The following is a 70,717-nucleotide window of genomic DNA, read 5'->3' as shown; positions in this document are numbered from 1 at the left end:
GGCCGGAGTCCCTCCGCTCCACCCATTTCCGCAGCCCACCGAGGGCCGCTTGCCCGGTACCCAACACTCCTCCCATTCTCCACCCTTGGAGGGACGGGGACCCGGTGCCCACCACTCCCTTTCTCGCGCGGCTTGGGGGACGGGGTCCGGATCCGCTCCCTCCTGCCCTGCCCGTCTACAGTTCCGTGCTGAAGACAGCCCGTGGGAGCCCAAGAATCCAAGCGAACCCTTCTCCCAGTGCCCACCGTGCCCGCGCCGTCAGACGCCCGGGACTCACTGCCTGAGCGCGGCACGCTAGACGAGCTCTCCCGCTGGCTCTTCCTGCTGACTGTCGGGAAGATCCTGACCGCCTCGGTTTCACCCTGACCTCAGGCCACTAAGCCAGAACCTGTTTTTTCTTCCCTGTGGCGCCAGGGAGGGGCGCTCTGGGTCCTGCTGTTGGTGCAACCTCAGCCAGAAGCCACGAGGTGCAGGTGGGGGTGGGAGCTCTTGTGAATGTACTGTGACCCGGGTCAAGATTCTGTGCCCTTTGTGGGGGGAGAATTTCACCGGAGAGCTTGTTAAACACACAGGTTTGCGCCACACCCTGAAACGCTGAGGCGCTGACACTCACATGGGCTCCCATAAGGGCATTTTCATAAGTGTGCCTGGGTATTTGATGGCCCATTGTTGCTCTGAAATTCGCATTTTGACACTTGTGGAGACCTCAAACTTGCTGGAAGTAATGGAAAGATAGAATTTTAAAATTAGTAAAATGTCTCAAAAATGTAAACAGTTACCCTATGACCCAGCAATTTCTCTCCCTAGTATACATCCAACACAGTTCAAAACATATGTCCACACAAGCAACTGTGCACAGATGATCATGGAGCCTTTATTCATAATTCCCAAATAGAGGAAACAGACATATGTCCATCTACCGATTATTAGATTTAAAAAGTGGTATATCCATGCGACGGGCAAGTGTCCAGCCACATAAAAGAATGAAGCAGTGATGCCTTCTACAACATGGATGAGTCTTGAAAACATTGTGCTATGTGAGAAAAACCAGTCAGAAAGTACTACACATTTTAGGGTCCATGCACAGGAAAAGTACAAAACAGGCAAATTCATAGAGCCAGAACTGAGCTTAGTGGTTGCCAGGGCTGGTGGTGCTGGAGATGATGGTGATGAATGCTGATGGGTATCTTTCTTCTTTTGGGGGTGAGGAAAAGGTTCTGGAGTATGTAGTGATGTTGGCTGCAGGGTTCCAGGAATATATTACAAATCACAAAGTTTCACATTGCAAAGGGTGATATCTGTGCTATATTAATTTCCTCTCTAAATGAATAAATAAAGTCCTTTGGATCTTAATTGGTCCTATTTCAAAAAGTATCTTGGCTATTTCGACATATCCTAGGTTGCCTGGAAAGTTCCACTTTCTTCCTGATCATCCGAGATTATCTCATAGGTGCTTTACACTCTGCTAAGAAGTTTTGCCTGGCCTATTAGTACAAAGTCAGCAGCTCCAGGAGCCCACAGTTCCCTGTGTGGTCCCATCATTGTTCCATGTATTAGTTCCTTGCAGACACCAGAGGCTGGCTGCGAGCCAGGGTCCTTATGCTGTTTGCTGGTCCTGGTGAGAATCCAGTTAATATCTTTCTGGTTCAACCTGGCAATTTCACATATCTGCTGTTGTGCTATAAATACTCATCGGAGTTCATCCATTTTCAGGAAGTATAATGGTCTTGGGTGTTGCTGTATTAACATAATCCAGTGAAATCAGTATTGAACCTAGTGGGAAAAAATCTGAAAAGTTCAAGTCTTCTGTGAAATGTAAAACGCATGTGACAACTGAAGAGCAGATAAATTCAACCCAATGGAACTCATGGAAACCTTGATTGCTGGCCAGTCGCACACAGGGATTTTTGCCCATCCAGGTATCTGAAATGTGTACCTGACCTGCAAGAGTGGTCAGCATGGCCCATTTTGAGCTTCATAGGTCAGCAGAAAAAGTGACATCCGTGGTTCATGCCTAACAAAATAATGTTATTCACTCCTAGGGAGACACTATGGTCTAACATTGAATAGGAAAAGGGCTCAGGAGCTTGATTGACCTAGGTTTGAACTCTGGCTTGGACAAGGAACTCAACTTTTCTAAAGTGAGGTTTCTGACTGCAATATGGGGATTCTCACACCTTCCTTGCAGGGGAACTGCAGAGGTGTTAGGAAGATAATATATACTGTGCAAGCAGTGCCTGGCATAAGCACTCATAGAAGCGTAGTTGAAATAACCAAGTACTTTTGTAAGATTTTCCATTGCCACGCTGGTTGGGTGGGTTGGGGGATGGGGACGTCCTTGGGGGCAGTTAGGTGAGGCTTGCCAGGAGACCTGGGGCTGTTCAGCTGCGGGCCATGAGGGAGCTCTGGGTGAAAGGTCTGACCTGTGCTCGGACTGCAGCTGGGGCAGCCTGTTAGCATGCCATCTGGAACTCACCTGGCTACTGGAATCCCAGGTAGTTAAAGTGAAATGCTCAAGGCTCCTCAGCACAGACCATGGTTACACAGACCTTCAGTTTGAGGAAAGCCCTCCTGAGATCCCACTGAAGACCACTTAGCTAGCTACAGTGCTGTTTTCCTTTGGAGCCTAAGTCATCATCATAGGCTCCGTCCTGCAGGCAGCCAAGGTTCGGGGGTGGGGCAAATGGGCACGTTCCTGCCCCCACCCCTGGACTTACCAGCTGGGCAACCCCTACTATGCATTCAAAGGCCACGGGGGTTACTCCTGACATTGCAGACTTTGATGACTTGCACCCACCTTAGCCATTGGAGAAGAATCAGAAATGGGACCATTCAGCTTTAAGACGGTGGCCAGAAACAGTGTCTGCTGGTCAAGGAATTCTGCATATTGCAGATGTTTAACAAGCAACACACAGACTGTATGAGTCCCTTCTTAACTAATTGTAAGCTCATTAACATCTTCAGGAGGGACTGAGCTTAAAGTTAGCTAAGTAAGACATGCTCTATTTTTCACATTCTAGCAAGAGGTACTTCCTGGCCCTGGCAAATCCTCCGCCCAGCTTTTTCCACTTGAATATCTATCATGGAAGAATAGCAGTGTTACTCTGTGGGAAAGCCAGAGGGTATACTGTCGTGGGAAATGGTGCTGGCACCACCCTTTTTAGAGTTGAGCGTTTCTTTTCAGTAGGCCACATTGCTGATTTGTCCTTGGAGCAAATGGAAGAATGCAGTATGTCAAATTTCTTCTTTACTAAGTAATTTATATGGAAAATGTCCTAGTGTGTTATTCTTGATACTCATCTCTAACTTTGTGTTCTAATGTAAGAATGCGAAAATCAAATATCAGTGTTGGTGCATCTGTAATATTCTTTGACTTGCTTTCTTCTTGACCGTAACCAGCAATCTTTAAATCCTCAGAGCAGGTTTTCAAATTGTAAACACTTTCTACATTCACCAATCTGTCCAGCTCTGATCTGGTTCACCAGCAGGTTGGTCAGCATATAACTGGGTTCATTGTGTCGTTCGTACACCAGATGTTCTGTGCATCATGCCTTGAATGACTAGACTTTCGGGTGTACACTAAGGAAAAATGTAGAAACGTGTTTATTACTTAGAGGTTATAAGCCTGTTGTTAGCAGCTTCTATTATGATGTCATTCTGCTGAAGATGGTAAAACTCATCCTGGGTCCCTAGAGGACTAGGCTGCCACAGTTTGGTTCTGTGTCCTAGCTTGCAAACAGTGACTTCTATTCAAAAGTAATGAAATGGTTGAAATCTAAACAAATGAAAAAACCCACAACACCTCTAAGCTGAAGGGTTCATGAGCCATGCAGAAAGTTTAAACCGTGATGAGCAAATAATGCCAACTAAACAATGGAAAAGAAAAATAACATCCTTAAAAACATCACCATGTTTCACCAGCCTTATAATAATTTATTTAGGAAAAAAGTATCGATGGATGCTAAAACCATTGAGTGAAAGATTGTAGGAAAATATGGCATTTGCACACTTTCAGATTACTTATTATAAAGAGGAAATTCTCCTTTAATTACAACGGACAAATCTTGAGACACCTTAATGTTTAACTTCAGTCTAATAAGAAGAAAAATCAGGCAAATTATGTTAGAGGCATTCTGCTTGGAATGAAGTTTTCAAAAACATCACTATCTTGTAAGGGAAAAGCCTAGACAAGTGTGGATGTGTTCTAGATGAAATTAGACTACAAAGACATGACAAGTAAATGTGTTGTATAATATTTGATTAGGAACAAGGTACAAAACATGATATTGGGAAAATTGGGGGATTTTGTGGACTGATAGAACACTTATAACTATAAAAGTGTACATCTGTGAGAGACAGAGAGAGAGAGAGAGAGAGAGAGAGAGAGAGAGAGAGAATCAAATATGTAAAGTTGAAGCAATTCTAGTCTAGGTAAATGGTACGTGGGTGTTCTTTGCACTATTATCTCAACTTTTCAGTAGGTTTGAAAGCTTGAAAACCTAAAAGTTGGAGGAAAAATCAGGGTGCGCAGAAAAGAGATGCAGGTAACTGACAAGTGAGTTCACCCTGCGTATAACATCCTGTTAGCTTCCAGGCCACCTTGGGGCTCCACACTGACCTGTGAGCTCTGGAGGATGACCTCTGCCGTCTTCAAAATTGTGTCTCCAGCATCCTGGCCAGTTTCCAAAATATATGTCAGCTAAATGTGCGTGGAAGAGGGCCTTCGTTCCAGGATATGCACCCAAGGAATGACGATAGAGTCAGCTCGGCACAAACAAGCAACTGGAGTTCCCAAGCACTGTCTCAGGGCCTTGGGGTTTCTGGAAGAAACAGATGCCTGGAACTGCATCAACATAGATGCCCCTATGGAGCTTGAGTGTGTTTGGCTGGTGATTGTCCCCTGGCAATGCCCTTTGAGCCTCAGCTGCCTTGTTCAGCAGGGAAGAGCAGAGCTTGCAGAGCTGTCTTCGCTGCCCTTCTTTCTCCTGTCATTGGCCCTAGAGGGCCCACAAAGCCCCAAGTTGGCTCATGGATGCTCCTCATGGACTGCTGTAGCATGGGAACAGGTTTTTTCTTTCCACCCCTTATCCTTGATATGACGGATTTCATTAATCAATCTTCAAATGTTGAACCAGCCTTGCATAGCTGTTTTTGATATCCATGAGGCAAGAAATTCCCAGAATTCTCTACACCATTGTCAGCAACCTTCGATAAGGACTTTTTGTTGCTGCCATTGGCTGTATCAGATGGCCAGGTCATTGGCAATGGGCAAAGAGTCTGTAATAATTTTCAGATTCAAGAAATTATTGGCGTGGACAACTGCATGAAATGCTATCAGTTGGAAACTTCTTTTTTTTTTCTTTTTACTTTTTATTAAATTTATTGGGGTGGCATTTGTTAGTAAAATGATACAGGTTTCAGGTGTACAATTCTGTAATACATTATCTATATATCCCATTGTGGGCTCACCACCCAGAGTCAGTTCTCCTTCCATCACCATATACTTGATCCCCTTTACCCTCATCTACCACCCCTCAACCCCCTTACCCTCTGGTAACCACTAAACTGTTGTCTGTGTCTATGAGTTTTTGTTTCTTCATTTGTTTGTCTTGTTCCTTTGTTGCTTTCAGTTTTATATACCACATATAAGTAAAGACATATGGCTTGAAGGTGGTATGAGAATGATTGACTTTGGTAAACACTTCCTTAAAAGAATTCACACTCAAAAATAGCTCCATGTTCAGAAACCCACGGTGGGGGATGCTGTTCATTGTGGTTCTCTGGGGGGAGAGGGAATAATACACTTTTTTCACTATTTGCCAGCAAAACCTCTGCCACTGAAGTCATTGCTGAGGCTAAGTGATGTTTCCTGGTGCCACCTTTTTCTAAAAGGAGGTCCTTTGGTCTGTAGCCCCATTCTTACATACACCTTTTGTAGTTTTTCAGATGAAAATACCAAGTTTAGGTATTTTAAAGGCTCCCTTAAAATAATAGGAGTAAAATGTTCAATGATATTGGAAAAAATCAGGGAGCAGCTTAACAAAACACTTTATTTCCTATAATCATGGAAGCATGATAGCTCTAAAACTTGCAAGCCACAATTAAAGTAGCTTATCCTAGTTTCATTGACCTGCACTGAGTATAAAATATGAACATATCAGAACTAAAGGATCATCATCCTATTTTCTTTGTTTTACAGATAAGTTTCATTTCACCTTCCCAACTACCAAGCCTACACCTCCTACATTTTTTTTTTGCTTTTATTATTTTTTTTAAATTTATTGGGGTGACAATTGTTAGTAAAATTACATAGATTTCAGGTGCACAATTCTGTATTACATCATGTATAAATCCCATTGTGTGTTCACCACCCGGAGTCAGTTCTCCTTCCATCACCATATATTTGAGTTGGAAACTTCTTGATCAGGCTCCATCACATATGATGGTGGTGATGAGCTGTACAAACACCCTTTGCTTTTCAGTCATTTAATGCCAAGGGCCTCCCCATTAAGTCAGGGGTTTCAGGAAAAGGATTACTTACTTCTACACTAGGGCATCCGGCAAAAAAAAAAAAAAAAAAAAAATTTGAGAGCAGAGAAAGCCATTCTCTCCTCCAGCTGGGATGTGCCAGAGGGGCCTGGTTTGGCTCTATCAGGTGGTAAGGAGATCTTGGTGTCTGTGCCAAGATTGTGGGGTGCTGCTTCCATGACGCAAGGCATAATGCGTAACTGGGTATGAAAAAATCACTGTCTTAGAGCCTATTTCCAGAGGAGCCCAGTTTGTGGCCACCAATTGCCATTCTTATAGCAAGTAGCCTTGGGTCCAAGTGTTTGCATCAGAAGATCATGGGTGATTCATGGCTATTACAGGTGGTCCAGAGACTCCTGGATGTATGAAGGAAGGTTTCTAAAATTCTATAGTGAAAGGGTCTCTGGGGGGCACTAATAAGAGCGTCTGTTGTATTGGAATTTAGACAGGTAATAGGGCCTCGTGTTGGAAAGGCTCCCGTTTCAGGTGGGCTTATTTGAAAGCACCAGCATAAACTGGTTGAAGTACAATTTTTAAATGAGGAACATGTTGTCTCCGGAACCCCAAAATTAGTAAAAGATGTCAAAGTTTTGTTTTTGTTTTGTTTTTATGTTGTGCTTACTGACAGGGTCAATCAATAGCTCTGTAAGAGGCAGAGGAGGATATGTGAATATTACAGCAGAGGTTGGCATGATGGGATCTATGAACTAGTGCATGTGGGCCACGTGTAGAAGCTGGGAAAGGCAAGAGAATGGATCCTTCCCTAGAATGCCCAAAGGAACACAGTCCTGCCAGCCCATTACTCAAGATAATTGCCTAACTGTGGGCCAATAGAAGTGTTCTGAGCCTGTCTGAGGTAGGCTGAGCTAAGCTAGGATGTTCGGTAGGTTACGTGTACTAAGTGCAAGTTCGACTTACCATATTTTCAACTTACGATTAACCAGTCATAACCAAATCGGGACAAAAGTGACCCCATCATAAGTCGAGGAGCATCTGCATAAATTGTTCTAGTAAATGTTGGATTTCCAAGTGGGTCAACTTGTGGACCTCTCATTCAGTTTTTCTTTCTTCCCTCTGTATCCAGGCTTGTTTGTTGTTTGTTTTAGGTAGGTACCAGCTATACAGGGTAGGAGGTCCTCTTACCCTGACCACATTTATAAATTTCTTCTTCCACAGAGTCTGAAATCATTATCACCAGAGTTAAGGGCCTCCCCAGTGGCAATGATTGTTTACTAGGTTCAAAGACCCTGGGCTGAAGTCAGATTAACACCGTGGTTGTGCCACAGGGGTACAATGAGTGTTTTCCCCTAGTGACGCTGAGGATCGCGAGCTCTGTCGCAACAGAGGCATAGGCAGCAGCAATAACAAAGGCACTGTAGACAGAGGCTGAAGTTTGGTGTGTCTGTGGGCTGCGGAATGTCATGGTCATGTACCTGAGTTGGGGTAATGGCTCCCTGAGGACCTACCATAAGCACCACCAGCAGCAGTGCTTCAAGCCTAGATGCCCGACTAGCACCCGTCTGTGTCCCAGGCAGACTACGGGATCCCCTGTATCAGTGAGAACTGGAATTGAGTTCGTGCATGGCTGCAAGGGTAGTTATCCTAGCTCTCTGGAAATATGGTGCATGCTGACTGATTGCAGCTGAGATTCTCAACAGCAGATTCTGACAGATCTTTCAGGGATGCACATGGAATGTTCTCGTTTGTGTGAACACGAGTTGTTGCATAGCCGAGGACCTCACAAAAGCCTAAGGGGGGAAGTGTTGTCATCGCACTTTACACGGCAAAAACTGTGGATCAGAAAGGGTAAAAGACTTGCCCAAGGACACAGAACTGGGATTAGAAAACAGCAGCCTGTCTCCTGCGCTTGTGCTCCCAACCACTTCTGTTTGCAGCATCATTTTACAAATAGGGGCAAATGTGAGTCCTCCACATAGCTATCACCCAGCAAGCTGGGGGTTCATCGAGTCACTTCATTTTGTAAATAGCAGATGAAGATGCTGCATGAGCTAAACGTATCCGAGTGTTTTACACAGACCACGGGGGTTATTTTGAGCAGCCGACAGGAGTAAAATTGGTCTGGAAGAGAGAGCAAAGGAGGAGAAAAAAATTCCTTTCCCCTTATCCCACTACCCTTCTCTCAGCCCCAGGGCCTGATGGGTTAAGCACTAAAAGGAGACATGGGACTCAAAATGGCTCTCAGAACTTTGTGAGCACACTCGATGGCAAGATCTGAACACTGGCCACAAGCACCTGGGTTACTTCTGGTTCAGGACTGGATACAGTGAGAGATGGAGACTTGCTGGAAGAGGGAGCAGATATCACATATAGGAATTGTTCATTTCTGAAATTTTCCTTGTAATATTTCCGGACGGCCCTTGACTGAGGGTAACTGAAAATGCTGAGAATGAAAGTGCCGATATGGGGGGACTACAGTACCATCTCACTTAATCCTCACAAACCCTTAAGGCTGGAGATGCTATTGGTACCTGTACTTTAATAAGGGGGAACCTGAAGATCCCAGTTTAAGGGATTTGCCCAAGGTCACACAGAACTGGGACTCATTTAGTTATTTTGATGGTAAGTGAAGATGCCACATTATCTTGGTGTATCAGGATGTTCTATCTCCCAGACCACCCGAGTTCCTGCAGGAGCAGCAATTGATCTGGAAGGCAAGGTAAGGAGGGAGACAAGTTCCCTCTCTCCTCTTTCCACTGTCTCTCTGAGCCCGAGGGCCTGATTGCTTAGGTGAGGAGAGGTGTCATGACGACTCACAATGACCTTTAGAACCTTGTAACCTCCCCTGTTTACAAGAGCCAAGCCCTGGTCACCACCACCTGGTTACCTCGTAATCCGGGCTGGATAAGGTGAGTGAGAGGTGCTGGAAGAGAGAGCACATATGACCTATGTTTGGGTACCTTCTGCTTTCTGTGCCCTTGACGCTCAGCTGTCTTGGCCTCAGAGCATCTCATTGGCTTGAGCAAAATCTCTCCACTTGAAACTTCTCCTGTGGGTGGAGTTACCAAGATGTCCTAACACTGTTCATTGTGTTTCAGCAGCTCCACCTGGCAGTGGTCAGCGATTCTGACTTCAAGATCCGATCACTCAAAGGGAGGTGCGCGAGAACTCAGTCTCAGGTAGGATTTTCTACTCTTTCTGGATCTCTGGATGCAGCCTTGGCCATGACTCTTAAATCATTGCCTTTTTAAAATGTCACTTCACATAAATGGGGCATTTAGGTGTAGAAGATATGGCCGTGAGTAGTCACACTTCTCATGCCATATTACCATGCAGGTCTCTGAAACAGAACTAAATAGTTAACATTTAAATGTGACCCATGTGGGTATTGCCAGAGATAAGACATGGAGTTTCACAGGATGGGAGAGGACTGACGGTGAAGACAGGGCTTCGTGTCTGGTACAGTGCTGCTCTCTGAGGAGCTAAAATGACTATTGGAAGAACATGTGATTGCTCCCACACTGGCTGCTCCACTCAGCCTCACGTAACAACTCAGGAAACTGAGGCCCAGATGCCTGTAAGAGGGACCCAAGCCACACTTTATCTTTTCTTGAGTGGCAGGGAGGGCTCAGTCATGTAGGTTTGGTGTAAACACCAAAACACTCAGAAGGCCGTCCATCGTTTTCTTGCCTTCCACAAGGATCGATAGGAGGCATCCCGAAGGGTGGGAGGCTGAGGCTCTGAAACCAGACAAATGGGTTCACATCCTGGTTCTGTCACATACTAGGTATGTGACCTTGGGCCAGTGCATACCTTTCCTGTGCCTGCCTCAGTTCCCCGCCCTTGGTGAAAGGGCATGACAGTGGCACCCACCAAAGCTGTTAGACGTTCCATGAGCTACTCTAGTAAAGTCCGTGGACAAGTGCTTGGCAGGCACACAGCCCGAGCAGAGGTCTGGTGTTGCTGGTGCTGTGATTCTCATTACCGCATTGCTGGTCAAACGGGGAGGCCCTAGGGAGCCTAAGACACTGGAGAATGGGTGCCGTCACCCCCTCTTTCCCTCCTGAACGAGAAGCTCTTAAAGACACAGACAGGGTAGAGCATCTTCCCTGGCTGAATCTGCTCTCTTGCCTTGAACTCCAGTTCCAGATTGGCTCACTGTTTGGTTTTGGGTGCCTATCTCCTGAGCTCCAGTGTCCCTCCCTTGGAGGAAACAAGCTGAGCTAATGAGTGAGGGGCAACCTGCCTTGACATTTGCATCTCCGTGTGTCTCAAATCTGTGCTTTTGAGAACTCCTATTTGATTTAAAGAATTTTATAGAATCGTCTTTTTTATACCCTTTTTACATCATTTTTACATCCATGTTATAGAAAATACACTTCTGAGTTACATTTATAAAGATCTACTGATAATCCCTCGCAAATCCCTTTGTCACAGTCCACCATCTTACACCCCCTACACCAGAAGAACTACCATTACCAGTTTGCTGTAAATTTTTCAGATCTTATTCTTTGCATTTACTTTGATCCATTTGGCTGACTCTGTGAAGAAAGACAAATGGGAGGATGAGATACCTATTATTTCTCATCTATTGTTTCTTGCACCTAAGCTTCCTTCTTCAAAGAACATTTCTTGGAGATCCTTTCTATGTCAGTACATAGAAAAGACCCCTTTATCCTTTTCTCTAGCTGCATTTTATTTCATATTATTGATATACTATAGTTTATTTATATAAGGAATTGGAAAATTGCCTACATCTTCTTACACGAATATCTTTTTAGAATAACCAGGTCAATCACGCGATATTTTACCAAAATTAATATTGGATACAAGTTAAACCCACCAAAGAAGATATTATATACTCCTCTAAGAATAAAATATGAAATAACAGAAATAGTATAACCACTTCACTCTGGCAACTAAACACAGGTGAATATCACTTTTAAAGTAGGGGGAAATATGCACAAAACTTTTGTGTTGTATTTCCTGTTTTGACACTAAAAATACCATCTCTTGCTGGATAGGAAAACTAATTATTGTACCCCTCTCAGTTCCTCCCACGATGAATCTATGTATCAGTGCAAGCACAGTCATGAACCTCAAGAGGTTTTTGCCACGAATAAGCTGATTATTCAGTAAACAGAATTGAAAATGTGGGAGGACCCATGATAGTGAGCTTTCCCTACAATATATGAAAATCTATGCTATAGATTTAGCAATTAAAACAGGACTTGAAAAACCGTCAATGGAAAAGAACTGATTCTAGGCGCAGACCCATGTACATGACAAAATGAAAGAAACGATAAGGTTGGCATGTAAAGTCAGAAGATGTCCCAAAGCAATCTCTTAGGACTACTGCTGCAAACAAGTGTGTATGGGGGGGGGGTGAAGAGGGGCAGGAGGAAGAGGCCCCTGGGTCTGCTGGATTAACTGGGTTTCATCATCTTTTTCAGGCTTTCCAGGTCGTGCTCCTTTCCTGAACCCATCTGTGGTGTCGACCAATCATGAATAGAGGCCAGTCTGAAGTCACTCCCAGCAAGCTCTCACCCATCCTCAGGTGGAGGGGAGACAAACACGTAAGACCCAGCGTGACCTCCAGAAACGTGCTGAGCTATTTACTGAGTAGGCAACTGGGGATGCAGAGATGTGATGTGGATCTGTCAAAGTGGGTGTGGAGGCTGGCACAAGATGCAATAGAGTGGAGGTGGCCTTTGTCAAAAAATCATGTCACTTATCTATTTATGCCTGCCCGTAATTTTGAAAAACGCAAAGAGACAAATCATTTAGAATAACCAACTCTTGTCTTGTTTCGGCTATTAAAATAAACCTTGATTTTCACTCCTTTTTGTTTGATGTGTTTTTGTGCCAATACACCTTTCTTGGGTTATGCTGGAGAGGAGTCTATTCAGTCTCACATTTTATGGAGGAGCTGGCACACACTGGCAGATGGGGAGATCACACTGCATGTCAGAGATCCCCCACCTTTAATGTGAAAAAATACAAAGGAGTAGCGATGTAATACTAGGTGACTCTGGCACCCAAGACTCCTCTCCATCGGCATTTTGGGGAGACATCCACTGTGTTCCCCCTCTACAGCCTAGTTGCTTGCCCTGGTCAGAAGACATTGTTTGAGAACAGGCCACGAGCCAGGTGTGAAATTTAGGATGCCCTTTGTTTATTACTCTGATGCTCATGACAACATCATTTAGAAAGTACAGCTTTGTGCCTCTTTGGTTCTACTTAATATTTTAAAAATGAGAGCGTGGGACACTGTAATATGGGAATGTCATATCTTCAAGGCCTTCAAAAGGTAATTGTTCTTTTCTTTGTCCCCAGGTCCCTTTATTTGTGCCACGTGAAGTAAAGGTGCTCAGGCCACAGATGATGGAAGAGAACTCATTTGACTGAAGTGAAGCTAGCCCGTAAGTCCCCAAGTCTAGTGCGAGGGCTTCCAGGAAACAAAGCTCCCCAAAGGGAGTGCTGGAAAAGTCAGATACTCACTCAGGGAAATTGGAAATGGGAATTAAGTGGGCAATTGGGCATTCAGAAGTGAGAGCTAAGCTGCAGGGAGGACAGGGAGAGCTAAGAGAGAGGAGCAGTGGGGGGTAAGGGCAAGCTGAAATGACCAGTAAGATTCCATTCAAATAAAGAGGAAAAATTCAAACCGTCACACATTCTAAGCACAACTCTTCTCCTGTAAAGTGCGGTGCAAAACTAAACTCCACGCAGCCTTCTCTTACCCTCTCTCTGCTCTCCCCTCCACTGTCTGTGTGTCCTCCCAACGTGTTAATCATTTCTACAACACCTTTCCTGTTCACTCCCCCACCTACAGCCCAGGGACTGCCATTTTCTCTCCTCAGCCCAGTCCGTCGCCCCCAGCTCTCTATTATGCCGACGATCTAACCCCTCCATGTCCTTTGCACCCTCTTCCTTGTTTCTGTCCCTTTCACTGCGCATGCTCTGATTTGGCATTGTCAGGATACGGCCACAGTCCCTCCTCAAAGGGTCAGGTGTGGCTGGGGGATGGAGCAGAGGGCGTCTGAGCATCCCTGAGCTGTGACTGCTGACCCACCACTCGTGAGCACACAGACGCTGGGAGGTGGAGAATCCTGAAGGGTTGAGGTGAAGACCAGCGAGTAGGATGAGAAGGAGACAAACCAGGGAGCAGGGACCCATAATGGCCAACCTCCTACAGTCCTCTGGCGTCCAAGAGAAGACATGAAACTTAGGAGGTAGAGTTCTACAAACCCACACGGATAATTCTCACAGTCATCCTATGGAGTGACCAAACCAGCAGCACAGAGGAAAGTAGCAATGGTGACCAACACGTGCCCGGCAGTCTTGGATATACACATACATAGTAAAGGTGTCCAAACCAGAGTGGCAGGAGGTCCAGCTGGAACTCTATCTTGTCTCATACTTGGTGGACGCCCCCGAACAATTGGTACAGATGACTCCACACCTCACTGGGGTTGCCTACCATCCCTGGAGGACTGATAATGAAGGTAATCACACACAGATTGTGTGAACTCTGACCATTCACCCACCGGAGGGTGTGAACTACCAGGGGAGATTCTGGGTACGTTGAATACCAGAGAGGCCCTTTTCTGAGATGCTTGGTGGGCACTCAATTTATAGGAAGAAAATACCCTTCACTTACATTTGGAGAGCTTGATCTGTCTCTCCAGAAGAATAACGTATCAGACATTCAAAATGGGAGTTGCTGACAGAGAGAGAGAGAGAGAGAGAGAGAGAGAGAGAGAGAGAGAGAGAGAGAGAGAGATTGGAGATTTGGCTGGGATTCTACTAAAGGAATTTTTCTCAAGAGAAGCTTGTGGAAGCTATGTGGAGGCGTAACAGGTAGGCTTGTGGAGGCTTTTGCATGCTATGTGGATGCAGGTGAGCGATAGGGACTAGCGGCTGATTGGAGAGTTCCTCACACTGTCACAGGACAGAGGATTCTGTCCTTCCACTCTTTGATTGCTGCTTGCTGCCTCTCATTGGCCAAACACATACGGTATGCTAGCCAGAGAGCAAGGAAGCCACAGTAATGCAGTCTATGGGTTTCAGCTTCCTGGCACACAGAGCAGTGGAGAGAAGGGAATAGGATCTGATTGGACAAACTGAAAATAACTAAAACAATCCACCACTTTTTCTACAGCCAACATCCACTGCTGGTTTGCCCAGATGGAGAAACCCTCTGCTCAACACAGGGTAACATAATGCTGTCAGCCACCTCATCACCAAAGGTTCAGACTGATTTGATCATATTCCCACCTGGAAACTAAATTATAAGCTTAGTGGTCACAAGAGATTTTTCTACATATTATCATGGAATGGATGAGGGAAAAGCTATCCCACCTCTCTTCCTATCAAATCAATCCCTTATACTCTGCCAGCAGCTTGCAGTGTTGGTGGCACTTTACCTCTGGGGTGATCCAGGCATTCATTGCCAGAGGATCTGAATCCTTGAGGTAATGCCATTATTGAGTTGGATCAATTTTCTTTTTCTTTTTTTTAAATTAAAGTTTATTGGGGTGACAACGGTAAGTAGAGTTACATATGCTGCCGGTGTACAATTCTTAATACATCATCTATATATCACATTGTGTGTTCACCACCCAGTCAGTTCTCAGTTTTCCATTGAACATTAGAACTGTCCATGGGAGTGCTAGGAGACACCCCAATGAATCTCCTCTGTTCCAGATATAATCCTCTTTTCCCCCACTGTAAAGCAGCAACCCAAATTTCTCTTGGTAATCTGGGTCACTCACTTAATTATGCAGTACAGTGACCCCCTTATCAGCTATCAGTTTTGTTGCCCAAAGGCTTGAAAATGGGCAGGGGACAATCAGTCAATGTCAGTTTCCAATTTAATAGAACCATAGCTATATTCCATGGGAGAGACATTCTTGCTTTGAGTACTTTAACCTCCAAACCTTCCAAGCCCAACTTTGAGGGGAAGAAAATGGGGGGAAAATCTCTAAATTATTTTTTGGGTATAATCGTGGGAGGAGTCTCTCTCTACCCTATCCTGGTCTGGGGGGTGGCACCATAGGTTGCTTGGGGGTCCAGAGCTTGATCTGCATCCTCTAGGACAGCCCTGCTGTCTTGAAGACTTCTGTCTTTCATATAGTGCTGTAACTGAGTATTTAGCATGCCATTCCCTCATGGTATGAGACCAGATGCTTCTGGGTGATGGTAAGACTGGTGGATTACAAGGGCCTTTGCTCATATACAAATGCAATTGCCATAAAAAGAGTTATTGCACAAAAGTAATGTTTCAAGGAAACGATGGTATTGAAAAAGTTGTTCATGAGTTTAACAATTGTGGCATTCATGTGACTAAGAACAAGGAAAGCAACTCTATATCCTGAATATATGTCTACCCTTTGTGGAAAGCTCAAACAGCTCTCCATGAGGAATTAATGCTAGACACACAGTGGGTGTTTGATAAGAACTTAAGGAGTTACTAATAACGCCTCTCATTTTCAGAACTTCAGAAATGTGGTTCTCTAGGAAAATGAGTGGAAGTGTGCCAGTGCCCAACCTTTACAGTCTTCTGAACCAGAACTGACTTCTACTAATCTTTCATGAAGTCAGTGGCTCTCTGGACAGGTGAATGATACATTGATCTCAGCACCCTTGCACAAGCGACAAAGTGATAGCGCATGTTCTTGTCACATCCTATTCACCCCCTTGGTCAAAAAGGGATTTCCTGCCTTAAATATTATGATATGCCTGAACATATGATACCCAATACTGGATAGATGAGATAGGCAGCAGTTTATATTCTCACAGCTCAGGGGAGGAGGACATGGCACATCATGCAAGACCACACTGGGGTTGCAGTCAGCAGCAGAGTGAACTAGTAGGAGCTGGTGGTGGTAGGTTTTGTTAATAACAAGAATATGGATTACATCTTCACTCACATAGGAAGATGTGATTTGTTGACTTGAACAATTCTGGTAGAGGACCAGGTGGAATGTAGCTGGTCCAGCTGAGATGTGGATTATCTGCTTGTGGAAACTTTCCCACTGGATAGGGAGCATATACGGCAAAAGTAGGGGAAATCATGGCTGGCCTTTGGAACCCTGAAAGTCTCAAAGATGTCAAAGCAGTACGTGGAATTTCAGGCCTTGCAATGCACAGCCCTGAATGAAATTACTGAGGAAAGAATGAACTGAGAAGAAGAGTGAGTCAATGAACTCTGAAGAAGGCTGATATTTTAAGGGTGCATTCAGCAATTGACAGCAATAAAGCAGTCAGGAAAGATGAGAGATGGGTGTAGAAGCTTAGATTCACTGGAGCACGGCTTGATTTTTTGGTGTACCTAACAATGCAAAGATTTCAGAGCTCTTGGTGCTAGTTCTATCATCTCTCTAGCTCTCACAACTTATCCTCCAAAATGTATAAATCATTTGCCTTTTTGCTCTCACATGCATGCCATGCCATATTTGTTGGCGATGAATTAATGCCTCTAGGATCCCACACAGGTAAACGTATTACAGAACAGGTTCTCCAGAACTCACCTGGGCATACAAAATCCAGCACTAATGATGTTCACCAACTTCTCTCTTCCAGCTCCAGATATGTCTTCCTTTCTCTTACAAAATTGGGTTAAGGAGTATTTCTACATAATGTCTAAAAATGCTGATTCTGCAAAAGAGTAGGACAACATGTTGTAGTAAAAATAGAATTCTAAAACTGTAGATTTCCGTTCTGAGCTTGCAATTAGATGATCAAAATCCATGAACATTAATTAAAACCATTTGCAACTTTGTGTCCATTTATTACTTGATGTCATAAAGCTAATAGTTGTCACCATTCACAGATGAGGGAGTTCTTAGGGCTGTTTCACCCTGCCACCCTAACTCCCCCAGAAGACTTTAAGTGATAATGAGAGACTCCTGGCCTGGATGCAGAAGGGCAGGGCCTGGGGAAAGACATAGTACAGATGGTTAAGGTGTGTTAAACTTCCTCAAGACAGAAGTAGAGTCAAATGGGCAAGAACAGAAAGAAAACTGTATGAGATTTGGGGAGTACTTCTTACTTCTATTTTCTTTTCTTTTTTTTTTTTTGCTTTTATATTTATTTAGTTATTTAAATTAAAGTTTATTGGGGTGACGATGCTTAGTAAAGTTACATAGGTTTCAAGTGTATGATTCTGTAATACATCATCTATATGTCACATTGTGTGTTCACCACCGAGTCAGTTCTCCTTCCATCACCATATATTTGATCCTGTTTACCCTCATCCACCACCACCCTCCCCCCTTACCCTCTGGTAACCACTAAACTATTGTTTATGTCTATGAGTTTTTGTTTCGTTTGTTTGTCTTGTTCCTTTGTTGCTTTCAGTTTTATATCCCACATGTCAGTGAACTCATATGGTTCTCGACTTTTTCTGTCTGACTTATTTCACTCATCATAATAATCTCAAGATCCATCCATGTTGTCGCAAACGGCATTATTTTATCTTTTCTTGTGGCAGAATAGTATTCCATTGTGTATATATACCACATCTTCTTTATCCAATCATCTATTGAAGGACACTTTGATTGTTTCCATGTCTTGGCCACCGCATAAAAACCTGCAACGAACATCAGAGCATATATTTCTTTATGGATCGATGTTTTCAGATTTTTTGGGTAGACACCCAGGAGCGGGATTGCTGGATCATACGGTAATTCTATTCATAATTTTTTGAGGAACCTCCACACTGCCTTCCATAACGGCTGCACCAGTCTGCATTCCCACCAACAGTGTATGAGGGTTCCTTTTTCTCCACAGCCTCTCCAACACTTGTTACTATTTGTCTTGTTGATGATAGCCATTCTAACTGGTGTGAGGTGATATCTCATTGTGGTTTTTATTTGCATTTCTCTGATGATTAGTGATGTTCAGCCTCTTTTCATGTCTATTGGCCATCTGTATGCCCTCTTTGGAGAAAGGTCTATTCAGGTCCTCTGCCCGTTTTTTAATTGGATTGTTTGATTTTTTTGTTGTTGAGTTTCATGAGTTCCTTGTATATTTTGGATATTAGCCCCTTATCGGATGCATTATTTTCAAAAACCTTCTCCCATTCAGTTGGTTGCCTCTTTATTTTGTCGATGGTTTCTTTTGCTGTGCAGAAGCTTTTTAATTTGATATAGTCCCATTCATTTATTTTAGCTTTACTTTCCTTGCTTTTGAGGCCAAATTCATAAAATCCTCTTTGAACTCAAGATCCATAAGTTTACCTCTATTTTCAACACAGGGTTAGCAAGTACAAATAAATACATGGACATGTTGCATGCTTGTTTTTAGAGATGACAGGAACAAGAGGCAAGAGTTTGTGCAAAGGCCAGAATAACAGAGCTGAGCCCTGAGGGATAAGCATAATATTCATGGCAGTGTAGAAGTTAGGCCAGACCAATTCTTCTGATGGTTCACATGAGGCATACCTGTCCTCTGTTTTATAGTCAGTAACTCCCCTAACATCGTAGGGGATACCTTGTTTGAATTTCGTGGGATCCCCAGGTATAACTGCAATTTGAGCTCCAGTATTGATTAAGATCATGAAGGTTTGCCAATTTGTGTGTTACACCAATGTGAAAGTTAATTTAGTGCCATCTTGTAGACACACAAACACCAACCAGCACCCTTTTATCTCTTTCTTTCCTTCCCTCTGCACCTCCCCCACCACACACACACACACACACACACACACACACACACACACACACACACAGGATATACTTTAAAAGGTTCTCTTTACCCTGCTCATACTTATATTTTTTTTTCCTTCAGAGAGTCTCAAATTGTTACCATTAGGTTCAGGGACCTCCCCCATGACAATGATTGAATTGGCCCCTGTTTTGTGCCACAGGTGTTTTTTTCCTGATAACCTTGAGGAGTATGATGTTTGTAATGACAGAGGCACTGCATGGGCAGTGGCAGCAGCAATGGCAGAGGTATTTAAGAGTCTTGGTAAGCTCTTAGGAGTGTGGATGCCTGCACACCACCGAATGATGGAAAGAAAATATATTCACTATTCCTTTTCTCTTTTCTCTCTTACTGTTTTTTTTTTCTCTTTCTCTTTTTCTTTTTTATCCTCTCAATTACTCCTTTCTCCCTCCCTTCCGCCTCCCCCTTTCACCCCATGTCTCCCTCCCCTAAAGACTGCTCTTTCACGAGTAACCAACAGATGAACCTATATCTCAGTCAGGGTATAGTGTTTCCCTTGGGTACTCTGTAGTGGGGGGCCAAGGCCTGGCTGAAATACAACTAATCAGTCACAGGGTATGGCTTTTTCCCTTGAGTTTGGGATAAGTCATACCTTCTTTCTAAAACACACAGATAAGTTCAGGCTAAGGCACGTGACCCAGGGCCATTTCAGGGAGGGCTCCAATCCCATATTCTGTCTCTAAACGCAAAGTGATTATGGGTAACAGAGGCTCAGTAAGACTCAACACAAAGCAGCACAAGCTTGTCAGCCGACTGCAGCTCCATGTGCATGGTGGTCTTCAGGCAGCCGAGCAGGTTAGCAATTCAAAACATGGGAAGACAGACCCAGGGTGGAAGTGGTGCACATCTAGACATCCTGTTCACAGTGCCACTCTTTATAGTCACCAGATTTTAACGCTGCTGTGGCAAAATAAGTACCATGGCATTACATTTTTAAAAACAAAGATCCTTATATTAAATTGGAGGAAATAAATTTTGTTACTTGAGGTTTCAAGGTCGTTTGATGTAACCAATTCATGATGACAGACTTATAGCTTCTTCTTATCAAATGCATCAATATCACCTTAATAAAATGTAGAGGTGGTATTGCAGAACAAGACACCTATTTCTGTAATACGCTGATTATTAGCTACATAAAACTGTGGTACATGAATGAATTATCCACAGTATATGTGAAAATATATAAATCTCAATATTCTATTCTATAGCATTCGAAAATTGACTGATTTTTTAAAAGTGATATTAAGATACGAAAGAGCATAGAATGTAATTCTGCTTTTAGGTTACTGGTTGTTATTTGAATACTAGAAAAATTCTTTAAGATATATTCTATGGGGGCGGTCAGATGGCTCAGTTGGTTAAAGCGCTAGCTCTTAACAACAAGGTTGCGGGTTCAAATCCCACATAGGCCAGTGAACTGTGCCCTCCACAACTAGATTGAAGACGATGGCGTGAGCTTGGAGCTGAGCTGCCAGTGGGCGACCAGTTTGCTCAGTGGTCAGAGCGTGTTGCTCATAAATAACATCAAGGTCACCGGTTCAAGTCCCACATGGACCAGAGAGCTGCGCACTCTACAATTAGATTGAAAACGACTTGACTTGGAGCTGAGCTGTGCCCTCCACAACTAGATTGAAAACAACAAATTGACTTGGAGCTGAGCTGTGCCCCCCACAATTAGATTGAAAAACGACTTGACATCCTGGAAAAACACACTGTTCCCAAATTTTTAAAAAAATGATATATTTTATAATTAAAAGAAAATCTTAATAAAATATCCCTTAAAGATTTTAAGGCAACATACTTAAACCACAAATATATGTGGAAAGAAAGAGCAATAGAGATATTTTAATAATATCTTACCTTTACAGAATCATTTAAAATACTGTACATGAAAATACTGTACATTATTTATCCATAGCAAATGTATATAATGGATATTATCATCATTTTACAGAGAGAAAACCCAAAATTAAATAAAGAAGTAGAATGTCCAAGGTCTCATATGTAGGAAATGAAAAGACATTTCTGGATTCAAGTAGTCATTTTCTTTTTATTGTTTCGTTTTTGTTTTTTGTTTTTTTGATTGATGTGACAGTTGCTATACCTTATATGTTACCGATAGTGCTACTGCTCAAGAATAGAAGTTGAAAAAAAATAAAATATCTATATGGACAATAGACACCATCAGTAGGAACTTTGTTGTAAATGCTCTCATTCCACGTCACCTTGGCAGCTGTTGACAGCAACTCTTATTTTGTTGTCTCTCCCTGTCTCCTTCATCCAAGAGCAATTCCACCTATAATTAGTGAATGTAGAATGGGCTTATGTTCTTCCCTGTGACCCCAAAGTATTGCTCCATTACCTCAGTCTGTTGTTACAGTTTCTCTTGTCTCACACCAGCTCGTTCCTCATTTGAAAAATGGAGATACTTCAATCTGAAAAACACAGATTTTTTTTTAATTGGGGAATATTGGGGAACAGTGTGTTTTTCCAGGACCCATGAACTCCAAGTAAAGTCGTTGTTTTATTTCAATCTAGTTGTGGAGGGCGCAGCTCACTGGCCCATGTGGGAATCAAACTGGCAACCTGGGTGTTATAAGCACTGCGCTCTAACCAACTGAGCCAACCGGTAGCCCTGAAAAGCACAGATGAAAATATCACATGTAAGGATTTTGAAAATTGGGACCAGCCCAGTGGCTCAGGCAGTTGGAGCTCTGATCGCCTAATGCCGAAGGCTGCTGGTTGGATTCCCACATGGGCCAGTGGGCTATCAACCACAAGGTTGCCGGTTTGATTCCTCGATTCCCCCAAGGGATGGTGGGCTCCACCCCCTGCACCTAAGATTGAACATGGCTGCCACTGAGCTCCCAGATGGCTCAGTTGGTTGGAGCGCATCCTTTCAACCACAAGGTTGCCAGTTCGACTCCCTCAAGGGATGGTGGGCTGCGCCCCCTGCAAATGGCAACGGCAACTGGATCTGGAGCTGAGCTAGCCTCCACAACTAGGATTGAGGGGACGACAACTTGACTTGGAAAAAGTCCTGGAAGTACAAACTGTTCCCCAATAAAGTCCTATAAAAAATTTTTTTGAAAATTATAAACTGAAGGATTTTAGGAAAGTAGTCTTGCCTCTCTGAACCTTGTGGCTGAAATTGTTTAAAATTCATGAATGTCTGTGAAAGATAAACAGTTATTTTCCACCACTATTTGGAAAACCTTATATAGTATACTCAATCACTATGGCATTGACACTTTTTGTTCATCTTGTAAAAGCCCATTGCTCATTTTTCATTCATTCTTTCTTTATTAAACTACTACTGCATGCTGAACACTGCACAAAGCACTAAAGATACTGAGACAGATAATGGAAAATTTCCCTCCAAATTCAGTAGGGGAATTGAGGGGAGGGGCTGTTATAATAAGTGCCATGATAATGGGATCGGGTACCCTATCAGAACAGAAAGAAGGGCTCCTGACCCAGCTTGAAAGAATTCGGTAAAATTTCCCAGGAAAAAAATAATTACTAATAATAGCCACTAGCAATTGTATACTTTCCTATCTCAGAGTAAAAACTGAAGTCCTTAAATTGGCCCCCAAATCTACTACATGATCTGTTCTACTACCACCTTCCTCTCTGATACTCACCCGTACTGGCTTTGCTTCAGACACACTGGTCTCCCTGCCGTTCGCCAAACTCACCAGGTGCATTCCCACCTTAGGGTTTTGCCCTTGCTGTTTACTCTGTCTGGAATGTTCTTTCCCCAGATGTTCATATTGTTCACCTCACCTCCTTCAAGTTTTTGGTCAAATTGCACTTTCCCAATAAGGTATTCCCTGATCATCTTACTTAAAATGATACCTCTGGCATGCCCTGTTTTAGTTTTTTTCATAGGGGTTTTTACATTTCAAATGCACTATATAATATATTTGATTTTATTTATTGTCTGTCTGCACTAAAATACGCACTACATGAGGACTGGAACTTCACCACCTTGCTTTGTTGAGTATGTATTCTTAGCTCTCAGAATAGGACCCCATAAATAGTACTTATGCATGAGACAAGCGCTTGTGAAAATCTTTTTATGAATTGCCTCATTTGATCTTTATAGCTAAAGATATGAGGTAGATCCAGTTACCTACTCCACATTATAGCAGGAAAAAACAGTTCAAATAGGCCTAGTACTTTGCCCAAAGCCACAGCTTGTTAGTAACAGAAGCTGGTTTGAATCTTGGTAGACTGCTATTAAGAGTCCACACGTTTAAATCAATCATTATCCTAGAATCTAAATGATGGTTAGTACTGAAAGACAAAGGGCAGTCCATGCAAAGGGATTCAGGTCAAAGACAGAAAAGAGATCATAATGTGTTTGGGGAACTGGGAATGGCTCGAAATGATTGGTGTGATGGCTGATGGGCAAGAGGCCAATGAAAAACGCCCTTTGTTTGCTTGGCAACTATCTTAGATCCTTCAGGCTGCTATATTACAAAATATCACAGACTGGATAGCTTAAAAATAACTGAAATTTATTTCTCCCAATTCCAGAGACTGGAAGTCCGAGATCATGGTGCCAGAATGGTTGGGTGAGGGCCCTTTTCTGGGTTCATAGCCAGCACCTTCTCTCTGTATTCTTATCTGGTAGAAGGGGTGAGGGATCTTGGTCTGGACTGTTTTATAAAATCACTAATCCCACTCATGAGGGATTATGACCTGATGACCTCCCAATGGCCCCACCTTCTAATACCATCACACAGGTGTTAGGATTTCAATATATGAATTTGGGGGGACACAAACATTCAGACCATAGCAGTGATAAAGTTTGGTTTTTATCATGAGTGTACATGACAGATATTGAATGATGTTAAGCAAGAGAGTGACATTGTCACGCGGGGCAGCCTGCGGGGTCTCTGCTCCCGCTCCCCACACAAGAATTCAGGACATGGTGAGGCCAAAAAAGAACACCCACGGAGCCATAGGTAGGGGAGTCATACCACTATAGTCTCACTGGAGGCTGGATTCACACGATGTGCGACCTGCTGTCTGCTTTTCTGCCAACCAACCGACTCTCCTCAACTCCACTCCCCAGCGCAGCCGTGGCAGTTATATCAGTGGCCAATGGCTCAAGGATTACAGCCAACGGTCAACCAGCCACAGCCGATGGCCATCCACCACCTGAGTCAGCACCCTTCCACGTGAGGCCGAGAGCCTGGAAACTGCTCTCTGGGGCTCGGTCCCCACAGACATGCTCAGACTTATATTTTAGAATGAATTCTAGTCGACTCAGTGTTGTGTTTTGGAAATCGGTTAGGGTATTATTGGAGTAGCCCTGGCAAAACAAGATAAATAAGTTAGCCAAGTGAATGACAGTCAAATCAGGAGAAGGGAAAGGTTAAAAAGACATTTTGAAGGCAAAATTGACTTGTAGTAAAAGTAGATATGAAGAGCATTTGAGAAGGAGAGTCCAGGATGACATATTTTGGGGAAGGATGAAATGTTCCATTTTCTTACCTTCTTGACAAGTTTTTCTACTTCTCTCTATTTCCGATAATAAACCATGCTGTTAAATAGTTTAATATATTAACATTTAGGAATATGTTGCATTTCTTACCATCACGATATTTATTACAGTCATGTCTTGGGGAGGTGGGTTCTGTGTCTGCTGTCTCACAACAAAGATATTGGCTGTGAGAACTCTGTCTAGTGCTCATAAATGTTCCTTGGAAAATCCTTTGAAAATGGCAAAAATGAAAAATAAATATATACTTTTATTGGTAACGGTTACTCATTATTATCATTACCAGCAACTTACTCCTCCAAAAGATTGCTTTTCTAACCCTGCCTGGAAAAAAAATAAGATTATCAAAAATTAAAGTGGGCTACTGCTGCTGCTGCTACCAAATGAAGTTATGTGGTGTTGGCAGGGTCTCTCAAAATCTAAGCAAAGTTAGGAATTGTCTCTCATTATATATTTTATCTCTAGAACAATGGAATAATTTTCCACAAAATTCTTTATACACATTTTAAAAATGTTTTTGTTTATTTACATAAGGGGTTTGCATGCTTATGGTTTCTGTTTTTTTTGTTGTTGTTTGTTTGCTTGTTTTTATGGAATGTGAAGATTTAAAGATAGGCTCTGATATTCATTTCCCTCTCTATAAATTGGGGAAATAATTATCACATAGGTTTAATGTGTGGGAATTACATGAGATTATATTTGCAGAGTTTCTTAGAGCAAAGATCAATAATTTTGTATGTGTTCATCAGATGGTAATTAGAAATAATATTATTAGTCTCATCATTAGAACAAGTATTACATATTTATTGATGTTATTTTAATCTAGAACACCTTTCAGTGTATACATTACAAAGCTTGCTATCAGTAAAGTTTCTATATTAAGACATGAACATTTAAGAACAAATCTTTATATTTGGAAAAGTATCCATAGTTAGAAGAAACTGCTTTATTTAACTTAATTCTTGCATCTGAAACCCTAAGTCTTTGTTGCAGCAACTTAGTAGGCCGTTATGATCTTAGTTTCCATACAGATATTACCTGATACTCAAACAAAACACTAAAGTAATTATGTATTTGTTGCGAGAAAGTCATAGCAGGTGACACTGTTAATTGTCTTTTGTTTATTATGATGGCTGCCATTTTGCTTTACATTTTTAAGGATTTGAATCAATTTTGGATAAACATGGATTCTTCAGTTCACCTTTGTCTCCCTTAGTTCTTATGTCCAGCTACCTCACACATTTACTTCATGTGCTGTACTCATCTGAATTTGTGACTCTAGGTATAAATGACAAAAATGTCTTATGGATCAGCATAGTATTGATACTCCTGTGTACTATCATCTGGTTTTTATAATAATTTACTTTTTAATATAATAATATACTTACACTGAAAAGTACGGATTGCTGATATTAGACAGATTTAGTCCTACACAAAATAGTAGTTTATTAGGTCCTGCTAATAAGATGAAGGTAATAAGCTATAAGTCTAACGATGATTTCGGTAAGGTAATGAGTAGTTCATCATACTAACAGGGGAGAGGCAAGAGCGGGTGGATTTTTCTCTTTGTTCTTGCTTATTTGATTATAGGGAGAAGTATTCTAAAGAAGGAAATTCTAGGAGTTTCAGAAATGGAGAAAAATCTTCCTGTCCTTAAAACCTTGAAAGAAGTAGCTGAATTGTATGAAAACCTTGAGAAGTGCAGGTGAGATAACTTACCAGAGTTCGACTAAGCACAGAGATATTATAGAAACAAATGTTGGATCACACAGTAAAATTAATTTTATTGTACTCCACAACATCTAGCCTTTTAAAGCAACACTTTGATAGTGTTTTAGCTTGATATTCATAATAAGTCTGAAACATTTTCTTTCTTTTTTGTCTTTATGCAGTTTGTGGTTCTTTATCAGTGTTCTTCAGTCTATATTCTACCTTCTTCACATGTTCCATTTAGCAAAATCAAAACTGTATACATAGAAAATTTTGTTGGTCACCCATTCTGATTTTCTTGATCAGTATAGCAAATACAATCTTAGCTTTGAAATCCATCTCAACATTTATAATTAGAAGGAAATGTTCTGAAGAAAATAGACTTCTATTTGTTTAAGAACTAAAGTTCTTTTGGCATCAAGTACAAACTCCAAGACTGCAACTTCTCTCTGAAAGCAAAATTGCCATAATAAAAAACAACTTTGTTCGTTTGGACATACTCTTCTCTAGTGAATTGAATACAGGTCAATTTTAGACAATCAATTAATAAAACAAACAAACAAACAAACAAACAAAGGCAATATACCTTTGCCTCTTCTTTTTCCTAGACAAAGCATAGCCACAGAAACCCTTTAAAAATGTGTCTCTTTTTCCTGAAATAACTCAATCATGATTCACAAAATCATGTTTGCTGTAACAATATTTTAGAGCTGTTGAAATTTAGAATGCATTTAGTCCAAACCCTTCAAGGTATAAATGAGAACACTGAGACATAGGCAGGACATAGTGACTTGGAGCTTTACCTGGTCTGTTGCTGAATCATCATGATGGAAACACTCAGTAATGCTGCCTAGAACTGTATATTTTGCTTCTCCATGGGGTTTCAACAGATGGTTTTAATTTACCCAACTTGATGCCAAGTGACTTCTTGTAGAATAGAGATTGGAAAACCATTGTTACAGCTATGAACCAAAAATTAATATATTGGGAATGAAATTCCATTTACAATAACAGGAGGAACAGAATTAGCCACAAACCATATATAAAGGAAGCATGCAGAGCTCCAACTTCTCTTTTCAGATATTATACAGTGTGCAGATTTCAGTAAACAGAAGAAGAAAGGAAGACGGGAAGGCAGAAAGACATTGTGTAACCCAGAGTTCTTTACTTAAACACTGAGTTCTGAAGGAATGAGAGGACACAAGAAAGTCAAAGAGCCCTGTAGATTGTAGCTCCAACAAAAGGGAGTAAAGTCCGAGGTCGGATTCACGTAACAGCCACCTTTTAAATTACCGGTGACCTTCTTTTGGTTCACACTCGCCCCCCTCCCCAGCCTAACATTATTGAGCAATGTTAGGCTGAGATAAGGTTGTAATTCAAATCAAGTAGTAAGCAGAAAAGTTTAAATATGAGATGGTGCATTGACACTGTTAACATAAAATTAAAAAGCTAAAAGGAGAAGCAATAAGTGTTTATTTGGGATTAGAGAATTGCAATTTTGGGAGCACAGATTCAGGCAGAAACCCAAATAGTGTCCTGATTATAGGGCAAATGCAAGGGGTTTGTATGAGAAAAGAAAGGGAATAATTACATGAATAGAAGAGATTTCCAGTGATGCTAACCAACTGAGTTACTCTTTAGCTATACATGCTTAGTTACTGATTCTATCTTCAGATAAAGAGTCCCTGATCATCAGTCCTTGTGGTCAATATGTTTTCTTGCTGGCTTTACAATTGTTTGTAAGGCAGTGTTGGTTTGGTGTAGTCCAAAGGTCTAGCCCAATTCAAACAGTCTAAAGGTTCAAGGAGCAAGATGTACAGGGCAGTTCATCTGGAATGGCTGCTCTGGCTCCACTTTAAAGTGACTCCACTTACATCAACTTTCACAGTGCTATTGAAAAAAAAAAAAGTAAGAAACGGAGATAAGAGAGAGAACAAATTGACACAATAATAAAGCAGAGAAAGTATAATTCTAGAAAAAGGGATTACTCCCAGGTAGTGGAAGAGAAAGTTAACCATATTATTTTGTAATAGCACTAAGAAATTTCAAATCATGAAATCATGAAAAAAATTAAAGAAGAAATGGTAAGATAAAGAAGGAAAGAAATAGATAACACTGCGCTGGCAAAGTTTATGTAAAAAGGAAAATATAAAGCCATTGCTGAAATGAAATCACATTAGAAGCATCAGGAATCAGAATAGATAGTGCAGGAAAAAAGAGGACTGGTATAAGGAAATAAAATAGAAAAATTTTCAGACAGACAAATAAAAGCCACTAAAAGAAGACAATAGTTGTGGAAGAGAGAGAACAAAGCGGTAACCTATGGATTGTTGTTATTCCTACAACAATTCTCAACTGAAAATTTCATTTTTAAAAATGACTTAAAAATAATTTTATAAAGGAGAAAATATCAGGTTGAATTTTTAGTCTCCTCTGCAATTTTTAGTGTTAGAAGGTGTATTAGTTTACCAAAAACTCAGTGGATTAAATGATAGAAATTTATTATATCACAGTTCTGGAGACTAGAAGTTTGAAAGCAAGGTGTCAGCAGGGTTGGTTCCTTCTGAGGGCTGTGAGGGAGAATCTGTTCCATGCTTCTCTCCTAGCTTCTGGCAGTTTGCTGGCAATATTTGGCATTTCTTAGTGTATTAATCAGCGTTCTCCAGAGAAACAGAACCAGTAGGATGGATATTTTTCTTCTTCTGTGTGTGTGTGTGTGTGCACGTGCATATGTGTGTTTGTTTTGTTTTAGTCAATAGGATAGATGATGATGATAGATAGATAATAGATAGATAGATAGATAGATAGATAGATAGATAGATAGATAGATAGATAGATAGATAGACAGGTAGGTAGATAGATAGATAGATAGATAGATAGATAGATAGATAGACAGACAGATAGATAGATAGATGGTAGCTAGATAGATAATAGAGAATTGGCTAAGGTGACTATGGAGGCTGAGAAGTCCCAAGATTTGCAGTCAGCAAGCTGGAGACCCCGGAGAGATAATGGTGTAGTTCTAGTCCAAGTCCAAAGATCTGAGAAAGCAGGAGAGCTGATGGTGTAAGTTGCAGTCTAAAAGCCAGCAGTTTCAAGATTCTAAAAGAGCCGATGTTTCAGTCCAAGTCCGAAAGCTGGAAAAGATCAATGTTCTAGTTCAGTCAAGAGTAGTTCCCTTTTATTCATAGAGGGGTCAGCCTTTTTGCTCTACTCAAGCCTTCACCTGATTGGAATGGGCCCTCCCACATTAGGGAGGGCCTCTGCTTTAAAAAGTCTACCTATTCAAACGTTAATCTCAGTCAAAAACACCCTCACAGTCATACCCAGAATAATGATCACCCAATATCTGGGTGCTGGTGGCCTAGTCAAGTTCACACATACAATTAACTATCATGCTTAACTTCTGTTGCATCACCCTGATCTCTGCCTTCATCTTCATATGGCATTCTCCCTGTATACATATGTGTGTTCAAATTTCCCCTTTTTACAAGGACATAAAGTCATATAGGATTAGGGGCTTACCCTACTGCATAATGATATCGTCTTACCTGATTGCATCTGCAATGACCCTATTTCTAAATAAGGTCACATTCTGAGGTACTGTGGGTTAGGATTTCAATATATGAATTTTGGAAGGGACACAATTCAACTCATAACAGAAGGCATACTAATGTTTTGTTTTGTTTTGTTTTGTTTCAGAATTAGGCAGAAATGTGTGACACAAAAATTGTAAAACTTCTAAGCAGGACCTTGAGTTGCACAACTCCAGAGGACACAATCTCAGAGAGTGCAAGGTGAGTTGTACTTCTGGAGGCACCATGCATATCCCATCCTAGGTTGATAATGCCCCCTGGGGTTACATAACAGGAACATTTGACTATTTTGCAGGCAGGCAACAGAAAATCTCAGATATGCACTGACACAGGAAATACACTCATGAATCCGCCTTGCAAAATTGTCAGTTAAGTGTCAATTGCTAAATAGAGTCAATCATGACCTAAATCACAGAAAATGATTTAGGACTAGATGAATAATTAATTACATTAAAAAGACAATGGGGTTGTTTGGAAGTGTGTGAAATAAAAACTACTCTTTACATAATAAAAGTATACACTATTCAAATACCTTTATAGTAAGCTTGCATTATTTTATAATCAAAACCTAATTTTTAAGTCACTTTGTTTAGTTCTTATTTGAGCTAATAACACTAAATGCAAGTCTTTTCAAATGAGCACTATTACTGTTTCCTTTGAACACCAAATATCATCCTCACAATTTATACTTGTATATTGCTATATAATTAAAAATAATTTTATAGTATCATTTTATTAATAGTCACAGCAGCCTAATTACTTTGGTGAGTTATCTGTTTTAAGTATCTTGCCTCAGATCATCTAGCTGTAAAATATGAACATAGAACCCATTTAGTATGCAGTTCATTAAAATATGTTTAAAATATTTTGTTGAACTTATGATACTGAAAAAGCCTTGGCTAACATAAAGTTTTGCCTAAAAAGGACACTCAAAGGAGTTGTTTGAGATACAGTAGTCCTCGGTTTTTGAACGTCTCCATTGACGAACATTTTGGTTTATGAATGCCGTAAACCCGGAAGTAAATGCTTCGGATTTTGAACACGGCTCTGAAGTCAAACCTGTCACGCAGCTTCCGCTGAGTGCAAGATCCTGAGGCCTAACTGTCGGCTGTTTTCGAATGTTTCAGAGCTCGAACGGTCTTCCGGAACGGATTACGTTCGAAAACCGAGGTACAACTGTACTAGGATAATGCTAGATGTGCGTGTGGATGAATATCAGTATTTGAAATGTAGCTTTAAATCAGCATCCAAACAAATTCTCTTTTCTGTTAGCTTTTGCTTGGTTAGATTTTATCACATGCTTTACTTCCGTTGAATTGCAATCTCATTTCAAAAATGAAATGATTTGAATAAGTTCATGTTTGTTAAACAACTGTCATCTTTGAAATAAAACTAAACTGGCTATAAATGTGAACTCTAAGCAATCTAGAATTTATCCCTTCCCTTTGAATACCAAGGAAACAAAGCCCAAATTTTAGTTTTTAAATTATGTTACAATTATCCAGGATGTTTAAAATAATGATATGCCGATAAGGACCCAGATACAAATTCACAACAAAGAAATGGAAGGTTAGAAAATTAGGACTTGAGAGGCAGGCTAATGGGATGGATATTTTGTGATAAATTTTGCAAAAATGATGCTGATGAGGATCTAAGCTCACTGTTGTCATGGAGACTTTTGTGCCTGGCTGAAATCGATTCTTCTCTTTTTTTTTAAAATTTTTATTTATTTATTTATTTAAAATTTATTGGGGGTGACAATTGTTAGTAAAATTACATAGATTTCAGGTGTACAATTCTGTATCACATCATCTATAAATCCCATTGTGTGTTCACCACCCAGAGTCAGTTCTCCTTCCATCACCATATATTTGATCCCCCTTACCCTCATCTCCCACCCCCCACCCCCCTTACCCTCTGGTAACCACTAAACTATTGTCTGTCTATGAGGTTTTTGTTTGTTTGTTTGTTTGTTTGTTTTTGTTTGTTTTTTTTTTACTTAGACGTTTATCACGATTCTTCTCTTTTTTAAGACGGCAACCAGTTGGCTTGTGGCATGTGATACCTCTTGCTTTGCTTTCTCTTAAACTGTTTGTGAATGAAAACAGAAATTAAACTACATTAATTCACTGTCCTAACTTTTTGCAGTTGTTCCTCCACCACATTTGTGAATTTTTAAAGCTCATCTGTGGTTCATTTTGGCCACGGTGCTGGGAGGGAGGAGCAGATGTGTAGAATACTTGGAACCGCCTGCACTGTTACCTGGGGAAGGAGGGAGAAGCGACCTTACATCCTTGTTTGCCTGGACTATAGTTTTGAAATATTTAAAGATCATTTATTTGCAGACAATTCAGCAAAGATTAAAAACATTGAAAACTAAACGTATTTTTAGATGCTTTCATTATTAATGTTGTTTTCATGATGATTTTAGCTAAAATTTCAACAATTGACTTGGGAGATGCGTGTAGGAAACACAGTAATAATTTATTTCTGTCCCCACAGTTGTCAGGTCACTTTATTCAGTGACTCCAATATTGACATAGGAAAAGCCAAATAGCCAAATTAAACAAAAATCAATTTTAAGGATAGATGTGCTGTTTCCCCTGTGCCAGTTTTATCAATGAACCATGTAACCGTTTAGTAACTGTTTTTAGTAAAAAGCTCTATTATATACTTTAGATTTTATGAAAATTATGATTATTCGTGGTTAAATAGCAACTTATAACTCAGTAAGAAGTCATCCACCTAGTGTCAGTATTTAATTTGATAATGTTTTGTTATATGATGTTTGGGGCTATATTAAAGAAAACCAATTTTCTTTTCTGCCTTTTCATGTCTGAAGCAGAAAAAACACCTTTCCTGTCTAGCTCTGCATCTATTGTTTCAACAGGAAGTCTCAGGAACATGGTCATTGCTTAGCAAACCATCAACACAAATGCAAGGAAGGAGGTCCCACCACAGCCTAAACTCGTACTCAAATACATGTGTGAAACAGAGAACATTTAAAACGCCAAAGCAGATTCTTGGTTTTGTCTATAAAAAAGGAAATGTTTAAAAGCAAATTTCTGTTGGTCAGAGGACAAAGCCAGAGTTTTTGGTAGCTGAATTATTCTCTGACAATAGCTCCCTCTAGAAAATAAGACTTCACATACTTAAAGCAATTTGAAAGTCCAATAACCATAAGATAACATTGAGGATCTTAAGACAAAGTCTTATCATCAGACATGGAAAGATGGCATCGAGATGAGTCTGCACAAACAAACCTTACTAAAATTGCCCTTATCTTCCACAATTTCCCATGTATTTACCTTCTTACAATTTACTGCTCCTAGAATTTCAACCCTCCTTTACTTTTTCTGGCCACTTCTCCACAATTTATCACCCTTTATTAAAATGGTATACTAATTTAAGCTTCCAAGTCTAATATCTTTGAGTTTTACTTCTTTTTTGTGAAACCTCAGTTCACATAAAATTAAATTTGTATGCATTTTCTCCTGTTAATCTTGCTTTCATCAGTTTAATTTGTAGGTTCCAGTTACAGAACATAAGAAGGTAGAGGAAAAGTCTTTCCTCCTCTACAAACCCATGTATCTAAGAACAAGAAATATAATTGTTCTAGTAAGAACTCTTTGCACAGTGTAAAGGACTTCAGATTTAATAAACAATTCATTTTGAATGCATTTATATTCTCATCTTATAATACTGAAGTACCATCAGATACATTTTAATAAAATCACATTTAGATGTTAGACCAGTTCAATCATTAACAGATGGCAAACTATATCAATGTAATTTTCTCTCTTAGCTCTTCAATGTCATGCTAGAGTCTGTGCAGTAAAATTTCACTCTTCAAAAATTTGTTTCCTAAAAGCCCTTAAGAACTGGGAAGCATTATAGCAACATAAAAATCCCCTGGCTATATATAAGGGAGAAACACAGTACCTTTAATGCCAGCATCTTACTGACTGTGAAGGAAAAAATATGCTCGAAATGACTGAGGCTTCTTTAAGCCAGAAAATTAAGATCATGTATGTAGTAGCTTGTCAATAGAGTTCTTTCTGTTATTGCATTGTGCTATTATCCTACCTATTTTATTTAAAGTAAAATCATTTTTCAGAATATTTGAAATATGTTGAATAATGGGTTTATTCAAAAGCCTGGTTTAAATTCAATGACAAAATTATGAACTAACTGCTCATCATCTAGTGTTGTTATGATTAATAATCGTGCTTCACACCCTGCATAGACTCGTCATCTTTTCCTGTTTTTACTTTAGTCAAGCACAGAGCAGATAGTGTGTGTGTGTGTGTGTGTGTGTGTGTGTGTGTGTGTGTGTGTGTTGGTGAGGGTCATTTCTTATGTAAAATGTCTGTATTAGCTATTGCCACAATCATGCCCAAAACTCAGTGACCTATAATAACAAGCCATTCATTTGTACATTCACATTTTTTGCATTCACATTGCTCATGAACTAGATTTTGTAGGTTCTTGGCTCTGTTTCAGATGTGAGTTGCCTGGGTTTGCCTCCACAATGCGGGCTGGATTCAGATCAGCTCCATGTGCTGCCATTCTGGGCCTAGGATGAAGGGGCATGTGCTTCTCACAGTGGCTCACAAGAACATTAGAGGCATTTACTCACATCACATACTCTCACATCCCATTGGCTGAATAAAATCAGTTGGCCAACCCCTAGGTCTTTCAGTTCTTTAAAATGCACCAAACTTTTCTCCTCAGAGTTTTTGCACATGCCATCCCCTCATAATTCTTTGCTTACTAAATGTCTACATATCCTTCCTTTTTCAACTTAAATATGGCTTCTCCAAGGGGTCTTCCCTGACACCTAATCTAACATAGTCCCCGCCACCACTATTATGTCATATTCAGAGCAGCCTATTCTTTACATCTAGCCCATCCTAATTTTCATTTTCATGGTTATTTACGTGATCACATCCACCTTTCCCGCTAGTCCAAAAGTGTCATTGATGCCTAAGCCATGCCTCTTTGTTCACCTTTGCATTAGGAGCAGATATCCAGCCTGGTATTTAAAAAAAAAATAGCTGTTGAATGAGTGAGTTGAAAATCACTACAACCCTGTACGGAGAATTTCCTCTTATCAAATGTACTGAGTTTACAAGTTTGGAAACAGACACACATGAATACGATTCCCAGTTCTATTGAGTAAAAGGCCTCTGTTCTTTACAAAGTCACTTGATTTTTCTATGCCTGTGCTTACTAACTCTACATTCTCTAACTGACTGTGCTTTTGAAGATTAAATGAGACAGTGGAGGTAAATTCCTAGCCCAATGCTGTGAGCATATTGGGCAGTCAAAATTTATGACCATTTTGTTCTGTTTAGCCTCCCAGACAGCAGACCCCCAATTCCATTCTTACACTGAATAGCCAGGATTTTAGAGCCCTGGTCATATTTTTGGTTAATGTAGTACAAATAGTGTTCTTAGATACTACAGGAAAGTCATGTGTGTGAACTTGGAACTAATAAACATTTCCCTAACTGACTCTGTTTAAGTCTCTATTTCACATTTGTTTGCTTTTAGCCTGAAATAGATGGGATTTTTACAGGCAACAATGGAACTGTAAAGACTATAGAGATGAAATTCAAGAAAAGAGGGAGCAGCATCAAGAAGAATAAAGCAAAAGGAAAGCACGAAGTACACTGCATGAGCAATTCATGTCCCCTTTGGATGAAGGGTTGGCTGGTCCTAGTCAATAGGACATAGAATATAGTGAGTCCAAGGTATGGTTCCAGAGATGGGAGGTGAAAAATTGTTTTATGACACTTGAGTTTGAGCTCAAGAAAGATTGCAGTAGCAATTTAAGAAATTTAAATTTAAGAAATTTAGGCAGCACACCTGGGTGGAAATAGATATTTGAAATTCAGATCACAAGTGGTGTCTAATGCCATATGTGTGACCAATTGAATGCAGTTGGGTCCCAATGTTTATAGGACTTCAAACCACTTCAGTTGACTTTATAATGCAGAAGAAAGGGAGTATGTCTGTGACTCTATCTAAAAGGTGAAATGTAAAATCTGATTTTTATTCCTGATATGGGGTGTTTTCAAGTGGGGAGGAAAATGTTCTAAAATCAAGATTGTGGTGATAGTTGCATACCATGCAAATATACTAAAAACCATTGAATTATATACTTTAAGTGGGTGAATTGTATGCTATGTGAATTACATCTCCATAAAGCTGTTTAAAAATAATAAAGGTGCAGGTCAGAATTGGCTCAAGGGCTGTAGTTTGCCAATGCTGTTCACGATGATTGTCTTATTTCCTTATCTTCTTCGCATTTATCCCTAAGTGAGCTGAGGAGAATCCATCTATCAGCACATTTCCAGCACACCAACTGGAAAGTCCTACCACAGAACAATGGACCCGCAGAAATTTGGGGTGGCAGGTCTCTGTATTTTCTTTCTTTTTTAAAAAAGATTTTTATTAAAATATAGCTAACATACAATACTATATTTGTTTCAGGTGCACACCACAGTTATTCAACATTTATATACCTAAGGAAGTGATCACCATGGTAAGTCCAGCAACCATCTGACACCGTCCCATGCTATCACAATATTATTGACTATACTCCCTATGCTGTATATTACATCCCATGACTTATTTGTTTTATACCTGAAAATCTGAAACTCTTATTCCCCTCCAACTGCCTCCTTTTTAATTTTTCAATTACAGTTGACATTCAATACTGTTTTATATTCATTTCAAGTGTATACAGCACAGTGGTTTGACATTCATATAATTTACAGTCTATCACCCACCTGGCACCATACATAGTTATTACCATATCATTGACTATATTCCCTATGCTTTACTCTACATCCCATGACTATTTTGTAACTAACAATTTATAATTCTTAATCCCTTCACTTTTTTCACCCTGAATCCCAAAGCCCCTCCCATCTGGCACCCTGATAAATCTAGCACCAATCTGACACCGTTCATAGTTATTACAATATTACTGACTATACTCCTTATGCTATCCCCTACATCCCCATGACTACTTTGTAACAATCAATTTGTACTTCTTAATCCCTTCCCCTTTTTCACCCACCTCCCAACCACCCTCCCATCTGGCAACCATCAAAATGTTCTCTGTATCTATGAGTTTGTTTCTATTCTGATTGTTTATTTTATTGCTTAGACTCCACATATAAGCAAAATCACATTGCATCTGTCTTTGTCTGATATACTCCACACAGCACAATACCCGCAGGTACATCCATGCCAACACAGGTGGCATGAAACCATTCCCTTCCATGGTCAAACAACATTCCATTGTATGCATGTACTATACCTTCTCTTTCTCCATTCATCCATCAATGGACACTCAGGCTGCCTCCACATCTTAGCCATTGTAAACAATGCTGCAATGAACATATGGATGCACACAGCCCCTCAAAGTAGCATTTTGGGTTTCTTCAGATAAATACCCAGCAGTGGGATGACTGGGTCCTTCTTTGTCTCTTGTTATAGCCTTTGTTTTAGTGTCTATTTTGTCTGGTATAAGAATTGCTACCCCAAATCCTCAACAAAGTATGTCTTAGCAAACCAAATTCAGCAATACATTGAAAAGATCACACACCACAAACAAGTGGGATTCACTCCTGAGATGCAAGGTTGGTTCAATATTTGCAAATTAATTAATGTGATACACCACATAAACAATGAAAAATAAAAATCATATGATCATATCAATAGATGCAGAAAAAGCATTTCACAAAATTCAGCATTCATTTATGGTAAAAAAAAAACTCTCTGCAAAGTGGGAATAGAGGGAACATATATCAACATAATAAAGGCCATATGTTACAAACCCACGGCTCACATCATACTCAATGGAGAAAAGCTAAAAGCATTCCTCTTAAGATCAGGAACAAGACAAGTATGCCCACTTTCATAATTTTTATTCAACATAGTACTCAAAGTTCTAGCCACAGCAATCAGACAAGAAATAAAAGGCATCCAAATTGGAAAGGAGGAAGTAAAACTGTCATTATTTGTAGATGACATGGTACTATAGAGAACCCCAAAGATTCAACCAAAAACCTATTAGAACTGACATATGAATTTAGTAAAGTAGCAGGATAAAAAATTAATATTCAGAAATCAGTTGCATTTTTATACACCAATAATGAACTATCAGAAAGAGAAATTAAGGAAACAATCCTATTTACAATTGCATCAAAAAAAATAAAATAAGAATAAATTTAACCAAGGAAGTAAAAATTACAAGACATTGAAGAGAGAAATCAAAGAAGATACAACTAAATGGAAACATATACCATGCTCCTGGATAGGAAGAATTAATATATACCAATGGCATTTTTCACAGAACTAGAACAAATAATCCTAAAATTTATATGGAACCATAAAAGACCCCGAATAGCCACAGCAGTCTTGAGAAATAAGAACAAAGTGGAAGGTATCATGCTACCTGATATCAAATTATACTACAAAGCTATAATAATCAAAACAGCATGGTAGTGGCATAAAAACACACATAGATCAATGGAACAGAATAGAGAGCTCAGAAATAAATCCATGCCTATGTAGTTATTTAATCTATGACAAAGGAAGCAAGAATTTACATTGGGGTAAAGGCAGTCTATTTAATAAATGGTGCTAGAAAAACTGGACAGAAACATGCAAAAAAATGAAACTGGACCACCTTCATACACTACATACAAGAATAGACTCAAAGTGGATTAAAAACTTAAACGTAAGACCTGAAACCATAAACTCCCAGAAGAAAATATAGGAAGTAAACTTTCAGACATTACCCTTAGTAATATTTTTACTGATATATCCCCTCGGGCAAGGGAAACAAAAGAAAAAAATTAACAAATGGGACTACATCAAACTAAAAAGTTTTTTTCGTAACAAAGGAAACCATCAACTAAACAATAAGACATCCTACTGAATGGGAGAATATATTTGCCAATGATACATCTGATAAGGGGTTAGTATCCAAAATTAATATTTAAAAAACGCTAAAAAATCAAACAACCCAATTTGAAAATGGGCAGAGGACATGAAGAGACATTTCTCCAAAGAGGACATACAGATGGACAATAGACATATGAAAAGATGCTCAACATCACTAATCATCAGAGAAATGCAAATAAAAACCACAATGAGATATCACCTCACCCCAGTCAGAATGGCTGTCATCAATAAATCAACAAACAACAAGTGCTGGCGAGGATGTGGAGAAAAGGGAACCCTCATGCACTGTTGGTGGGATTGCAGATTGGTGCAGCCACTATTGAAAACAGTATGGAGTTTCCTCAAAAACTTAAAAAGAGAAATACCTTATGATCCAGCAATTCTACTCCTGGGTATTTATCTAAAGAAATCCAAAACACTAATTTGAGAAGGTATATGCACCCCTATGTTCACTGCAGCACTATTCACAATAACCAAAATATGGAAACTGAAATGCCCATCAGTAGATGATTGGATAAAGAAATTGTGGGACACATGTCCATCGGATACCCTACAAAATCTTTACAACATTATTGATTACGTTCCCCAAATTAAGTTTCAAAACCCCATGGCCATCTTGTGGTTACCGACTGTTTTCTATATATATATGTGTGTATATATATATACTTACAAGAAGCGGAGTACAGCATTAGGAATAGAGACAGTGGAAATGTAATGGCTCTGTGCGATGTCAGAGGGTTAGTGGATGGGGGGACGGGGGTTCACACAGTGTGAGGGATATAAATGATAAACGTCTAAGTATTACTTTGTCTTGTGCACCTGAAACTAATAAAAAAATTGTGGTACATTTATACAATGGAGTATTACTCTGCCATAAAATAGAATAAAATCTTACCATCTGCAACAACATGGATGGGCCTAGAGGATATTACATGAGGTGAAATAAGTGAGACTGAGAAAGACAAATACCATACGATTTTACTTATACGTGGAATCAAAAGAACAGAATGAACTAGGAAACAAAACAGAAATGGACTCAGAAATATAGGGAAAAAAACTTATGGTTGTTGGCGGGGAGGGGGGTTGGGGGATGAGGGAGAAGGTGAAGGGATTAGGAAGCACAAATTGGTAGTCAGAAAATAGTCACAGGGATGTGAAATATGGTGTGGGGAATATAACCAATAATGTAAAGATCATGCAGGGTGCCAGATGGGCAACTGGACATCGGGGGGATCACTTCATAGACTGTGTAGATGCCTGACCAATGTGCTGTACACCTGAAGTTGATGTAGAATAATATTGAATGTCAACTATAATGCATACATATATATGTTCACGGGATGTAAAGTACAGCATAGGGAATATAGTCAATGGTATTGCAATAGCTATGTATGATGTCTGAGGGGTAGTAGACTTGGGGGCTTATCACTTTGAGGGGTATAAATGTCTAATCACTATGTTGTTTTGTACACCTGAATCTAATAAAAAATAATAAAAATACAAAATAAAAAATAAACAAAGCCACTTAAAACGAGAAAATTATAAAAACACAATTATTACAAAGTATTAAGATGAAAATGCCTTTAATCAATAATGAAAAATGCTGAACACTCTTCAGAAGATACACTCTATTTAGCCAACCCACACAGGATTTTAAAAGGTTGTATTTGAATTCATTGTTGATGTTTACTAAACTATTTTTTTTCAAAACACATTTAAACCAAGCCCTGTACTGCCAAGAGAAGAAAAGCTGCACAGGGAATAAAAATGTCATTTTCTTATTAACACTTTTTCACTCGAGTCATAGAAATTGCTCTCCAAGTATAACAGGACTGAATGCTCTCCACTGCAACCACGTCAACGATGTCAGATAGTTGAGGTATGTATCCATCAGGAAGTTTCAGAGAATCCAAGGTGAAAAAGATGCTATCATCTATCACCCCACTTCTTCCAGATAGGCTGGTAATGCAGGCCTGTGAATACAAATAATGGAAATGTTTATGTAAAAGCATCAGACACTGTAACAGGGTCTGCGCAAGCTTCACCTACACCTTTGTGCAGAATAAATTTCCCACTCATTTTCAGTCTCTACTACCCAAATCATACCCAACACTTAGTGTAACCTCTAGTCATACAACCCACTCCATTCATTCTTTCCCAGCAATTCCCTGAACACAATTTGTTTGCTGTTCTTATTGCTCTCAGAACGTTTTAATACTTCCCAAAGAAACTACATGATTTAGATCTTAATTATATGTGTATTCTATATTATTCTCTAATTATTTCCTTTCAGAAGCACAGCCTTTTCAATAAGATAATCAACTCCTCTTTGGCAAAGAATATATTTTCTTTTAGGTTTTTCAACACACCCAATAGAATCCTGAGAAGCAAACATTGTCACTACAGGAAGGCGAAGCAGAAACAAATAAGAAGAGCAACATGCAAGCAAACTACCTCATGCACATGCTTGTGTCTCAGAGGCTTTACAGAGATGGCCTTTCTCTTCCACGTGTCTGGCTGGATGGAAAATGCAACTTCTACTCGGTCACCCTGATATGGCTGAAAATCTAAAACAGCCATGGAGAGAAATGAAGTTGGAATTAGCTCTTATTTTTGGTAGTGTTAAATTTTACAAGTTACTTCAACATTGTAGTACCCTAAAAGAGCTTCTATTACATTGAAGGTACATTGTAAACATTTTAAAACAGGTAACCTGTAAATCGTCCTGTCAGCAAGGAAGTTTACCATCCTTTAGGCATTGATTCTCTCTACTGATTAACAAAGTTGGTTGGGGAAGTGTCAACTGGGCATCCCAAGGCAATCTTTCTGAGAGCAGCACAGGATTTATTAAACCATTGGGCATTCACAACTCCTTCTGAAGAGGCAGGAAAATACACAAGTAAGAGCACAAGTACGAATCCGACTGGCTGGGTTCAAACCTTGATACTGCTGCTTACTCAATTTGCAACCTTGGTCAAGTTACTTAACCTCTCTGTGCCTCGATTTCTTCATCTATAAAATGAGAAGCATAATAGTGGTACTTACCACACAGAGTTGAACAGACAATTAATGAATACATATAAAACTCATAGAACAGTGCCTGGTATACAACGAGCACCAAATAAATGTTGATTGCTATTAGTGGTAGAAGTAGCAGGAGAACATATTGCTACAGAGAGAAACAACTTTCTCAGGTGTTTTGGACAGATGATGGATTCTATATATTTCACATTTTACAGTTATAAACAAATATTTACAGATTTTCACAATTAGTTAAAAGTGACTCACACACAGGATACAAAGGTACCATGGAGGACTTGAGGCAAATGGAATTTTCAAATACTCATGCTGGAAGTGAAAATTGGTACAACCACTTTAGAAAGTTGGTAATATCTACTAACTAAACATTTCTGTACCTATGACCCAGAATTTCCTAGTTTCTTCATAGTCCTTTCCTTGTTCTTCCTTGATTAGAAGTTACAACTAAATTTTAGAATGACCCAAGACATGTACTGGACACCTCTCTCTCTTTCTCTCTCCTATACACGTTTCTTTTGTGTGGCTTTATATAATATCCGTAGCCTGATAACTCCAATATGTCCAATATGTATATAACTGCAGCTCTAACCAACTTCAGGTTCATATATCCAAGTACTTAGTCAAATTGTTTTGTCTGAAGCTGAGCTCTTGCTGTTCTTCTCATGTATTCAATATTGCATCTCAATCTTTCCACATTTCCAAAATGGAAACCCTACCCTTACCATTACTCAAACAAAACCTTAGAAGTTTGATTCTTCTTTTCTGCACACCAAATGTCCAATCCATTAGCCAATACTTTCATTTCTACTTTCAAAATATTTCTGGAATCAAATCAGTCCCTACAGCCTCCACTAACTTTAGTCAAGTCTCCATCATTGTGCCTCAGGACTATTGCAACAGATTCTAACTTGTCTTCCCAATCCCATCTTTGTCCCATATAGTGTGTTCTGAACATGACAGCCAGAGTGAAAATCTTAAAACATAACTCACCTCATATCACATCACTGCTCACAACCCTCCAAAAGGCCAAATTACAATTACCTATGAATTCCTCTGTAGCTCATGTCTTCACTGCCCCTTCAGGTCTTTACTGAAAATTTACTTTTTCAGTAAAACCTTCCCAGTACATTCTATACAAAATTTCAACCTATGGTTCCCTAGATTTATGTTCTTCCTTAAATTATGATTCAGCAGCTTCATTCCTAGTCCTGAGCATTTAGCCGTAACAAACATAATCATAGGCCCACAAAAGACTTGTTTTTTTCCAGCAATTTTACTCAGTATAGCCAAAAGCTGATAACAGCCAGCATGACCTTCAACAGGAAAATAGAGAGAGAGAGAGCATTTTCTCAATTTGTTGAAATTTTGCTTCCTGGCAATTGTCAGTTTGGCTCTAACAAACTCATAAATATTCTCTACAGTTTTGGACATTTCTTACGTCGACATAGTTAAGTATTTTAGGAGATGGCGTTTGGAGTCAGAGATGTCTGGGACTGAACTCCAACTCTGCAATTTACAGTAGAGACTCTCTAAACAGATCTCCAGTGAACTGATTCACCAGCTTAACCAATGCATCCAACAGCCTGGCTCCACTGCATGCCCCAGGTGGCAGGTAAGTTATCTCTTGCACATCTGAGCACTTCAGCTTCAACAACTTTTGAATAATGGATCAACTGGAAGGCATGCCCTCATATATTTAGTTAGTTATATAGTTATATGTAGTCACATGTCTTAGGGGAGCTCCTCAAAGTCACAGCTAAAATTTTATGTACTGTTTCTGATTAGTTGGGACCCATTTCAAAGCGAGTTAATCATATGTTTCAACTCTTATTTTAGGTAGTAGCTAAAACATAAAAATGAAAATGTTCACACTTGCCTGAGTTTCAGTAGGTACTGTGCTTAAACTATGCTTGTCATATAGTAAATGCTTGCTAAATGTCATTTGTCTCTCTATCCTTGGCTACACAACCTTCCTGGTCTACCACCAAAAAATAAACTAAAAAGACATGTAAAGTAAAAACAAACATAAAAGAAATAAACAACAACAAAAAACAGGAAAATGGAGAAACTGATATATTCAATATAATGGAATGAACTACACACATATGCAACAATATAGATGAATCTAAAAATATTCTTCTGAGTGAAAAATGTCTTACACAAAAGAGTATTCCATTACACAAAATTCTAGACAGGAAAATTAAATCTATGGTAGAAAAAAGAATAGAACGTTGTTTTCCTGGGAAGTGGGGACAGGGATTGACTGGGGAAGGGCATGAGGGCAGAGTTTAGGTATATGCACTTGTCAAAACCCAGAGAAACTCAGAAAAATCCATAAACAATTATTGAACTTGAGTTGCTGATATACATTTTGAAGTATTCAGGAGACCTATATAAATGTTTACATTTTACTTTCAAAAATATAAGATACACTGATGGGTGGATGGAATGATGACTAAAAGGATATATATGTGGTAAAACAAGTATAATGAAAACATTAATGATAGATTCCAGGTGGTAGTTACATGGTTGTTCACTGTAACATTCTTTCAAATTTTCTGTATTTTTAAAAACTTGGTTAATAAAAAGACAAAAACTTGAGCCAGGATGATCAATTTCCACTTCATAATTCCCACTGCAGTCAACAGAGTTCTCACTATCATGGTAAAATCTGAACTACAGTCAGCAATAATCTACCTCTCTTTTCCAAACTCTTTCCAGGCACAAGATAACTAATTTTTCCCTTCCAAGGACCACATGGAGGGTGCTTGATGATAAAACAAAGTGTCCTTGGACATGAGTGACTAGGAACAGTTAACTCCAACCAGTCTCAGGTAGAAATAGGAGGTAAGAGATGCTGCTGGCCCCGCCAACCACTTGGTAGACCAGTAAGTCATGCCGTGGCCCGTGTCACGGGCCTAAAAATGGCAAGATTCTACCAGGCCATTAAGTTGGCAGGATCACTGGGAAATATGAGATACTCTAGATTATGTTTACATGAAAATACTACTCCCTCTCACACACTCCTGCTTATATTCACCTTTCATGGTCACACATGGTCTGCATATATTTACCTTTCACTCATTCCTCAACCTACTTACAATTTTTTTTCATCTATACCATCCTATTCGAACTGACCACACCAAGGTTACCTCAGAAAGCTCCTGATAGGATTAAATCTGATGGTGTAAATTATGTACTTAACACAGTACCAGATTCTACACCATTTGGATCCCACCGACATTTATAATCTTGTCCCTCATTCAAGTCATACCACATATACTCACCACACTCTAGCCACCCTGTCCTCCCTTCAGTTCCTAGGAAATGCCAAGATTTTTTTCCACCTTAGGACTTTTACAATGACTCTTCCCTGGTTGGAATATTTTCCCCAGCTGGCTCCTTAGTCTTCCAGTCTCAGCTGAAGAGTCACCTCTTCAGAGAGGCTTTCCCTAATCTGCTATCTAAAGTAAACCCCAACCCACCCTACTCTCAGTTTTACTATCACAGTACCTTGTTCAAATCCTGGAGAGCAGAAAACAATCTAATTTTTTTTTTTTTTGCTTACTTGCTGATTGTCTGAGGTCTACCTCATTAGAATGCAAATAGTACCTGGAACAGAGTGAGGCACTCAAATATCTATTGAATGAACACCAATAAGAAAATAAAATAAACTAGCTCCCCACTATGTGAGACAAAAAAAAAAAAATATTTTCCTTCTTTTAGAATCCTATTATGTTTTAAATTGGATTTTTTTTGCCATTTTCATTGGGTTTCATAAGCAGATTAACAACTGCTATTTTGACAATTCTAAGAATGACTGATTAGCTGCTCAGGTTTTTTCAATCAACAATCACTCTCTCTCCCCCCCCAAAAAAAAAGATGTTCTTTCTCCAATTCACTGTTTTGCAGCAGTAAATCCCTCTACCTATGCTTTGGGTCCCACCCTCTCTTTCCGCCCAGAGACCTTCTTCCAGCAGTCCTTCCTGATAGCTTCTTCACCTTCAATTAATCTCTTTGGCATTACAAACATATTCAAGTACTTCCCATCTTGAGAACCTAGTGAGGGCTACCATTAGTGGTGACTTACTGTTGATATGGTTATAGGGACCAAGAAATTGCCTTTGGAGTTCAGCAATTAGAGGCCTTTTCTTCTAGAATTGGGTAGTTCTAACTAAATGAATCTTAAAATCCTAGCTGCCACCAGACAGACGGTAACCTTTGGAGACTTCCAGAGTTAACAACTAAGGTCAAGTCCTGGCTTTTACTTCCAATAAAAGTAAAATAGAAAGCTGTCTGGTGTGGCTGAACTAACTTCCTCTTTCGTATCCAAGCTAAATGGCAGCAAATTGGACTTAAACCGGTACAAAATTTTTACCTCTATTTATCTTTCAAAATCCAGCCTGTCAAATATTTGGTGATGGAAGGAGAACTGACTCTGGGTGGTGAACACACAATATGATATATAGATGATGTAATACAGAATTGTACACCTGAAATCTATGTAACTTTACTAACAATTGTCACCCCAATAAACTTTAATTAAAAAAAAAAAGTTAAAAATAAAATCCAGCCTGTCAAGGGCTTGGCAGTGTCTGGAGTCCAGCTCGGAAAGCACCTTGCCCAGGCAGCCTTCTCCAGTTCTTCCCATAATGGTCCATCATTCTCTCTCCTCTGCTCAGTAATGTGTCCATCACGTTCTTTCTATGTATTCATACATCTGTCTCTCTCAATTAGAATATGAGCTCTTTGCAGGCAGGTTTTAATACAGTCATATTTATCTTGGTCTTGCCAATATCTGGCACTCTATCTCGAGATGAATTAAACTCAAATAGCATAAACAAATTAACAAATTATTGCTTTAGGCATAAAAAACCAAAATGTTATATCTGATAATTACAAATAGAATTCAACAATGAATACACACACACACACACACACACACACACACACGGAAAGTGTTGGAGGAGGTCATCGAGAGGACATGATCATTAGTCGAACCCTGAGCTGGATCCAAGCAATGGGAGGCTCCTCACCCCCTCCCGTCCTTGGAATGAACATTCCGCCCACTTTCCCATAGCTAGAGCGTTTCAAGGATGCAGCCTTGAGAGAGTAAGGTGTTTTGAGACCATCTGAACAGAATAGAGACTGAACCCCATTAAGGCCTCTATATAAGCTCTTAAGATGCTGGCTGGCAGGTGCAGAGACCTACTTGTCTTGAGAAGCCCAAGACAAACTTGGGCTATAAATTCCCTTACTTATTAAACCTGCCACTTACCAATCTGGAGTGGCCTGCGTCTTTCTTCCATCTCTCCTTGCCCTCTGTGTTCAGGGGCTAGTTTGCGAACCAACAGAAAGGTACAAAGCTATCTCCAAACCTTATTTTAAAGCATTTGAAGTATTTGAAAATATAGTATCCCTGTATCCTTGTAATATCGTTCAGTTAGATGAGAAATTCAATGCTTATTTGAGTGGAAAAACTACACAAATACTAGTAACTACATCCAATAAATGAAAATGCAACAAATGAGGGGGTGGCCTGTTGGCTCAGTTGGTTAGAGTGCGGTGCTCATAGCACTAACGTCGCCGGTTTGATTCCCACATGGGCCAGCGAGCTGCATCCTCCACAACTGGACTGAAAACAACAGCTTGACTTGGAGCTGATGGGTCCTGGAAATACAGTTCCCCAATAAAAATTAAAAAAAAAAAGAAAATGCAACAAATTATAACATGAGTTTTAAAAACATTATACACCTGTCCCTTGCTGTACATTATTTTCAACTCCAAAGGTCCACCTCAAGTATTCAAATGGAGTATTATTCTGAATGGAGCCAAGGACACTGAAGAAGTAGTTCTACCACTAAAATCCTCTCACCAAATAAGCATGTCCCAGATTTGACCCTGTAAATGATGTCTGTAACGATCTCCAAATCCAGTCTATAAAATTAAAAAATAGGTAAAACGTAACTTTAAATTAAAAAAAAAAAAACATAAATTGTACCTTTACAAACAACATCTAGAGAGAAGTAAGCTGTGTGGTCAGCACCATCCATTCGACAGGTAAGACAGCCAGAAGAAACTCCAGTACAGGAGTCTGACAGTCCATTCTCATGGTAATTATCACAGAAAGGATCCACCTGTGAGGTAAAGAAACAGTTACTCCAAACGTAACAAAAGTTTAAAAATAAAAAAAATATATGCTTAAATCATTTTTTGAGAAATAGGTTAAACAACTATAATAAACAGTGCTGAACAGATTTCATCTGACAAACATATCATAGACATGAGATGATGCCTGAGTCTCATATCTTTTTTACTTTACTTTTTAGAGCAGTTTAGGAAACTTGAGCAGAAAGTTCACATATACTCCTCTCTTCCACTCTGTTTCCCCTATTATGAGGAGCATCTTGCATTTGTCCAATTGGTACATGTGTTCAATTGATAAACCAATATTGATAAAATAGATTTAACTAAAGCCCATAGTTTAAATGAGGATTCACTCTTTGTGTTGTACTATCATATGTCTTTAACGTGTGTCTGAAAATATTTGTGCACCAACCAGGTTTAATGCATTGATAGTATTAGATTCAAAGATAAAAGATATACTATTTCTTTCATCCAGGAATTCTCAATCAAAGGGCAAGAAAAAACAGGATTTTCGACAAGATGGCAGAGTAGGTAAATGCTGTGCTTGCCTCTTCTTACTAACACATCAAAATTACAACTAAATTATAGACAACCACCACTGAAAATCACCTGAAGTCTAGCTGAACTGAAGGCCTACAAGTAAAGACACAGAGAAGAAGCCGCCGCAAGATTGGCAGGAGGGGCAGAGACGTAGAACAGGCTGGTCCCACACCTACGTGTAACCATTAAAAATAGGGAGGGGTATCTCGGAGGAATGAGGGGGTCCCAGCCCCAGACCAGGCTCCCTAGGGCAGGGTTAGGGAAAGAAGTGCTAGGGAAAGAAGTCCCCATAACTTCTGGCTGTGAAGACCAGGGGAGATTGTAGCTGAGTGAGGCAAGGGAAGATGGAATCCCAAGCACTCCTATTAAAGAAACAGCACACAGACCTACTCGCTGGCGAACTCACTCGCGCTGAGTTCCAGTGCAGAAGAAGCAGCTCAAAAGGTGCCAGGGACATATGGGGAGGAGCTGTTATTGTCTGGATTCAGGGCAAGGACTGGAGGGGCATCTTTCTCCTAGACAGCAGTGCTGGTAGAATCCATTGTTTCTTTGTTGAGCCCTCCCCACTCCCAGAGTGCAGATGCAGGTAGCTGCCATATCTGAGTCTCCGTCAACCTTCCTAACACCATTCCTCCACTCCACCCTTGTGTTTCCGAGACACCACCCATTTATGGGCACAACCAAGCCACTTCCAGTGGCTTTTCCATACAAATGGCCTGTCTTGCCTCACGCTGTGGACTTTCCTAAAATCTCTCAAAGGTTCACAAAACCCAAACAAGCAGCATCTGTCTTTGGCATGTCCCGTACCTCTTTGTTGAGCAGCCCCAAGTTTGGCACTAGTGGCAGCTGGCCTCGATTTGCGGCTTGGCCTCTCCTGGGCCCCTGTGAGCCCAGTATGGGTGGCAGCCATGTGCAGATTGCTCTGTGACACATGCCAGGTGGCCCTGGACAGGGCACGAGTTGTGGCTCAACTTGGCCTGCAGCAAGGCTCCTTCCAGGAGACCCTGTGGCCAGAATGCCTGGTGGCCAGCTTTGGACTGAGGCAGAGCATCACCTGGAAACTTCTGAGGATGACACACCCAAAGCACAGACTGGGAAGGCACCAGAGCTATGCTAAAGCAAATTCTGCTCTGTAGCGTCAGCACCTGCACAACAGCTCCTCCACTGTAGTCATGGCCAGTCTCCACAACCAATCAGCCTGAGGGTCAATCCCTACCATTGACATGCAAACAGCAACCAAGGCTCAACTACGAAAGGAGAGAACACACAACCCAACAAGGGACATGCCTGGAGCACCTAGCTCAGGTAACCAGGGAAGACTGGGTTACTGGAACCCAACGGAACACCTACAACAGAAGGCCATTCTACTAAGGCTGGGAGACATAACAGCATAGAAACATGCATAATACATAGAAACAAACACATGGAGGCAAACTGGGGAGACAAATGTGTCACAAATAAAAGAACAGAACAAAACTCCAGAAAAAGAATTTAAAAAAATGGAGACAAGCAGTCTACCAGACTCAGAGTTCAAAACATTAGTTACAAGGACATTCAATGATCTCAGGGAGAACTTCAACAAAGAGATAAGAAACATAAAAATGGAGGTAGAAAACATAAAGAACAGTCAGAAATGAAGAATATGACAACTGACATAAAAGATACACAAGAGGGAATCAACGGTAAATTAGATGAAGCAGAGGATCAAACCAGTGATTTAGAAGATAAGGTAGCAGAAAACAACCAATCAGAACAGCAAAAAGAATCCAAAGAAATGAGGATAGTTTAAGGGGCCTCTGGGACAACAGCAAGTGTAATAACATTTGCATTAGGGGTACCAGGAGGAGGAGAGAGAGCAAGGAATTGAAACCAATTAGAAAAAATAATGACAGAAAACTTCTCTAACCTGACGAAGGAAATAAACATACAAGCCCAGGAAGCACAGAGTCCCAAACAAGATGAACTCAAAGAGGCCCACACCAAGACACATCATAATTAAAATGCCAAAGGTTAAAGACAAAGAAAGAATCTTAAAAGCAGCAAGAGAAAAGCAGTTAGTTACCTACAAGGAAGCTCCCATAAGACTGTCAAAGGATTTCTCAACAGAAATTTTGCAGGCCAGAAGGGACTGGTATGAAATATTCAGAGTGATGAAAAGCAAGGACATATAACCAAGATTACTCTACCCAGCAAAGCTATCATTTAGAATCAAAGCACAGATAAAGAGCTTCTCAGACAAAAAAAAAAGCTAAAGGAGTCATAACCACCAAATCAGTGTTACAAGGAATGTTAGCAGGACTTCTTTAAAACCAAAAGAAGTATAAAAAGAAAAAAAAGAAACTAAGAATAATAAAATGACAATAACTACATATCTATCAATAATTACTTTAAATGTAAATAAATTAAATACTCTAACAAAAAGATAGGGTGTCTGAATGGATAAGAAAAAAAGACCCTTACATATGCTGCCTACAAGAGACTCACTTCAGATCAGAAGATACACGAAGACTGAAAGTAAAGGGATGGAAATAGATATTTCATGAAAATGGAAATGAAAAAAAAAATCTGATGCAACAATACTTACACCAGACAAAATAGACTTTAAAACAAAGGCTACATAACAAGAGACAAAGAAGGACCCAGTAACACCACTTCTGGGTATTTATCCAAAGAAATCCAAAATGCTACTTCAAGGGAACATGTGCATCCATATACGAGGCATGATAAAAAAAAAAAATACGGTGAATGCTGCTGTGTGCCATCCAATGGAAAGGCAGGGATGTTCAATACGGAAAGTGGTGCATCGAACCTCAGTAACAGCGTGTGTCAAGTTTCAACTTGTTCGGTGCAGTCAGTTGGGGGTGAGCTACTGTTGAGAGAAGGTGTGTTTTAAATTGTGCCAGAAGTCATCCTCCATCATGACAACACACCATGTCACACGTCACTTCTGATACGGCAATTTCTGTCAAATAAAAACATTACAGTGTGTCCTCATCCACCTTATTATGGATCTGGCACCATGCAACTTCTGGCTCTTCCCCAAAGTCAAAATGACCATGAAAGGAAAACGTTTTGAATTGATTCAGGACATCAAGGAAGCCACAACAGCACAACTAAAGACAATCATGAAGGAGGACTTTCAGAACTCCCTCAGAAAGTGGGACAAGAATGATAGAATAAGTGTGTTCAAAACAAGGGGGACTATAACAGTCATCAATATTTATGCCCCCAATCAGGAAGCACCGAAATATATCAAGCAACTACTAACAGAACTAAAGGGAGAAATTGACCAAAACACAATTATACTAGGGGACCTAAATACATCATTGACAGCTATGGATAGATCATCCAAAAAAAAAAAATAATAATGAAATAGCAGCCCTAAATGACACATTAGATGAAATGGACATAATTGACATATATAGAGCACTTCATCCTAAAACATCAGACTATACATTCTTTTCTAGTGTACATGGAACATTCTCAAGGATAGACCACATATTGGGACATAAAATCAGCCTCAGCAAATTTAAGAAGACTGAAATCATACCAAGCATATTCTCTGATCACAAGGCTTTGAAATTGGATATCAACTGCAAAAAGAAAGCAGGAAAAAACACAAATACATGGGAGATTAAACAACATACTTTTAAAGAACGACCGGGTCAAAGAAGAAATTAGAGGAGAGATCAAAAGATACATAGAAACAAATGACAATGAAAATACATCCTACCAAAATGTTTGGGATGCAGCAAAAGCAGTTTTAAGAGGGAAATTTATATCATTACAGGCCTATCTAGAGAAACAAGAAAAATCCCAAATAACCTCATTTTACACCTTAAAGAACTAGAAAAAGAAGAACAAGTGAAACCCAAGGTCAGCAGAAGAAAGGAAATAACAAAAATCAGAGCAAACCTAAATGAAATAGAGAACAAAAAGACAATAGAAAAAATTAATGTGACAAAGAGCTGGTTCTTTGAAAAGATTAACAAAATTGACAAACCGTTGGCTAGACTCACTAAGATAAAAAGAGAAGACACTAATTAACAAAATCAGAAATGAAAAAGGGGATGTTATCACGGACACCAAAGAAATACAAAGGATCATCCAGGAATACTATGAAGGACTATATGCCACCAAATTCAATAACCTACAAGAAATGGACAAGTTCTTAGAAACATATAGCCTTCCAAGGCTGAACAATGAAGAACTGGAAAATCTAAACAGACCGATCACCAGTAATGAAATTGAATCAGTCATCCAAAACCTTCCCAAAAGCAAAAGTCCGGGACCAGATGGCTTCACTAGTGAATTATACCAAACCTTCAAAGAAGATCTAATACCAATTCTGCTCAAAATCTTCCAAAAAATTGAAGAAGAGACAGTACTCCCTAACTCATTTTATGATGCCAACATTACCCTGATACCAAAACCTGGTAAGGACAACACAAAACAAGAAAACTACAGACCAATGTCTCTGATGAATACAAATGCAAAAATCCTAAACAAAATTCTAACAAATCGAATACAACAATGCATTAAAAAGATTATTCATCGGGGCCGGCCCGGTGGCTCAGGCGGTTAGAACTCCATGCTCCTAACTCCCAAGGCTGCCGGTTCAATTCCCACATGGGCCAGTGGGCTCTCAACCACAAGGTTGCCAGTCGCTTCCTCAAGTCCCCCAAGGGATGGTGGGCTCCGCCCCCTGCAACTAAGATTGAACACGGCACCTTGAGCTGAGCTGCCTCCCGGATGGCTCAGTGGGTTGGAGCGTGGGCTCCCAACCACAAGGTTGCCTGTTCGATTCCTCGAGTCCCACAAGGGATGGTGGGCAGCACCCCCTGCAACTGAGATTGAACATGGCACCTTGAGCTGAGCTGCCGCTGAGCTCCCGGATGGCTCAGTTGGTTGGAGCGTGTCCTCTCAACCACAAGGTTGCAAGTTCGACTCCCGCAAGGGATGGTGGGCTGTGCCCCCTGCAACTAGAAACTGCAACTGGACCTGGAGCTGAGCTGTGCCCTCCATAACTAAGACTGAAAGGACAACAACTTGAAGCTGAATGGCACCCTCCACAACTAAGACTGAAAGGACAACAACTTGACTTGGAAAAAAGGCCTAGAAGTACACACTGTTCCCTGAATAAAGTCCTGTTCCCCTTCCCCAATAAAATCTTAAAAAAAAAAAAAAAAGATTATTCATCACGACCAAGTGGTGTTCATCCCTGGGGCACAAAGATGGTTCAACATCCTCAAATCCATCAATGTGATACATGCAAATCCATCAATGTGATACATCACATAAACAAAATAAAGGACAAAAGTCATATGATTATATCAATTGATGCAGAAAAAGCATTTGACAAGATACAACATCCATTTATGATTAAAACACTTCATAAAATAGGTATAGAAGGAAAATACCTTAACATAATAAAGGCCATATATGACAAGCCCTCAGCTAAATTCATAATTCATGGTGAAAAACTGAAGCCCTTTGCTCTTCGTTCAGGAACACGACAGGGCTGTCCCCTATCACCTCTGCTTTTCAACATAGTGTCGGAAGTTCTTGCCAGAGCAATCAGGCAAGAGAAAGAAGTAAAAGGCATCCAAATTGGGAATGAAGAAGTTAAATTGTCACTCTTTGTAGATGACATGATGCTATATATAGAAAACCCTAAAGACTCCACCAAAAAGCTATTAGAAAAAATCAACGAATACAGTAAAGTTGCTGGCTACAAAATCAACGTACAAAAGTCCATTGCATTCCCATATACTAACAATGAAATCTCAGAAAAAGAAATACAAACAACAATTCCTTTTGCAATTGCAGCAAAAAGAATAAAAGACGTAGGAATAAACTTAACTAAGGATGTGAAAGACCTATATGCTGAAAACTATAAGACATTTTTAAAAGAAATTGAAGAAGACACAATGAAATGGAAAGACATTCCGTGCTCATGGATTGGAAGAATCAACATAGTTAAAATGGCCATATTACCCAAAGCAATATACATATTTAATGCAATCCCCATCAAATTCCCAATGGCATTTTTTAAAGAAATAGAACAAAAAATCATCAGATTTGTTTGGAACCACAAAAGATCCTGAATAACCAAAGCAATCTTAAGAAAAAAGAACAATGCTGGACGTATCACACTCCCTGACTTTAGCTTGTACTACAGGGCTACAATAATCAAAACAGCATGGTATTGGCAGAAAAACAGACACATAGACCAATGGAATAGAACTGAGAACCCAGAAATAAAACCACATAAATATGGACAGATAATTTTTGACAAAAAAGCAAAAAACATGCAATGGAGAAAAGACAGCCTCTTCAATAAATGGTGCTGGGAGAATTGGATAGCCACGTGCAAAAGAATGAAACTGGACTGCTCTTTGTCACCATGTACTAAAATTAATTCAAAATGGATCAAAGATTTAAGCATAAGCCCTGACACAATAAACTGCATAGAAGAAAACATAGGTACTAAACTTATGGACCTTGGGTTCAAACAGCATTTTATGAGTTTGACTCGAAAGGCAATGGAAGTAAAAGCTAAAATAAACGAATGGGACTATATGAAACTTAAAAGCTTCTGCACAGCAGAAGAAACCATTGACAAAATAAAGAGGCAACCAACTGAATGGGAGAAGATTTTTGCAAACAGTGCTTCCGATAAGGGGATAATATCCAAAATATACAAGGAACTCATGAAACTCAACAACAAGAAAACAAACAACCCAATTGAAAAATGGGCAGAGGACCTGAAGAGACATTTCTCCAAAGAGGACATACAAATGGAAAATAGATATATGAAAAAATGCTCAACATCACTAATCATCAGAGAAGTGCAAATAAAAACCACAATGAGATATCACCTCACCCCAGTCAGAATGGCTATCATCAACAAGACAAATAGTAACAAGTGTTGGAGAGGCTGTGGAGAAAAAGGAACCCTCATACACTGTTGGTGGGAATGCAGACTGGTGCAGCCACTATGGAAGGCAGTGTGGAGGTTCCTCAAAAAATTACGAATAGAATTACCATATGACCCAGCAATCCCTCTCCTGGGTATCTACCCAAAAAATCTGAAAACATTTATACATAAAGACACATGTGCTCCAATGTTCATTGCAGCTTTGTTTACGGTGGCCAAGACATGGAGACAACCAAAATGTCCTTCGATAGATGAATGAATAAAGAAGTTGTAGTATATATGCACAGTGGAATACTATTCGGTGGTAAGAAAAGATGACGTAGGACCATTTGTGACAATATGGATGTATCTTGAGATTATAATGCTAAGCGAAATAAGTCAGACAGAAAAAGCAGAGAACCATATGATTTCACTGATATGTGGTATATAAACCAAAAACAACAAAAGAACAAGGCAAACAAATGAGAAACAAAAACTCATAGACACAGACAATAGTTTAGTGGTTACCAGAGGGTAAGAGGGGTGGGGGGTGGGAGATGAGGGTAAGGGGGATCAAATATATGGTGATGGAAGGAGAACTGACTCTGGGTGGTGAACACACAATGAGATTTATAGATGATGTAATACAAAATTGTACACCTGAAATCTATGTAATTTTACTAACAATTGTCACCCCAATAAATTTAAAAAACAAACAAACAAACAAACAAACAAGGGGGACTATTTTGAGGGGGATTAATGGCAATGTGTCTTTACTGTAATAATTTTCTTTATTTAAACATTCACTGTATTTTTCGATCACATCTCGTATTCATAGCAGCATTGTTTACAATGGCCAAGATGTGGAAGCATACTGGGTGTCCACTGATGAATGAATGGAGAAAGAAGGGGTGGTATACGTATACAATGGAATATTGCTTGGCCATGGAAGAGAATGGTTTCTTGCCATCTGTGTTGGCATGGGTGTACCTGCAGGGTATTGTGCTGAATGGAGTATCTCAGACAGAGAAAGACAGATGCAATATGATTTTGCTTATATGTGGAATCTAAACAACAAAATAAACAAATAATACAGAAACAAATTCATAGATACGAACAACATTTTGATGGTTGCCAAATGGGAGGGGGATTGGGAGTGGGTGAAAAAGGCATTAAGAAGTACAAATTGGTTGTTACAAAGTAGTCATAGGGATGTAGGGTATAGCATAAGGAATATAGTGAATAATATGGTAATAACTATGTACAGTGCCAGGTGGATACTAGACTAGTCAGGGGGATTGCTTCATAAATTATATAAATGTCTAACCACTATGCTGTACACCTGAAATTAATATAAAATAATAGTGAATGTCAACTGTAATTGAAAAATTTAAAAAGGGAAAAAGGTAAAGGGAAATAAGAGGTTCAAATTTCCAGGTATAAAACAAATAAGTCATGGGATGTAATATACAACATAGGGAATATAGTCAATAATATTGTGATAGCGTGGGACGGTGTCAGACGGTTGCTGGACTTATCATGGTGATCACTTCCTTAGGTATATAAATGTTAAATAACTATGGTGTACACCTAAAACTAATATAATATTGTATGTTAGCTATATTTTAATAAAAATCTTTTACAAAAGACCAGTAAAAGACAAAAATAACTAATTCAAAGCCAAGTTGTGACAAATGGTAAAAAAAGGGGGGGGCAAAAATTGGCTTCTGGGAATTTCTAGTAGGGAGAGAATTTCAGACTGAGAAAATATAGGACAATTTCTTGGAGAAAATGGGATTTGACTTAGGCTGTGAAAAGAGAAAGATTTTTACCTGGCAAATGGGGGTAGGGTTCAGTTCGTTGGTAGGGAGACAGCAAGGGAGGAAAGAAGACACATAAGTTAGAGGAACAAGAAAGAAAACCATAAGATTCTGTATCATTGTACCTAGGGATACAAAGCATGAGATATAGTTGGCAAAATAACAGGAGTAGGGGTGGCACTAAAAAAGGCTAGTCAAATCAGGGCTTAATTTATCTATAATAGGGAGGCATTCAAAGCTTTTATTATTGAAAATATAATGGCCTTTATTTTATACTTTACTTTTCTAATTATACAAATATTACATGTTCATTATGCAAAAAATGTAAAAGATTTAGAAAAGAAAAAAGCAATTACATATAATCCATAAATCTACTACTTATCTAAAGATAAACACTGACCATATTCTGGTACTTACCCTGCTCCAGATGCTTTTACTATGCATAAATAGGTATGCACTATTTTAACGGAAAATTTAATATTATTTTCATTATTAACATATCATCAAATACTCACAAATATGTCAACAGATTGCTGAAACATTACTTTAAAGGATAATATGGAGTCCCACTGAATGGACGTGCCATAATTTATAGATTAAATTCCACATAGTTGAACATTTGTCTTATATCCTAACACATTGCCTACTTGCCTGTTTTATTTCTGGAGGATAAACTGCTAGGAGTGGAATTTCTTGTTCAAAAGTTTCTAATGTGAACGTGATCCATGGATGTGTAAATTCATTTTAATGTTTATTTTTTGAATAAACTGGTTCATGGCCTATTCCCATTTTTCTATCCATGGCTTCCCAGCTGCCAGTGCCAATCTCTTGGTTATTTTCCTCTCATTCTCTTTCATTGAGGAATGAAGCACCAGACTCCCAACTAACTCTTGACTACCAATTCTGCCAATATCCAAGTGGATGATCCATAAGGCCCCCATACTCTCTGTTCCCTGACTCCACACTAACTCACTGCCATAGCTAGTAAATACGTCTTCCCACAATCTGAAACTATCTACACCTCAAAACTACAATATCATTGTTTTATTTTATAATTACAAAAATATTTTATGTCCATTAATGCGAAATCAGTAAACAGATATTTCTGAGAAAATAAAGGCTACAGGGCAGGAGTTCCTGTATCAACCTTCTGGCACCTGTCCTAGCTTTCTCTGCCTTCCCTTCTATAACAAGAGGGCCGTCCAAGTCCTTAACCAAGGTCGACCCCTTCACTGGGCACATGGTACCATTCCCTCTTGCCTCCATGTAGACTTTGCTCCACCAGTTATTGCTTGTCTTCTTACATTAACAATTTTTCTCTTTCTAATTAATCAACATATAAACATACTCTAGACTCTCCTGTCTTAAAAAAAAGATAAATAAACCTCCCTTGATTTTATTTCCCCCTCAGTGTCATTTCTTTTCTCCTCCTCCTAGCAGAAAATATTGAAAGAATGTCTATACTCACTTTCTCATCTCCTATTTCTTCCTCATTCCCCTCTGATCAGTCTTTTATCCCCAACATTCCTCTGAAACTGCTCTTAAGATCACCAGCAACCTCTGGTTGCCAAATCCAATGGTCATTCTCAATCTCTTAGCATTGGATCCAGTTGATCACTCCCTACTTCTGGAAATACTTTGCCTGGCTTCTGTGCGGCCACCCTCTCAGCTGAAACAACTGCATCACAACCTCCTTTGTTAGGTCCTTCTCCTGTTTCTTGTCCCTAAACTGAGTACACTAAGTTACAGACATGGATGTCCCACAGGTGTCTCAAGCTTAGCATGTACAAAATTTAACATATCCTAAACTTCCCACAAATAACTGCACTCCTCCCATCTTCTCCATCTCAGAAAATGGCAATTGAGCTAACGTGCTCTTACCACAAAACCCCTGGCATAACTCTTACTTCCTCACTTTCTCTCATATACCCATCCAATCCATCAGCAAGTCACATCAATACCTTAAAAATATGCCCATGGTCCGACCATTTCTCACCACCTCTATTTTTACCACTCTAGTCCACGCGACTAGCATTTTACATCCACAATATTGCAAAAGCATTCGATGTCACCCGTTTCCTTCTTCACTCACCACCATCCATTATCCACACAACAGCCAATGTTTATTTTTAATGATGCATGAAATCTGTCTTTTCTCTGTTTAAAATATTTTCATAGATTTCTGCTTCACTTCAAGTAAATCCTAAATTGCTTATCCCAATCTACAAGGCCATACATGATCTCTTCCTCGGTGCCCTCATCTACTACTCTCACTCCCTCTCACCATGCTCCAGCATCTTGGACCATCTTTCTGTCTCTCAAACACACATCACCTTTTAGACTGCCTAAAATCTAAATTGAATTTTAAAAAAATCACTTCATTAGTGACCAGGAGCCTTGACTTCAGACACTCAGACACCAGAGAATGAATCATCCATGTGGACCAAGGAGCAGCAGATGGAGGGCTCTTCTGGGTAAGGAGCTGCAGTGGGGTAAAAATAGGCAAAGCCTGGAGCTCAGCTCACATTCCTTGATAAGTGATTTCCACATATATGAGCAAGGGTAGTTTTGGGTTCATGGTGGGTAGGTGGATGAGGAAGTCAGATTTAAGTGGGATGACACATGACAGGAAGAGAAGGTAATAGAGATAGACAATTCTCTCAAGTTGCCTTGCCTGCAAAGGTAAGAGGGGAAGCTAAAAGAAGAAGTGATCTTGAGGGCCAGGACTTGTATTTTGTGAGCAAGATTCGAGCATGTTTAATGTTAAATGCTGATAGATATTGGCCCTTAAAAGGATGACCTAAAAAGAAAGGAAGAAAAAAGATACTCAATAGTGTGAGAAAGGGTTCAGTTAAAACAAACCACAAAAAAAGACTAGCTTTGTAAGAAAATGAAGTTACCCAACCCTATCCCCCATGAAGTGCTAGTCCTAAGGTGACTTGATAGATCACTTCTTTATAATCTTCATGGAATATATAATTCTGATGTTAAATTGTGCAGAAATATAAAGAATAAAGGAAAGCTCCTGATTCTTTTTATAAATACTATATAACATGACTCCAAAAACTAATAACAATAACATAAAAGACACAGCTATAGATCAATTCCATTTATGGAAATACAAACCTCTAAATGAAAGGAAAGCAAGCAAATCCAGCAGAACATTACAAGAATTATAAAAAATCAAATGAGGATCCTTTACATAAAGTAAGAATGGCTCAGTATTAGGAAAATGATTCATATTTTCTTCACATCAGTAGCTCAAAGGAAAGTAAAACTAGATGAAGATCTTGAGAGTGCTGAAAAATATTTAGAAAATTCATCGTCCCTGATTTTCAAAGAAATCTAGAAATGTAATAGAGGACACTTCTTTAACATAACTAAGATATTTCAAAGCATCTGTTAGTATCATGCATTCCAATAACAATGAAAACCAGATAAGAGTTATAACCAGTCTTTCTCGTATTTCAAGATGCCCATTTTCCCCCCATTTTAACATTTCTGAAACCAAAAGGACAGCCATAACCTATGTATACTCTAAATTTCCATTTTCAAATTATTGGTGTGTCTTAAAACTGACAGGAGTGTTAAAAATTGATGACATTCTATTTAAAGGGCCAATCAGTGTTGAATAGACATAAATACTGTATTTCCTAGATGTTAAAATTCCCTTTTGAGATACTGAAATCATGCTATTTCTTATTATACATGTCAAAAAATTAACTGCCTTTGTTGATTTTGAACTTACAATGGTAACCTACAAAAGAATTAAAAAGAATGTGGCACATATATGTGTTTGTATAAATTAATACAATACTGATAAAAGGGAACAGAGAAATGGATAATGCAATTTAACCGAATTCCACATCTTTTATAATACAAAGACAATAAATATTGGCTAATATTGTAACAGAATAAAATGCTGTCTTTCTGACTCATGTTGCTCGGGCCTGCCCAGTTCCCACAACATGTCAGTTAGCAATTCCTGCTTAGTCCTGCACATAGACATACCAATCATGAAAGGAATCTAACCTGCAGCCTAAGAATTACTGAAACAACCTCCCGGCTCGAAACTACCTCCCCAAGGAGATTGTTTATCAAAGATTTATAAGAACCTCATGACTGGGAACACCAGAGTTTGTTGACCAAAAGCAAAGAAGTTTCACCATCCGCCTCAGACCCTTGCTGGCGTCCAGAAGTCTGCAGTTATCAATCACCTCCTGACCTCAAACCCCTCCCATTTCCCCCTTCCCCTAACATAAAAGAAGCCTGAATTCTGTATTTTCTCAAGATGATTCTTTAGGATGCTAGTCTGCCATATTCTTGGCTTGCTGACTTTCTGAATAAAATCACTTTCCTTGCCCCAACTCTTTGTCACTCGACTTATTGGCTGTTGTTTGAGCTTTCACTCAATTACAACATTGTTAGTCAAGAAACGGTATTAGAATATTATGCATGCTATCCAGGCTCCCACAAGAGGGCTTTTACTTCTAAAAGAAAAAAACCACAAAAAGCACCATATCTCAGGAATAAAATTTACCCAGGAGGGCACGAAGGACAATTTTTACTTTTCATTTTATATCCCTCTAGAGTTTGATTTATTTATGTATTATTTTATGTGTATATAAAACTTTTCAAATTTAGAGAAAGTTTATATGAAGCATTCAGTTGATAGTGCTACCTAAATAATAGTAATAATAATAATAAAGTGCATCTCAATCATTTAAGAAAGGGACAAAGAGTTCAATAAGTTTGCCATCTACCAAATTACGTAACAAAAATCAATACTTTACTATATAGGAGATAAAATTGGTTTGAACAAATAATATATAAATATATTAATAATGATTTAAATTATCCTAATATTAAGTTTATTTTAATAAATAATTTTACATAAACTATTTAAATAAAAATGTATATTGACAATGGAATAAAAATATTAAAAATCTGAGAAATAAAATTAGCAGGAAATATACAGAACCTATTGGAAGAGAAGTATAAAACCATTCATTCAGAAGCATAAAAGGGGAGGGACATGCCTTGTGGAGGAAAAGGCAATTACCATTATGTCAGTTCTCCCTATAATAGGTAAATCTATAAACTCAGTCATCCCCATTTCAAAATCCCAACGGGTATTGTGGTTGTTGTGGCTGAAGAGTGGGGGAACTACACACATTGCTTTTAAATTGATGCAGAAAAACCAACACACAAGAATGATCAGCAAAATTTCAAAAACTTAAACAAGTTTTTGACAGGGAAACCAGACTCCCAAACATTTCAAAGTGTTGTAATGCTTCAGTATTCCAAACCACTTGCTTATACGTCCAGGGCAAGATAACACAATCAAATGAACACAATAGGATGTCCTCACAGTTTCAAATGTCTATAGGAATGTAACGCATGAAAGAAGCAGCACTTCAACTCAATAGGGGAAAAGTGGATTGACAAAAGAAAAATTCTGAGGTGTTCTAAATTAAATTACAGCAGCCGTACTGAGAGAAAAAGACAGGGATAGTGAAGTAGTTAATGGCCGTGGGACAACTAACAAAAGACTGCTCACATTCCTGAATGTCTGTTGAAGCCTCAATCAACCTCCAGGCATCTATTAGCAGACCACTAGATGTCTCTGCATCCTGCATATGCAAGAATTTTCAGGACTGCTGCCCGTAAATCAATCAAAAGTAGTAGGCTGTGCACCTATTCTAGAACGGTCCCGCTTCACCTTTTTCCACCCCTCTAATCTGCAGCCAATGTAAATTCTTTCAAAACAATTTACATCTTTCTTTCCTAAAACATAATGTATAAAAAAATCTGTCAACTCCAGTACAGCGGATATGTTGTCTTTTCCACTTGGCCTTGCTGTTGGTGGTTTAGACTGCAAGCCCCAGGACTTAGTCCTTTTCTGGTGAGCATTTGGCTCAATAAAACCTTTCTTTCAGAAAAACTTTTGGCTGTGAAATATTTTTAACAGGATTATTCCATTAAAGGTATGGGGATAAGAACGTAGTCAATAACAAAACAAGACCTGGATCCTTCTCTTAATTGTTATACCCAAATCAACTCCAGGCACTCTATTTAGATGTAAATAAATAACTTTCAGAATAAAATCTAAGTGAATATTTGTGTAAATTATGAAATGGAGTAAACCTTTATAAGAATTTTTATTGAACCAAAAAGCCACGGGGACAAGATGGACACATTTGAAGTATGTAAAAATTAAACTCCACAAAGTTGAAAGACAGTCTTGCAGGAAATACTTGCAAAACGTTCATATGATAAATTTCCTAACAAAGCTCTAATTTCCATAACACACAAATAGCTCTAATGCTCCTAATATAAAAACAGCTCTAAGAAGTTCCTCTACTCTCATCAACATTTAAAGAAATGCAAAATAAAACTGAAACAGGTTTTCATTTTTCAGATTGGCAAAGATTTCAAAGCTTGACAGTATTTCCATCCTTGTCAATATTGACAAACAGGCAGTTTCACAGCTTGTGTCAATTAGTACAATAAAGCTGAAGCATAATTTGATTATACAGTAGTCCCCGCCTTATCTGCGGAATATATACATTCCAAAACCCCCAGTGGATGCCTGAAACTGCGGATAGTACCGAACCCTAATTAACTTCTTCAACTTTGTTGGAAATGTTGCAGCACACTCTGTCGGCAGACACAGCCTCTCCAGTAATTTTTTATATTTCCCCCTCCAAACCTATTTCTGAATCTGTGCAACCATCCCTTACTTGTGTGGCAGAGCCCCTTGTAATTTTAATGCCCCTAGTATTGTGGCAGATAGAATTAACTAATTTAATTCTCAATTAGATCTTTGTTCACATGTTAACCGCTCTTCTTGCTCAACTCCTTTTGTTCTCACAGTACAATTTTGTGTTGCTGATGTGCTGTTTGTTTGTGAGGCAGGAGGAGGTAATTTCAGGGTCTCAAGAATTTACGAGTGTGTTTTGCAGAAGGAGGGAATTCTCCAAGGTAGCTGCGGCCAGCTGCTGGAGCCCAGAAGTCCAAGGTGAAAAAGTGTTACCTATGACTAAAGAAACAGACTTCTCTCTTAGTTCCCTGGAACTCCCCTTCCCCTGCCCCCCTTTTAAACCCTGTTCCCAGCTTCTCTGGAGGAGCCACTGGAACCTTCTCTTTCTTGGTGTTGGTTCCTTTGTGCACAGGCTTAATAAACCTTTGCCTCTTGCTTGAACTTTCTTGTGGTGATCTCTCTTGATTTCCATCTGGGAGATTGCAAGAACCCAGGGTGTGAGGGTGAAATTCGGTAAATCAATAATGTAATTAGACTTAGCTAGTTTGCAGTTTTACTCACCTCATAGCTCACTATCTAGCCACTTGTAGTTAGACTTAACTAGTTTACACTTAGATCCATCCTGATATTCAGCTGTTTTCTCTTTGTTTCTCCTCTCACTGACTGACTTAAGAATTCTGTTTTGTTCCCTTTCCTAAATCTACACATACCTCATTAATCTATTTACTCAGAAGAATCCTAACCTGGAAAGAGCAACTTAATCCTCAGGCACCGGGACAGCAGAATCCATTTTGCAACTCTCTTGCAGTTTTTACTGGTGACACATAAAACCCCAGGCCACGGTGGTCCGGAGATAACATTATCTTAAAACAGACCAGACCTCAGAGAGTGATATCAGCCCTCGGACCTGCCTGACCAACTCCCCCTTTACTTTGTTCTTCTTGTGTACTTATAAAACCTTCTGACCTGTCTAGGAATGGGGAGGTGGCCTTTGGACAAGAGCCTGCCATCCTCCCAGAATGTTGGCATTCTTAATAATCCTGCTTTTCTTTTCACCAACCTTGTCTCTCGATTTTTAACTTTTTCAAGTGGCAGGCAGCCGGCAGGCAGCTGAACCTTAGCACGGTATCAAGGGCACCTGTAACACTTGCAGTAAATGGCTTGGTGTCACTTGTTTCAGGGGATCCCTTGCTGAAGTCTTCATATAGGCTCAATGCTTTCTGGAGCAACATGTTGCCATCAATCGAAACACATTTTCTGTTCACATCTTCCACCTACAAATTTAATGCCTTTTCCGTCGAAACTAAACACTTATCACACACTGCGGCTATAACTTCTGCAGTTTGAGGTGGGACGGCAAAACTAGTATGAATTTCCTTTTCCTTCTTCACAGTTTCAAAGATATAAGATTCACTCTTACTAATAGATCTCAGCAACCTCAGCGTACTATGCTTTATCTTCCCTTATAAAGGTGAGAATTTTCACCTTTATAAAGTGCTTCCTTTACGGCTTCTCTTTGGCATATTCAAATTACCAGCATCACGACTCTTGCGCTTTGGGGCCACTATTAATAAAATAAGGGTTACTTTAACACAAGCACTGTGATACTATGACCATGGATCCGATAACTGAGAAGACTACCACCGTGTTTCCCCGAAAATAAGACCTAGCCAGACAATCAGCTCTAATGAGTCTTTTGGGGCAAAAATTAATGTAAGACCCGGTCTTATTTTCGCGGAAACACGGTAAGTGACTAACAGGCGGGGAGCACCTACAGTTTGGGGACACTGGACAAAGGGATGAGTCACCTTCCAGGACTGACAGCAGAACAGTGTGAGATTTCATTACACTATTCAGAATGGTGAGCAATTGAAAAGTTATGAATTGTTTATTTCTGGAATTTTCCACTTAATATTTTTGGACCACAGTTCACCACACATAATTGAAACTGTGGATAAACTGAATTAAAATGGTAAATATCTGTACTGAGGTAATGGTTGCATGACTGTAAATTTACTAAAAATATAATTGAACTATGTACCCTTAAAACCAAAGCATCTTATGGTATGTAAATTGTATCTCAATAAAACTGTGTTGAAAAAGTGAATAAAATGCATATCTGTTCACCTACCAATTACATTTCAACAAATACAAAAATTGTTTACTTGGTTGAAGAAAGGAAGCGTTCAGGATAGTATAGACTCTAGTAATTATCACCGTTAACCTTATTTTTAAATACTGAAGAATAGATATACAATTTATACTTTCATAAACAGAAACCACAAAGACAAGAACAAATGCCCCACTCAATCTAGTGAATGGGACTTCAAATTCCACCTACATTTATTATACGAGGTCACCTCAGGGACGCTGAATTAATAGAAGCAAGATTGAAAGCCCCCCAGGAATAAAGACAGTCCCGAAACTCATAATAATCTTACTTTGATTGCTTTCAATTCCTGAGATATTTGATCTTCTTCCACAATTGCAGTAACTCTTTGTCCAACTTTCAGAAGCACACCGCCAGTCACAACATCACCACTGAAGTAGATCAACTCATTAATGAAGCCATAATCATTACAGAACTTGGTCACGACTCCCTGCACAGTTTTTAACATGGTGTCACCTAAGAGATGGATAAACAAAAGGTTTCATTAATTAATCTCAAAAGCAAACACCCACTATAAATAAGTCCTACCATAGGAAGATTTGGTAGGTGATGATCTAAATCTAGAAATAAATTGGGCAAGATTTGAGATACAGTTGGCAATGACAGTAGGGCACAGTGGTTAAGTGTGCAGGATTTGAGAGGCAGAATGCTTAGGTTGAAATGTTGGTTCCACCATTTCTCTGTATAGCACAGTGACTCCATGGCCAAGACAGTGGAACACTAAGGAGAAGAGCACTGGGTCTGGAGCCAGACCACCTGGCTTTGAAACACAGCTCTTCCCCTTACATAGTACAGTGTAACCCTCACTGAATTTGTTTTCATCTGTAAAGCCAGGACAATACCAATGTCTAAGAGAGTAGATCCTTAAATGTTTTTACCACAAAAAATAAGATAATTATGTGACGTGATGGAGGTATTAATCAGCCTTATTGTGTAATCATTTTACAATATATACATATATCAAATCATCACGTTGTGCACCTTAAACTTACACAATATTATATGCCAACTGCATCTCAATAAAGCTGGGGGAAAACAGGTTGTTATAAATACAAACCGATACACACGTCAACTGCTTAGAACTGTGAATGTCTCCACAGGTTAGAGCTTATATATTAGTTGTCATGGTATCTGCATCTAGACAAGTCTTTAAGCATCCATTATTGTTATATAATTTCATCATTATCAACAACAGCAGCAGATTCTTAAACATCTCACCAGACAAAGCACATAAAGAGATCTGGGATTTAAACCTAGAGTAAATGTGCATCTGAAACACTTGGCTTTATTTTGTTCTTTAATTTTGTTGCTGAACAAACACAGCTAGTAAGCCATAATTTGGGATCTGAACCTAGAGAATCAGCCTGTAGAGCCCACACCACCAGCCACAACACTTTAGGTGTTTCCCCAAAGACTTGGGTGAATTGACAGGATGGATGGCTGGGGAAAATCTTGATTATAATAAATTGTGAAATCAGAAGCCAAGAAAATCCTGAAAATTTGAAGGGAAAAAAAAAAACGAGGCAAATTTGTTAGGTGAAACCATAAAACACAAGAAAGTGGAAGGGACCAGGGTGACAACTGTCACTTAGGCACATGAAAATATGTCAAAGATTCTACTGTGCTGTCCCATTGGTAAAAGTAAGGATAATTAGTGGACGCTATATAGTGCGAGACCTTAGCTAAAAGCTAAATAGCAGCCTTCTACGGCAAACTTTGCTAACTCCACTAGCAGAGAAGCTGCAGAGAGACTCTGGCATGAGCGGGGCTGCGTCCCTGTTGGGAGAGGAATGCTGACCAAAGAATAGTCTCTTCCAGACTATTAACCTGAGCACACTGTGAATTTACTCCCCAGGAAGAAAGTGCCTCAGGCGCGGCCGCCAGAGCAAGAGCCTCAGCGACTCCAGCTCACGCCTCAGGGGGCGGGGACTCGCGCCTAAGCGGCGGGAGCTTGCGCCTCAATGGGCGGAAGCTCGCGCCTCAACCGCCGGAGCCAGCGCCTCAGGGGGCAGGAGCTCACGCCTCAGGGGCCGGGAGCTCACGCCTCAGGGGCCAAAGCACTGAAGTGAGGAAAAAGCTGCTAGACTCACCGTATGGGTGATACTAGCCCTGTGCCCTCTGTCTCTGGTTGTATGTCCCCGACCCGGCTGTAAAATAGACTTGGCAATACTACTACTACTCTCATGGGAGTTTTTTGAGGATTAAACGCCATGAATGCACTTAAGGCCCTGAACCCAGGGCTTGGCACAGACGAGTACTTCAACACACAATAGAATTAATGCGATTCACAGCAGGGATGCGATCCATTCCCCACCCCCACCCCCAAATCCTTCTCACATTTTAAATAGATTCCCACCAACAAAATGTGTCATTAACTCAGGGCCAGACTCTGGGGCAGGTTTTTAGGATCCAAAGGTGAGCAAGTTAAATACAGTCCCCGCCCTCCTAGGGGCGAAACATATGACTGTCCGCTTGACTTCAAAACACATTCACATAGCATACGCACAAAGTACCGAAGGCATCTAGGGTAGGGCACAGCTCCCCAGGGGACTCCTCTACACCATCGCCACTTTGGACTTGGAAGTCCCGGCACCTCAGAGATTCCGAGACGCCCCTCCCCGCAAAATGGCACCGCCCTGGGCACGCAGCGCCCTTCTGAACTTTGAAGCCCAGAACCAGGAGTGGGGCGCACCCCTAGGTGAGTTGAGTACCTTCCAAGAGACTCTGATGCTGCTCCCTCTCTGCCGCCGACGAGTCGGTCCTCCTCCAGAAACCAAGAGCCCTGGAAATAAACCGAAGCATGGTCCTATTTTCAGAGCGGCCTGGGGCCCACGTGACACTGGGCTCCGCGAGGCTTGCTTCAGTCTAAGTCTAGTCCCTTCTCGGTAGCGGTGCCTGCTCCTCTGCACCGCCAACCTCTAATCGGAGGGTTTCACACAAGCCTTAGCCACGGCTGCCAACTGAGGAGCCCACCACCCAGCCAATGTGGGCGTGGTGCGCTCAGCGAGGGCTGATGAGCGGGACTCCGACGCTCCTCTCACCACAGACGTAGGCCGGAAAAGTGGTGACCTATGGGAAATCGCTTCCAGGCCCACCCCTTTTGCATTTCTTAGGGTAGAGGGTCTGATCTATGGGCTTCTGCAGGGAGGGCCTAGTGTCTGTCTTGAAAGGTGGCGCAAGAACTTGCCCAGAGGATGGAGGTAGGCTCCCAGGTGTTGAGCCCCCACTTCTCCCAGCCTGAGTGCTTTTCTTTTGCCTCTAGGCGCCCTCTACCCACCCACCCACAGCAGCTCCACCTCTTCACCCCTACACCCACTCCACAGAGAGTTCAGCGGTCAGCTCTAAGCAACTGCTTTCTGTTGAATGTTAAATATTATTGCTGATGTAAGAACGTCCAAACTTGTAGGGAATTATAAGAGCTTATTTGAGCCAAACTGACAATATGCCAGAAAACAGGATCTCAAATGCTCCTGCAAATGACAGTTTTGCAGTTCTTTTTACATATTTGGAATTAAAGTGGGAATTTAAGGGAGATTACATGAAGGTGGGAGAAAGCAAGACAGGGAAATCTCTATGATTGAATTATAGGATAGTTAATAAGATTATATGCTCCCTTGAGGGTGGTCTCCCAGGGTTCTGAAAAAGAGGATTATTCTGACATTTCAAGGGTATGTTAAGAAACACCCTGACCCCTTTTCTTGTCTGCTAGATGCACAAGGCCAGTGGACAGGGCTTACTTAAGGCAAAGATAAACCTTTTACTAGGGAAGTTAATAGATCTGAGGCATCACTACCCACCATCATGATCTGCCCAGTTAGGAATTTGATCAGATCGCCCTGTGAGGTTACTTTCAGTCGTTGTGCTTGTCAGATTTATTACAGAGCGCCCTTTTCATTCATCATAATATCGTGGAAAAGCCAAACTTTCACATCTACTTGGACCTCAAAACATAGGCTGTGTCCTGTTCTGCTTTGAAGCTGGGGCCAGCTGGGCCTTATAGCAAAACATACATTATGGTCCTGAGAGACACTTTTAAGTGTGATTTGGAGGTGAGGATTGCTCAGTGAAGAGGGTCAGGTCATGTAGTGCCATGCAGGGAGCTTGGATTGCATCACTGTTTTATTTGGGGCACCATCAGCCATGGTCATTATAAGAATATTAAGTGAGGGTTTAGCTTGTCTTCAATGTACCACTCAAAAATCTATTTCTAAAACATTTGTGTAGCTTTAAGAATCCCCATGTCTAGGTCTCGGTAGAGGCCATTTACATGAATATGTCTGGAAGACCCAAGTGTCTCCATT

General features: G+C 39.9%; 1 protein-coding gene and 1 pseudogene across 1 annotated transcript; one reads left to right on the top strand and one right to left on the bottom strand.

Moving 5' to 3' along the window:
• The first annotated feature begins 2,331 nt into the window (after positions 1-2,331).
• Positions 2,332-2,802, top strand: LOC117033682 (transmembrane protein 230-like; annotated as a pseudogene).
• Positions 2,803-40,799: 37,997 nt separating this feature from the next.
• Positions 40,800-69,218, bottom strand: CT55 (cancer/testis antigen 55). The gene is made up of 5 exons (XM_033125837.1): positions 69,128-69,218; positions 66,688-66,872; positions 48,059-48,194; positions 41,473-41,585; positions 40,800-40,991 (listed from the first exon to the last, which is right to left on the bottom strand). The coding sequence occupies exons 1-5, from the start codon at positions 69,216-69,218 to the stop codon at positions 40,800-40,802; spliced, it is 717 nt and encodes a 238-aa protein (XP_032981728.1).
• Between the last annotated feature and the right edge of the window lie 1,499 nt (positions 69,219-70,717).

The sequence above is a fragment of the Rhinolophus ferrumequinum genome, chromosome X (genome assembly GCF_004115265.2).
Source record: "Rhinolophus ferrumequinum isolate MPI-CBG mRhiFer1 chromosome X, mRhiFer1_v1.p, whole genome shotgun sequence".
Classification (NCBI taxonomy): domain Eukaryota; kingdom Metazoa; phylum Chordata; class Mammalia; order Chiroptera; family Rhinolophidae; genus Rhinolophus; species Rhinolophus ferrumequinum.
Note: the sequence above shows the minus strand (reverse complement) of the source record. Positions and strands in the feature narration are given on the sequence as shown.

Coding starts and splice junctions, on each gene's coding strand:
- CT55 (XM_033125837.1), bottom strand. CDS start 69,218: ATGCTTCGGTTTATTTCCAGGGCTCTTGGTTTCTGGAGGAGGACCGAC. Junction 66,873..69,127: donor GCATCAGAGTCTCTTGGAAG/GTACTCAACTCA, acceptor TCCATCTCTTAG/GTGACACCATGTTAAAAACT. Junction 40,992..41,472: donor GACACAAGCATGTGCATGAG/GTAGTTTGCTTG, acceptor TTGTATTCACAG/GCCTGCATTACCAGCCTATC.